This window comes from Peromyscus leucopus, chromosome 3 (genome assembly GCF_004664715.2).
Source record: "Peromyscus leucopus breed LL Stock chromosome 3, UCI_PerLeu_2.1, whole genome shotgun sequence".
NCBI lineage: Eukaryota > Metazoa > Chordata > Mammalia > Rodentia > Cricetidae > Peromyscus > Peromyscus leucopus.
This window is the reverse complement of record NC_051065.1, coordinates 65,199,974-65,272,062: the sequence shown is the minus strand read 5'-3', so window position 1 is coordinate 65,272,062 and position 72,089 is coordinate 65,199,974. Positions and strand designations below refer to the sequence as shown.

Genomic DNA, 72,089 nt, shown 5'->3' with positions numbered 1-72,089 from the left:
CCAAATCCCGACACAGAGGAGAGTGCTCACCAAGTTCCACCCCTGACAGTTTCCTTTCAGGGATGCTAGGCATGAGAGGCTACCTATGCTTCAGTAGACGGCCCTAAACCTCCACCCACCCACGCTGACAGCATCAGATGGACTCGGTGAGTTTTAAAATAATAAAGCCCGTGAAGTTGGGAGGGGAAAGGGAGGTGGGGGAGTAAGTATAAGGGAGGAAATGGGGTAAAATTGGATCAAAACGTATTATATTCTATACATGAAATTCTCAAATGGAAACAAAGGAGAAAAAAATCCAGGTGAGAACCCAAGCAACTAGCAACCCCATCTGGACTTCTGCACAGGGCATGCTGTCTTTGCCCAGTAAAGCTGCATGGTGAGCTGCCATCTCTCTGAAGAAGAGTGAAAACTCAGCCTGCATAAGCACCCAGGGGGTGACAGAACGCAGTCACAGTCACCATTGGGAATTCAGGCAGTGCTCATCTGGTAGCACTTCGGTCCCAGTGTTGGCTTGGGCCCCTGGCAAGGCTGAAGCTGTCCATCGCTAGAAATCCCTAGGTGGCCCTACTCTGTGGACAGCGTTTTGTGAGTCTGACTGTCCACATGGCTGGCTCAGGCACCTTTTTCCCAGCATATGGATCAGAGAGCATGCTTTCCAGAAACCCAGACGGTCGTTGCAGATCTCAGAGGCTCAGAAGTTACACGACATCGTCACCTCATGTTCCGGTGGTGAAAGTGGGCTGCAGAGCTGACCTGAGAGCAAGGGGAGGCTGGGGATACATTATGCCTGTTCATGGACGTTGTGTGAGTCTTCCTGGGGAAACATGAACAAATGTCTGTTCACTCCAGGTAGGGCACCAATAACAGATCAAAGAATTTATTCTACACAACTGGCTTACCGAACCAGCGAGTTTGTTATAGTTAGAGGAGTAAGGCTAAGAGTATAGCCACATCACCCCAAACCCCACCCCAGCAAGGCTAATGCCTCACAAAACCTGTACCCCTGGGGCTCCCTGCACTGCATGCAGGCAGCGGGGCCAGTCTCCAAAAGTCTCCTCTCCCCGGCAATGGCTACTGCCTGATTAACCTTGGCAAGGGGCCTTGTGAGTCTTATTTTGAGTAATTTCCTGAGACTTGGGAGTCATACCTACTTCCTGAATCTTGACTAGCCTCCCTCCGGGAGGAAATGTTCCAATTCGGAGGAAAGGGTTCCACAAGAAGGCAAGGGACATTGTTGGGTCACAGAGAACAAAGAAGGCGTGTGAGAGGTGAGCAGCCACCGGATACACGAGTGCCCTCAGCCTTCAATGTCATCACAGTACAGGGGGCTGCAATGCAGTTTTGTCTTATTTTAAATCTCAGAATTATAAGGAGTCTCTCTCTGTCTCTCTCTGTCTCTGTCTCTGTCTCTGTCTCTCTCTCTCTCTCTCTCTCTCTCTGTGTGTGTGTGTGTGTGTGTGTGTGTGTGTGTGTGTGTGTGTGTACCAGAATAGCTGGTCCACAGGCTTCCAGGGATTCTTGCATCCTGACCTCCCATCTTGCAACAGGAACAGCAGGGTTATGATGCAAGCTTCTGTGTCCAGCTTTACATGGGCTCTGGGGATTGGAACTCTGGTCCCCATGTTTGTACGCAAGCCCTTTACCCATTAAGCACCTCAGACTATTTTCTTTCCTTCTGTTCCTGTCCCACCCTACCCCACCCCCCATCTCTCTCCTCTCATTCCTTTCCTTCTCTTTCTGTGGCTGCATATCATCCTCTTGGAATTCAGCCTGCTTTCCTCAGCTTGAGATTTTCATTTACAGAACGCAGTGCATTTCTCCCTCCTTTTCCCTGGATATCGAAAGAAAGGTACATTTTTCCTGAGGATACCTGCTTCTGTATGAAATCATTCCTAACTCCTTTGTTCCTTCCCTCTCTAGCTTTGTTTACAGTCTGCTTGAATGACCTGTCAGAGACAGGCGGACATCAAGTCTCCCACTTCATTTTGTTTCTGTCCACGTCTTTGAAATTGCTGACATTAATTTAGCTATTTAAAGACAGTATAATTCGGTGTGTAAAAGGTGATAGCAATTATATATCTTTGTTATGAATGGGACCCTTTACAATATAAAATTACTGTCTTTGTTCAATCAGTGTTCTGCTTTGATGTCTACCGTGTGTGACGTGAACTCCGTGGTCTCTTCTGAGTGCGTGTACACAATCCTGCTTCTGAGTTCTTTATCTTTCATTTTATCTGCTTATAAGCAACACACATCGGGTTTGAGTTTTTAACCCAATCAAGGAGCTGTGATTTATTGACAGGTAACAATTCCCTAGGGCTGTCCTGACTCCCCCCATGATCTCCTGGGAGGTAGGCTGCACCCGCAGTTCAACCTCTGCCCACTCACAGCAATCCTGAAGATCCCAGAGCAGAGCTAGAAGCAGGAAGGGGTCAAAGCCTTTTCTACCTCCTGATATGGGCTTCCCGCCCCTGAAAACATAAGAGGGGGCCAGAGATGCCCAGTTCTGTTTTTCACCTGCTGCAGACAATTCAGACAAGGTCTTTCCTGGAGCTGCCTGTCTTGTTCTGCCTAAAAGAGGCAGGTGTGGAGGACTTGCACTAACCTTACACCTGCAGTTACATGGTTCTGCAAAGACGTGGCCCCACATGCTAGTGGGGAGCTGGTGGGGTGCTAAACACCACTGCCTTGTTTCTTGTGGTCCTTCCCACCACCTGTCAGGCAAGGCATCCTGTCCTTGGCTGCCTCATTTTAGCTGACAGTCTCGTCTCTATGAAACATGATCACAGATTGAGAACATACTCAAGGAAGCCACAATTATATGGACATTCCTCAAATGTACAACACTGGCATGAAGCTTGGGGGTGGGGTGGGGACAAATCACAGACTAAAACCCAAATCCTCTGGCTGTTTCCTAGAACTACTCCTCATATCTCCCTGATGGCCAGCGAGGTTCTGTCCCATTGGTTACTGCCCAGTCTTAGCCACTTTGTACAGCCCCATCTGAGATAAAAGGCCTGCAAGACCACCATGAGAGGAGGGGAGAGAGAGCAGGACTGGCTGTGAGGGAATGAAGACAGCCTCCCCCACCCACCCCATCCCTGCTGTCCCACGAGCCAGCAGGTACCCTGGTCCTGTGACCAGAAGCAGATGAACGTTAGTGAGCCTCCTGCTCACCTCTCTGTGGTCAGTCTGAACAGCGATGCTCAGCATACAGCAGGTGCTTAGAAAAAGATGACAGTGGAATCAGAGAAATTAAGGCCCGGCCCCTCTCTGCCTTTAGGGTATCCACTGCCTAATGGTTGCTGTGGGTGAATGACGGGTGTTTGAAGGGCAATGTACAAGCTGCCTGGGATGTCTGAGGAATGTGGACTGGAGGAGGGGCTGGGGGAAGACCTACTTCTTCAGCTCATTCCCCAGCCTCATAACTATGGTCCAAAGCTGCATCCCACCCAGCTGGCAAAGGCAGCTGTCCAGCAAGCTAGGCAAAGCTAGCCAGTGGTTCTGATCTCTGATGAAGGATAACATTCAGCAGTACCTACAGACTGCAATCGACTTCTCTCACCTGCATTTGTGGCTTCTAAGTCCAAAACACACCTCCCCTGTGTGGGCCATGTGTGATTAGAATTAGCTCTCTGGATTCTAGAGTCAACGCTGCTGGACACAGGCAGTCCTTTGCTCTGATGGCACTGAAGCACCATGAGAAGACCCGAGACTCAAGGTTACAGGCACGGAGATGGTCCAGGTTGGAGCTTCCTGTTTGTGAATGGCTATTTGGAAACACCAACGTAAGAGTCCACATGCATGCCACCTGCTCAGGAGGAGGAGACTGGCTGCCCTGAGTGCCATGGGAGCTCTGTCTAGCAACCTATCCACAGACATCACTGTCCACACAGCTATGCATTTCCCATACATAGAACATCATCTGTCACCTGTTCATGTACTAATCTGTGTGTCTACGTGTCTATCTATCTAGTCAATCTGTAAATCAAGTCTTTCCACTGTCGACAGCAATACTGTGCTGGGATACATTATTCCATATTTTGATATCTCTGAAATCAGAAACCGTCTTACAGATAAAGACACCAAATAGTTTGACAGGGTGTCTTCTTTCTCAGTATCACATAAAAGTGGAGCATCTCATGATGACTGTTTCCTCAGACTCAATGGGGAGCGTTAGAATAACCTTTATCTGGAACAACACTTTAATTGAAAGACCCACACTGACTTTCTTTCAAAGAAATCCTTGGGGGAAAGAAGGAGGTCCCGGGTAGAGGTGGTTTGTTCTTCCTTCCATCTCGCTGCTGTCCCTTCCATTTCCCTTAGACACAGCCGCATGTACACATGCACATGCACAGAGGCACACACTGAGCAATTCCCTGGATGTGTGACCCACAATCTGTCATGTAACATTGTTATAAAGTCCATAATTTCTTTAGTGTTGGGAACAGTTTTGCCCAGCACTGGAGTCTGCAGACCCAGCTGCAGGAATGCTTAGCCCAGGCCTAAATGAGCTGTGCAGAATCAGAGGTTAAATGATACTGCCCCTCTTCAGTCCCAGCCTGCAGCTCTCCAACTTCAAGCCTGGCCAGGGGCACACAGAGAGCCCTGGAGAGCACTATGAGGCTGCTCAGAGCCCTCACTCGAACCCCAGCTTTCCTGGAGTAAGTGCTGGCTGCCAGCTGTGGATCAGTGCCCAGAACATGGACTCTACACCATAGGGAATGTTTCTTGTTTATTGGGAACCGTTCCACATCTTCCCCAGATAATGGTATGTGAAATCATTTTGTGAATGGAATTAATTGGTATTATAGCAGCTGCTGTGACTTAAACTCATTAACCATGACACTCTCCTAGTCAAGAGCTGCATCTCTGCTCATCACACACCTTTGCACTGAGCTCAATGTCTTGCAGATTCAGGTGTTCAACAGGAACATATCTGGATCATCCTCCCAATGTAGACTTGGGAACCTTGAGAGACTCACTTCTATTCTTACAATGTGTGAATTATCAATACTGAATAAAGAGGGAATCTGAAAGGTATGGAGGGATGGAACATGCACCGGCCATCTTGGTGACATCTATACAGAAGGGTCAAGGAGTGCCACTGGGGACTTGGGAAAACCCAAGTTTCTTAGTAAATACTGTGTGTGTGTGTGTGTGTGTGTGTGTGTGTGTGTGTGTGTGTGTGTGTGTGATCTGTTCACTCACTAGGAAACATGGGCTAATTTTTTTTCTAGAATGCAGAATTCTAGAACTGATGCCAATTAAATGATGCTTGCTTGCATTAAGAGGAGGCTGAGGCTTTGGCTAGCATTCCTGTGATGAGACAATAAGGCCACAGGGGATGCCAGTTGGGTTGAGGCAGGTACATTTGGTCCTGGCTTGAGTCTATGCTGGAGTTCTCATCAATTACTGAAGGCAGCAGCTACCTACATCCAAAGCAGCTCAAAGTGACTAAAAGAGTTTGAACCTACTCTCTCCTCCAGGCTGTAAGATTGCATTCAAAGGATGGAGTCATGTTAGGTGAAATAAAAACTATTATATCTATTTTCTCAGTCATCCATGGCCTCTGGGGGCCACCCCCGCCTCAGTGTTATCTCCTAGCAGACACTGTCTGCGAGAATAACAAAGGAATTCTGCTCTAGACTGCTCACTCACGTTCCTCCACCACAGGACTGTTTGGTAGCAGGGAAGGGACGAGATGCCAAGCTCAGCCTTCCTCCGTCCCTCTTGGGACTCTTTCCATCTCTCCCCATATCTCAGGAAGATCAGTTGTGACTGTGTTTTCACAGTGGCACAATATTCAGATTCTTTTGAAATAGAAATGTCTGTCTAAAGTTACCCGGGGTTTTCTGTCTCATGAAAAGACAAATCATGGGGCCATTTGTCCCAGTCTCACACAACTGTCTTCTCTCTTGTGCAAGTTGCTGACATGGTATGTTCAAAGGCAGGGTCTTGCAGGCACCTGGGGAACCATGGCTTTAAATCTTCCTGAAAAGCAGATCGAGAACTGGGGCCAAAATAAATTCCTCGCTGTAGCATGAATCTTAAAAGGTCTTATTAATAAAAACAAAGCCAGTTATTGGGGTGAATGCTGGAAGATCAGAGAAGCAGAACAAGCCACAGCTTCCTCACCTTGCAATTCCTCAGCTGATCCTGTTTCCTCAGACTTGAAGCCTCTGTGTCCTTATCCAAATGCATCTCAGCTGAACTGCTTCTCAAAAACCTGAAAGCTTAACCAGGCCTAATTTCCAGTTTTCACACCTTATATACCTTTCTGCTTTCTACCACCACTTCCTGAGATTAAAGGTGTGAGTCACCATGCCTGGTTGTTTCCAGTGTGGCTTTGAACTTAAAGAGATCTGGGTGGATCTCTGTCTCCAAAAGGCTAGGTTTAAAAGGTGTGAGTGCCACCATTTTCTGGCCTCTATGTCTGTCTAGTGGCTGTTCTGTTCTCTGACTCCAGACAATTCACCATATATTGGGGAACACAATATCACCACACCTGACTGTTCTTTTCCCTGGTTGTCTCCAGGAAGAAACGAAGTCATATTCTCCAAGTGTGCATTGCATAAACAAGCAAACAAACACTACGCATTTTTGGTCCTGAATCAATCATAGGGCATGTTGATGCACCTCTCTGCAGCAGAGTCCTAGCTTTGGGCCCAGAAAAGCAACTATTGGCTATTTACTACCTACATTTAGAAAGCTCCGGTAACTATATCTTCATTCAGCTGTCTGTCAGCATATGGGCTGATGGGGAAAGATGAACGGGCCACAAAACTCACACATGACCAGTGCAGAGCTCTCTGACCAACCATGAGGTACAGGATCTGCTACTCCCTTCCTTCAGTGAACCCAAAATTATGTAAAAATGTCTGGACCACAGACATCACGGGCTAGGAGGATGCTTGCTTTCAAGCTCAGCTTTTCTAATTACCTGTCAATATGCCGTCACTTTGACGGCTGTCCACTGATGATGCAGGTTAAGAAGAAGATGATGGTGGTCATGGTGGGAGTCGGGGTGGTAGCAAAGACAGTGATGATGGTGTTGACAGCACTGGTGATAATGGTGATGGTAGTGACTGTCTTATGATTGCAATAGTGATAACGGCAGTGATTAAGGCAGGGATGCTAACATGGTAAGAACAGTGGTGATGCTGAATATGTGGGCATGGTCATGAAATGATGGTGACAATGGGAGTAGTGATGATTACGCTGAGGATGGTGGTAATGACGGTAGTGAGAATGAAGGTGATGATGATGTTAAGAAGTGGTGGTGGTGGTTATAGTAGAGATGCTGATGATGTAGTAGTGACAATGGTGATGAGGATAACAAATACTGTCTGCCAATTCAAGATGCAACTTTGGACACTTGGACTACAGCTTCTGTGTGAGGACACTGGGGAAATACATCCAGAAAAGTTAACATCAATGAGGCTAATATTTTATTAGTCGCAGCTGAATATTCATCCCAGTTAGCGTATTGGAATGAATTATCAAAAGGATGCAAAGGTTGAACTTTCACATACTTCTGCTTCAGATATTTGTATCACCAACCTAATCCTAACCAGAAACCTTAAACCTAACCCTATAATGTATCACTAACAGTAATCAAATCTTGACCTCAAATAAATTCAATCTAAAACCTAACCCAACCCAACCCTGACACTAAACAACCCTAACCCTAACCCAACATTAACCCTAATCAAATCCTAACCCTAAGCCCTAACCATAATCAACCATAACCCAACCCTAACCCTAACCTTAACCCTAACCCAACCCCAATAACTCTAACTCTCTAACCCTAACCCATACACATACATACACAATACATATGTGTACACACTGTGAATAATATGTTGCTTTCTTTCAGTAGTATGTCTTTAAACTGCAGAATATATTTTACTTTTTTTGTGCAGGTGTGTATATATGTGTATGCACAGTCATGTAGAAGCCAGAGGTTGATTTTGAATGGCTTCCTCAACTGCTCTCTACTTTATTTTTGAGACAAGTCTCTCACTGAACCTGCAACTCACCAACCTACAGACTAGCTGGCCAGTCCGGTGTCCTCCTGTCTCAGCTCCTAGCCTTTTGCATGGGTACTGGGGATCCAAACTCAAGTTCTCATTATTGCACAGCAAACAATTTTCCCTCTGACACATCTCCTCATCTTCTGTGCTTTGTACCTACTGCACACTTCCATTCAAGTAGGACATGTTCCAACAGTTCACTGGCTACCTGTGCTCAGTGGCATCGTACTGGACAGTCCCGTTATGAGGCCTCTTCTCAAAGGATACACATTGTTCATCCTACGCCTGAGTCATGTCTGTGGCTCTAGGATCAAAACCTACATGGGAACAGTCTCCTCCATCATCTAACTGGAGAGCTCCTGCAGAGCCCACCGCTCTGCAACCTGGAACTGGGGTACTAGGCGTCAAAAGTGTAAGAATTCTCATGTGTTTGCATTCTTCCTTCTGGAATTCTGGTGGCTAACTTCAAAAGTGAAGCCTGAGTGTTCTAACTCATCTGCACAATGTAAAAATAGAAGATGGTCAGCTTTGGACACTCACCGCCTCCATGCTCTGTTTAAAGATATTTCATGACCGCCACTCCAGATTTGAAAGATATTTACAATCTAGCAAGATCTTCAGTCCTGTAGCTGTGAGAACCACATACAAGTTGAAAGTTGATTTATCTTATAATTAGGTTTGGGAAACTTCTTTGAATGTAACTAAGATGAACCATAATAGTCCATAGATCTTAACATAAGGGTTTTGGATCTTATTGATTAATTCCATTTTGGCTGCCACATTTTCATGTGTAAGCACTAGGACACCTTCAACTGGCCCCATCCTCTTCACTCTATTGAAAACCCAGACAGAAAACACTGGGTGTCCATTCCACTTCAGCCACTGTGCAGAGCACTGACGTGTGTGCTTCCTGTGGAACCCACTGACCTCACTTCTCTTCTTCCGCATTCACTGCCATCTCTTCCCAATTTACATTATATGAATTTCATCTGCCTCAAGTCCTTTCTTGAATGAGTCATATTTTAATTCATTAATTGATTTCATTTTAGTAACGGCCAAAAACTGACATTGCAAATATCAATTAAGCATACTGAACTATATAATGTCATTCACAAATTTCATTTATGAGATGTAGCTAAGTGACCATTAGTCATGAAGAGTAGAACAATAGGTTAAGGCAACTCACACAATGAGGGAAGTGTTTGCAAATTCTATACCAATAAAGAACTAGTATGAAACTATGTAATAAACTCAATACAACAACAACAACAAAAACAAATAGCCAATTAAAAAAAGAACGGGCCAGAAGGCAGGGCTTCACTCTCAGGTCAAAATGGCGGGCGGAGCCACTACTGCAGAGTCAAGCAAGCGGCTGGATGGTTTTTGAAACTGGTATTATAATGCTGCAGGACTCAACAGACTGGGGGAATGCAAGATGACACAATATATGAGACTGAAGATGTGAAAGAAGCCATAGGAAGGCTTCCTGGAGATCTTTATAATGACAGAATGTTTCGAATTAAGAGAGCTGTGGACCTGACCATGAGGTATCAGATCTTGCCTAAGGAGCAGTGGGCAAAATATGAGGAGGACAAATTCTACCTTGAACCCTATCTGAAAGAGGTTATTCGGGAAAGAAAAGAGAAATAAGAATGGGCAAAGAAGTGATCTTGTAGTTGAGATCTGCGGATGTGCCTGGTCTCAGCATATTTTTATGAAGTTGTTTCAACCTGAATCACAATTTAAGAATTATTTGCTCTGTAGATGCCCACTTTAAATAAATGACTATTGTAAGCAAAAAAAAAAAAAAAGAAAGAAAGAAAAAGAAAGAGCCTAAAAAGACTTATTTCCAAAAAACAAAGAGCCAATAGGTCTTTGAAAATGGCATCAACAATTATCCTGGAAATGCAAACCCAAAACCACAGTAAGATTACATTCCCACCAATAGGGTAGTGATTGTCAAGAGACAAGGGATAAATACCCACAAAGAAGCCTTGGTAGAGGACAATGGCTCTGAACCTGTGGATTCTTACCCCTTTGGGGTCAAATATCATATTTTTACATTACAACTCATAACAGTAGCACAGTAGCAAAATTTCAGTTATAAAGTAGTGACAAAATAACTATTTTATGGTTGGGGGTCACCCCAACCTGAGGAAATGTACTAGGAAAGCTGGGGACCACTATTCTAGGGTTTGGGTGTGAGTGTGAATTGGTACATCCATCACAGAAGACAATGTGAGGCTCTTTGAACAACTATGAGTAGAATGGGATACAGCAATCCCATCACTAGATATATGTCCACAGAGAATTGAAATCATGGTGTTAAAATGATATTTGTTTACCCAGAATCATGGGTGAAGTACTCTCAGCAGCAAGATGCAGAGGCAGCCTTCGTCCATCAGTCAAATTAGGGATGGAAATAAATGTGGTATATAAACATAATGGAGCAATATTTAGTCTTAAACAAAGAAGGAAATCCTACATTTACTATAGATGAGCCTGGAGAAAAGAAATGAAATATGCTAGGCAGAAGGAGGAAAATACTGTCTGTCCTCATTTATAAATGGAAGCTAAGACACTGTCATTGCCAAAGGCAGGAGGTGGGAAAACAGGTAGGCAGATGTTGGTCAAAGGTGCAATGATAAGATGAAAAATTTCTAGACCCCTGGCATGCAGTGTTGTGACTGTTGTTACAACAGACTATTTATCGCACTATATTCTACTGTTTCCTGAAATTTCCAAAGAGAGTCAGTAGTGAGCCATCTCACCCTACAGAAGATGACTGTGTGAGGTGATAGATGTGGTGACATTTCACAGGACATATGTGTTACAATTATGGTTTTAAAATGAGATACTACACTTAAAATTCTGAAGATAAGATCAGATGATCCAGCAGGCTGAAGGACAGTGGAGGGGGTGGCATGAAGGATCACACACAGCATGTATTTTCTTGAAGGTTCCCCTGAACTATAGAGTTTCCATGTTGTATCTGCCTGGCTAGTTAACAAGGAACCTGGGCTTGCCCATCCCCACTCCGGGACATGCTCTTAGCTCAGTGTTTGTCCTTGGAGAGCCCCGTCTTACAACCAGATCTCGTGGGTGTTGGTTTAAGGCTGGTTCCTTCTTCATTAGCTCCACTCACTTAGGACAAACAATAGAAGAAGAATTCCCTGGAAGTTGGAGTAAGAAGGGCCTCTGCCAAGTAATTAGAAATTAGTCATTTCTAATCAGGGCCATTTAATCACCCAAAGAGCAGCGTGTGTTTGGTCCGGCCACTGGATACAGTTCTATTAATACATTCAGGGAAAACATTACCATACAATAACGCATTTCATCAGGGTAGGGTCATCGCTTCTGCTGATGTGCTCGGCTTATAACCAGAACACAGTCCTTGATAAGGACAGAGCTCCTATAGTGTGGAGAGTGCAGAAAGAGGGGTTTCCATGGTGACATGCAGCTACTGTGAGAAGGCTTCCAACAAGTGGACTGATGGCTTTGATAAAAGACATCATGAATCTTCCTATCTCTTTACTCGATTTGTTCAGTAATACCCAGCCAACATTACGGGTGCTTGTAACTATATACATAAGAAAGAGCGGGGAGAGAAGCCAGGGTCTCTGCAGTAACTGGCCCCTCTCAGCCTTGACACTGATGCACTCTGCAGCGGGTAGTGCTCTGCTGAGGGGACCATCCCATGGATTGCAGGTTCTTGAGTGGCATCTCTGACTTCCGACTAGATACCAGGAGCGCTCCCAGAGAAGACAACCGAAAATGTCTCCAGGAAGCCCCGGTGCCCCTTACATGACAAAATCACACTCAGGTGGAAATCAGGGATCAAGTGAAGAACACGGACAAGAGCAGTTCTCAGACCCATGTTGGGATGGCAGTCATTGCCATGGAGAAACAGGAGGGACAACTGATTCCATGGAATAACCAGGAGGTGAAGGAAGTCTTCCTGGATGATGACACCCTAGAAATGGGAACAGTGGGATAGGCCTGGGAGGAGATTCGAACTGAGGGCAGGCATGTGGTAGCAGGCTAGACCTGGGGTGGGGAAGGCAGAGAACCACAGGAAGCTCTATGATGCTCATGGAGATAGGAACTAAGATCCAGAAATAAGTACATGATGAAGGAGAAGTCCATGGTGTATCTGTTCTTCTAGTCTCCATCAAGTTCGCAGTAGACACAAGTACACACCATTCAAAAGGCCTCCAGGCAGCCCGATAGATGTGACTTACACTGTGTGGAGCCTTTGTTTCTATGTCCTCTCTCTCTCTCTCTCTCTCTCTCTCTCTCTCTCTCTCTCTCTCTCTCTCTCTCTGTGTGTGTGTGTGTGTGTGTGTGTGTGTGTGTGTGTGTGTGTGTGTGATGTGTTGTGAGGGGATTTGGCTGCTGTGTGGGTATATGTAAAGGTCAGAGATTGATGTCAGGATACCTTTTTAATCACTTCTCAAGCTTACGTTTGACACCTGAAGCTTGTTCTTTTAGCTAAGTTTGCTGGCCCATGAGTCCTCAGGCTCCTCCAGTCTACTGACTCAGTGCGGGGGTGGGGGGGGATTACAGGCACATGCGATCACACCCAGATTTTACATGGGTGCTTGGGATCTAAACTCGGGGTCCTCATGTTTGCACACCAAATACTTCACCTTCTGAGTCATCTCCCCAACCTTTGTGTCTACATTTCTAAGAGCAGTATCACAACCCTAGCTTCCTAGGCTCATCCAATGGATGAAATATGATGATATGCGCATGGCACCGCACCCAAGCATGTGAGTCAGTCTACAACCCCAACCTCCCAGTGAGTCTCTGCACAGGGAGCACTTTTCAACTCTAATGGTCCCTCAGGACTTCCACTTTCTTCTATGCCACCTCCTGAAAAGTGAACAAGCAAGATATCAGAGTCTTGATAAATGAAAGCTAGAGATAAAATTCAGGTGACCTTGCACAGCCTTGGTGCAGTGGGAAGGGGCTTGGACCTGCCTAGGCTCAGTGTGCTGGGCTCTGCTGACTCCCTATGGGAGACCTCGATGTGGGGGATGTAGGGATGCGGGATGGCTTGGGAAAGAGGACTGGGGGGTGGGAGGGGGGAGGAAGGAGGAGAGGAAATCTGTGGATAGTATGTGGAGCAAGTAGAAAATTTCTTAATAAAGAAAAATGAAAAGAAAAGAAAAGAAATTTAGGTGACAACAGGGTTGTACACCTGTTACTGAAGACCTCGGTCCTCCTAAGCACCATATCTGACAAGATACCAGGGAGCCCGGGTACTGAAAGCAGTAATGGCCACTATATGCACCACACCATTAGTAGGGGCTATCCTCATAACCAACGCTCAGCAGTCTGATGGGGCAATGGGAGGAGGAGGGGAGTGAAGGAGATGGATTTTTATGTAGGTGCCATTCTGCTAATTGTTCCTTAGAAGAATGGGCGCTGTTCCCGGGCTCTGCTTGCCTTTGTAGCCTCCTGCTAGGCGCTTGTATAGAGATCCCACCATCTGAAAACCACTGAGGAAGCAGAGTACTGTGGGCACGTGGCCATCATCAGAGCCTGCGCTACCTTCAGCAGTCGCTCCTGGCACTCGATTCTTCCTGTGACAACATCTCTAATCCTTTCCAAACATTATTCATCTTCAACATCTGTCTCAGACAGACAGGAACATCCCTGGCATTGCACGAGCTTGCAATGCTTCCAAGAGAGAGGATGCAGCATAATGTCAGACGATGCTGCCAGAATCTACACGCTGCCTTTGCTTGGGGTGAAATAGATCCTGATGTCAGTCACAGATAATAATAGTCTGAGTGTCATGTGAAAATCAAGATGTGCAAAGCGACTTTCTCATTTAAGAGAGATGTCAGGCACTGCAGGTGCACCTGGGTGACTAGACTCTGGGATCGTGCTGAAGCCAAGCAAGGGCCAGCAACTTTCTCCTGTGTCATGACGTTTGGCTGCACATTGGAGAAGGAGAGGACATAGGTGTAGAGGACCCAGCTGCTACCTGGCAGCCTCCACACTGGGCACATCAAAATCAAACAGTTCTAAATCTGGACACAGGCTGGTGAGAGCTTTGACATGAATTGGTACTCCACAGACTAGAAACAATTGCTTTCTCAATCTGTTTCAAGGGATCAATACAGTCAGTAGCAAGACTGGAAAATTATACTCCAACCTACTTTGAAGTGTACCCAGTTGAAATTGGCTCAGGACAGTTTGATCCCTGTGAGACTGTCTCCACATTGTGACCTTGGGCCTTGGATCTACACCAAGCACATGCTCCCTTCCACTGAAGTCCTGAGACCCTCCTGGAGGTCTCCCCTATTCTAGTACACACAGGTTAAAAATCGAAGTTTCTCTGGAGGTGAGGGCAGTCTGCTGGAGAAGGCAGAGACTGAATTTGGCCTTGAGGTATGGCTGGGACATCGGCATGACTCTGCCAGCTAGACCATAGCATCCTCACGTAAGAAATGGTTGAATCCGGTAATCTTCCAGCTTTGCTGGACCATGATTTTCAGGGAAACTGGAGGAAACAAGATGTAGGAGAAGTCACAGAGAGCTGAAGATATCCATGCTGGCAGCACCTTTCATCCAAGCAACTGCTGCCTCTCAGAAGGTGAGGTTCCAGCCTGTCTGGACACAGAGGGAGCTCACAGCAGACCCTACAGGGCCCATCTGAGGTCAAGGTCTAGTCCTAATGATTTCCTTGTTTCTGGGCTAGATCAGGTCTCCACCACTAGTGATGGCCTCACATCCTACAGGGCCTAAATAGCTCTAGGAACAAGCCTGTGCGAAGGCCAATGAGACAAAAAACAATGACCAAAGGAAGAGAACTAAATGGTCCCAAAGAATCATAGGAGCCTGCAGAGCTCTATCACGTAAGGCTCAATGAGCGCCTGCGTCTGCTGAAGGATGAAGGACTGTATGGCAACTCTCCTTGTGGACACCATGTCTTTCCCAGATGATGGCATTTCTCAGCTTTTCTCCCTATCTTCTGGCTCTTGCATTCTTTCTTGGTCCTCTTCTGAAATGTTCCCTGAGTCTTGGAGGAATGGTATAAATGTCTGGTTTAAGGCTGACACTCAGCAATCACTTATTCTTAGCACCCTGTGAAGTCATGAGTGCATTCACCACTCACTGCAAAAAGAGGCTTGTCTGAACAAGCATTTTTCCTATGGGTACAACCATAAATGTTTAGATGGTGGTTTAACACTATGCCAGTTTAGCTAACAGCAGTATTAGCCCCCACCAGATGGCTTATGACCTCTCTGATCATGTTTTGTTTTTTTATTCTTTTTTTAAAACCGGGTTTAAGTACAGGGCTCTGGTTCCCTTTTGTAGAATGGATCTCAAATCAAAAGTCTGATTGGTTACCTCCATAACTGTGGTGCCACTGTTGCTTAGATGGGCCTATCTTGTCTTGATGATTGGTCTCATAGTTAGTAGGGTTCTCATCTGGGTAAGACTATTTATACCTTTTCTCCCCCAGCAGCTTAAATAGCACTTTCTGGTACTGAGAAGGCTAGCGAGCAGGGAGGAAGCTTCCGGTTCAGTTCCGTCTTGATGCCTTTGCATCATCACACAGCCAAAATGCCTGCTGCCTTGGCCAGCAGTGCTCTCACGGCCAGGCTCCCTAGCTGAACCTCAGAAGAAGTCCCTGCTGCTGCCATAGCTTTGCCCCGAACTGGTAACCTGTTGAGGGGTGGCTGAGTGGCGAAGAGGAAAGCTTGACAGGAGCAGGTGGCAGTGGAGCTGGAAATGGCCCCAGTCAAGAAGGAACATCTGGGACTTCCTCTGTGTGTCTCTCAGGGCAGAATGAGCTTCATTTCCACAGAGCAGCAGCAGTACAAGCCATGGATGGGACCAAAGGGAACAAGTCCTGGTGTTCCCTTCATGTCTCAGAAAAGTGAAAACACTGTATTTATTGCACAGTGTCCCCTTCTCAGGACACAGGTCACTAGGGAAAGTCACGTTGTATCTTGTGACCCTTGTTCTGGGGCTTGGCCCTGCTCTCCTGCTATCTCCTGCAACCCCGGCGGCTATGTGTTTCACCTGGAGGAGAATGTATAGTGCAGACATGCAATGTAGGACATAGGAAGGATTGGAAGAGAGACACCTCAGGCATGCATGACAGCAGCACAGGGTTCTGAAATCCTGAGGCTATAGACAGATGAAGATATAAGTCAGCTTGAATGGGCATCTCCTCCTAGGTTCCCAAGCCCATGGACTGCTCACTCAAACCAGTGCTCAGGTTAGTGACTGAAATTCATCTAGACCCATGCTGCCTGATACAGTGCCTATGAATGCCACTTGACTACTTAAACTTTCATTTATAGTAATGAAAACTAAATGCAATTTGTGTTTTCAGTTTCTCAATCACAGTAACTACATTCTAAGTGGTCTAGAGCCAGCTATGGTCAGTGGCTCTGATGTTAGACAGATGGAGGAGGCTCTTACCACACAGCTCTGATGGACGGATAGGTCTTCACTCTGCTACTGAAACAAGCTGCAAGTGGGGAGGGCGTCACTCAGCAAAAGCAATTTCCCTCCTTCAGTTCTAGAGATGAAATCCAAGGTCATGGTGATTGATGGCGGATCCCGTTCTTGCTGAAGGCTGCTTCCTGACTTACAGAGAACTGTCCTTTTGCTGTGTCCTCACTTGGCCTAGGGACAAGGAGCTCTCAGGGTGGGATAACCTTCCTCTCTTCTTCTTCTCAAGGGACGCTAATCCTATCATGAGCCTGCATCCTTGTGACCTCATTAAACCCTATCACTTAAGGACCAAGGGCTGGGGCTCCAATATGCGAGTTTCAGAGAAACAGCTCTTTTCAGTCTAACAAATAACGATGTTGGATGTAGAGAGCCAAGCCATAAGCGGCTCTTTGGTAAGCAGATCTCTAAAGGGACCATATTCATTCATTCAGTTGGGGTCCTCACGTCAGGAAGCTTGTTTCCACCATGGGCCCTGCAGGGCATGCTGCTGCTACTGCCTTCGTTTTCACATCCTTTGCAGTGACACAATTACCTTTTCTGGTCTAGTAAGCACCGGTGACACACCCAGATGACCTGGACAGGTGGCTGGTATCACAACATCAGGTCACGTATTTCAGATTTGTGGGATCACCTAATCTCCCAGGGAACCTGTCAATCCAGAGTTGTTTTGTCTGCAGCCAGGAGTGCTGGGTCCCCAGGATCTGAAGCACACCGCTCACAAAAGCCCAGGACAGCAGCGTCTCCAGCCTCCCTCTGCCTGGACCTGAGTTTTGGTTCATCACCCGTGAAATGAATCACTGACAGAAAGCCAGTGGTGTGTAGTAAACAAGCAGGGGAAATCTGGCCTGAAGCTATGAGAAGAGATGATGTAAGGTAAGTTAGAAGATACTCACAAAGTAAATGACAATATTGAGAGATGTCTACATTTCTGTGATGTGGGGACAAGCGTCACCAAGCTCCTAGAATAATGTCTCATTTCCACATATTTAAACACCACGGGCTGGTGCCTTTCCCTACACAACAGGAACCTTGCTGATTGCCAGTGTTTGATTGACAAATGGGAAGTGTTTGAGACAGTCTCCAAACCAGCACATTCCATCCACAGGCAATAGAGAGACCTACCTGGTCCAGGAGGGTACCAAGGCAACAGTGTTTTTGATGGTTCTCAAATAGTTCTTCTATGTTGGTTGCCCTGAGTTCTTAGTTTCCAAAGGAAAATGGAGGACTTTTTTGTTCAAACTGGAACAAACTAAGACCTCATGACAAAGTCTGAGAAGAAATCAGCACGACAAAAAGAAGGAGGAGGAGGAGGAGAAGGAGGGAAGATAGATAGATAGATAGATAGATAGATAGATAGATAGATAGATAGATACAGAGAGAGAGAGAGAGAGAGAGAGAGAGAGAGAGAGAGAGAGAGAGAGAGAGAGAAGAAAGTATCTCACAGGAAGGACACCAAGGAGAGAAGTTTCTAGGAAGCTAAATCCAAGCTGGGGGAGCAATACAGTGGCAGGCCAAGCCTGAATGATTCACAGGTGGCTTTGAGAGTCCGCAAAGAGCCATGATTAGAGCACGCTATGATCCTATGGCAGCCTGGCTCGGGCACCTTAGCTTTTCTCCAGTTAAAGCTGAGGGCCAGGTCCTCGGAACAGGGCAGGCCTGCTGGGAAGGATGCCACTGGGTGGAGCTTGCACACCGACTCTCCTGCAGGAAGGGACTGATCCTTGGACTTCCCCAGAAGGTAAAGACAGTGCTTCCCTCCAGCAGGGATGCCTGCCTCCCAAAGGACTGAAACAGCTCCCTGCACTGATAGATGGCTCTTCCACTAGTAGATGTGGAAGTAGTAGAACCACAATCACTAAGCATTTTTGTAATCCTAAGGCAAGGAGAGGAGCAGGCTAAGCAAAGGGAAGCGCACAACAGGAAAATTCAGGAATAAAATGGAAAAGATCTTTGAAAACTCTGCTTTGCTCTTAAGCAAATGGCCTTCCTAAAAGAGCTAGCACTCTCAAAAACCAAGGAAATTAACAAGTGTCCTCTGACTTTACCTGCTTGCCCAGAGGCTATGTTCCTCCCATAGAGCTAGAATGTGAATGTGTCCAACAGAACACAAGTGACAACTTTCTGAATGCTGTGAGGAAGAAACACTAAGAGGTGTCTGTCTGATAGGCTCCCACAGACAGCACCCAGAAAGAGCCAGGAACCAAATATGCAGGACGCTGTCTGTCTTGGTTAGGGTTTCTATAGGAGGAGCGCAGCCAGCTAGCCTGATAAAACTGCAGCTGCCCTGTTCTGGGTAGTGCGCATAGGCATTCCTGCTGGCTACTTCCCACTGAGCCAACTTGGAGTCTGCCCCTGCATCTGGTGATTGGTGATGCATGACTATCAGAATGCTGGGGACCAACGATAAAGAGACAACGCAGCTAAGAGAGCCTCTAACTGCCAATGGGAAATCCAGAGGGGGTTATATAGGTTCACCCCATATCCTCAATGAATGAGTCCACTGCTTGCTTCTCACCTGACTCCTGATGTCTGTGTCATTGATGCCCTGTCTCCTCACCCCACCCCCAAGGAGTGTCCGGATAGGGCAACCCACAACAGGTTTCTATTGCTGTGAAGCAATACCATGACCACAGCAACTCTGATAAAGGAGAAACGTTTAATTGAGGTAGCTGCTTACAGTTCAGAAATTCAATCCATTATCATCATGGCAGCATGAAGGCAGACATGGTGCTTACTACAGCTTGATCAGAAGGCAACAGGAAGTAGACTGTGGCACTAGGCATGGCTTGGGCATATATGAGACTGCAAAGCCCCTCCCCACAGTGACACACTTCCTCCAACAAGGCCATTCCTACTTCAACAAAGCCACACCTCCTAATAGTGTCACTCCCTATGAACTTATGGGGGCCAATATGTCGGAGGCCAGTTCCAACCTGTCAAAGGGTTCTTGAGGGGAGGAGTAAGGAATGAAGAAGTATTAGATAGAAATATAGGCCTAGTTGAAGAGAAAGACAGAGACACAGGATAGCTTTGGGAGTGCCCTGGGTCAATACCCAGTTGCCTCAAGTTTATTTCTAATGGGCCTTTTATACACTAGCAAGGGGAGAGGCAAAAGACCTCCTCCTTTCAAGTTAAAAGCACAAACAAGTGTAGACCCTTCAAAACACCTGGTAACCATGTCTTTGGCCAAATCATCCTATTATGCAGCTCTTCTGGGCAAAGCAAGCTCAGACTTTCTGACCTTGAGTAAGGCCTTACTAAGGAGCCTCTGTGGGCCCCCACAGCAATACATTCAAACTGCTACATGCCTAAGGGCCCAAGGAATTAAGGAAGTGTTCTGCATTCCACAAGAGGACTGCAATGTCATTTTCAGGGCTAGTTCTTCAAAGTTCTACTTCTGTACTACTTGTGAAATCCAGGAGCTCTATAGCCAGCACCATCCAGAAAGGGGCCAGTAAGATGAAGTGTAGGGGCCATGGGCGTGACCAACCTTGAGTCAGCAAGGCTTGGTAAATACAGTCAGAAGAGTCCATCCCTAACAGTTTGTATGCACATACACACAGAGGACAAAAGTCAATGTCAGGCATCTTTCTGAGCTGCTCTATCTTATTTTGGGGGGCAGGGTCTCTCACTGTACCTGGTTTCTCACTGGTTCAGCAACAGTTGTTGGCCAGCAAGCCCAGAGAATTCTCCTATACACACTTTTCCAATACTTGGGTGGTAGGCACATGTAGCTAAGCATGGCTTTTCTGTAGGAGCTGTGGTCTAAACTCAGGCCTTCATGCCTGCACAGCAAGTCCCCTAGTGATCGAGCCATCTTCCTGAGCCCTGAGACCAGAAATGTTTCACCTAGCTGTGATGGTTTGAATGAGAATGTTACCATTTAGGCTTCAGTATTTGAATGTTTGGTTCCCAGTAGATGATGTTGTTTGGGATGGTTTAGGACATGTAGCCTTGCTGGAGGAAATATGTCACTGGGGGTGGACGTAGAGAGTACTTAGCCTCATCCTACTTCCAGTTCCCTCTCTGGGTTTTGTACTTGAGGTTAAAGATGTGAGCTCTTGGATTTCTGCTCCTGCCTGCTCCTTTCTGACATGCCTTCCTACAATGACGGCCTTTCATCCCTATAGAACCATAAGCCAAAATAAAGTCTTTGCATCCATAAATTGCTTTTTGGTCTTGATGTTTTTATCAAAGCAGCAGAGAAGTAATGTATCAGCCAAACTATGAATCAAATATGATGGAAAGTGTTCAAAGTTCACAAAATTTATAATCACAGAAGCATGGAGGAAAGATACAAAGGAACCCTGATGTGTCATCCCGGATGGCTGCCTAATGAGAAGGCTGTGGATAGAGGTCTGCAAAAGATTCCCTAGACCCCATTGCTTAGAAAAGTGCCAACAAGAGTCCTATTCATGTGATTCTTATCTCTAAAAGGTTCTCTATTGACATTGTATGATTAAAGACATCTTGGAGACAAACCCAGATGGTTACAGACAATGCAAATGTAATCAGACTTCATGACGTCAGAATAACTATGTGACAACCCAAATCTGAGACATGCATTAATGGCCACAAAACAACCTTGGGTATTATTTCCTCAGGAGCCATCTAACTTGTTTTTTGAGACAGGGCTTCTCACTGACTGAAAAATCACCAAGTAAGCTAAGTGGCTGTCCAGGCAGCCCCAGGAATCCACCTGTTTTGCTCCCCAGTATTTGGGTTTATAAATGAGTGCCACCATGCCCAGCTTATTTATATGGGTTCTGGAAATCAAACTCAGGTCCTCAAGCTTACAAGGCAAGGACTTTACCAACTAAGCTAGACTAGTAGCCCATCCTAGGCACTACTTCATCTCTACTTTTTGGAAAGGGAAACTGAGGCACCACAATATTTAATAGCATGTACAAACAGTAATCAGCTAGTAGTTTTGACTTACTTGCCCCTTAAAGCACAGAATTCATATTGTGTAATGATGGTTGGGGTGTGGATCACATCAGTCCCACAACATTTACCCCTATCTAAGGACATCAGAAACCTCCTCTTGCACACACACTCTCCTCATTTAGTGAGCCCCACTGTGCTTCACACACATGGTCCCCTCCCTTGCAATCAACCCTGGCTATCTCAGCTGCAGCCTCCCTTCTCCCATCACTCTACTGGCTTGTCCTCTTCCTGTCCATCTGCATTGGTTCACCAGCATCTCTCTCTCTCTCTTCTCTCTCTCTCTCTCTCTCTCTCTCTCTCTCTCTCTCTCTCTCTCTCTCTCCTCTGTTCTCTACTCCAGTCAACAAATCTAAAGCCCTGTGGTTCCAGGGTCGTTGTGGCACATAGAGATCACCATGTCCAGAATCTGCCTTACTTCTGCAGACTCGATAGACATGCTTTTTCTCCCTCACCACTACCCCATTCCACTGCTTCCCCCATGTTTTTCTCACTAGAGCTATTAGCAAGTCCACCATTGCTGACACCCATGCAATCTATGAATCCTCTTGTTTCTGCTTGCAGAGCTCACCCCTAACCAGATTCTACCTCTTCTTACCTGCCCTGGCTTCAGCTTCTTCCCTGGCTTGGGCTGGTCTACCAGATACCCTGACCTTACTTCCTGTAGGGACTATATATAGTCCATTCTCAAACCAACACTCTTCCCATCTCTCTTCTTCTCGCTGCCAGAAACCTCAATGGCTATATGCATCACCCCTGCCTCTGAGGCCATCCTGACTCTTCTCCCTCCCAGGTTCATTGGCTTTCTTGTTATTTCTCCAGCTTCTGGTCTAGGGCCCTTGCTGCTCTCTCTAGCCATAACATGTTACATTCACGTGTCTGTTTGCTGAGCTCCTGCTCCTCTGCTTGCAAAACTTTGCTCAAACGCCATCTATTTAATGCTGGAACAGTCCCCATATTACTCCACCCCTCCTATCCAGCACGTACCACCTTCCAACATGCCAAATAATGTGCTTTTATACATATGCATCAGGTTATTTCTGCTTTATACTCAACGTGATGCCAGCTCCCGGGGAGTATGACTCTCTGTCTTTTGGCCCTGAGTGTAAAACACTATCTGGCATATAGTAGGCATCTCATATTTAGTTGAGATAGATGAATGAACCCTCCAGGATTTTTGTTATGCCTAAGCTATTCCTTGTGCCCAGTGGGACAGGTTTATCCATTTGTCTTGATCAGGAACTCCAGGACACCAATATCTTGGCTACACCACATGGAATGAGTATGAGATCAGAGAGGACCATGCCTTGCACCTCTCCTCATCATCCAAGGAGTGAGACAGTTAGGATGTATGTATCACACCAAACTTTTGTGCTCTAGAATCTTGGTCTGCAGGGTTAGGTGTTGAGATGGTGGAACCTATAGGAGGTGGGATCTAAAAGGAGGTGGTTGGGTCTTTGGGAAGGCATTAATACAGTTTTCATAGTATTCTAGTTAGCTTCCACAAGAGTTGGGTTACTTAATAAACAGCTGGACTAGTCCCAACTAGCTCATGCCAATGTGATAGCTCCCTTACACCTGCTCCCACCATGATGACACCTGCCTAGTTATAGTATAACTAGAAGGTCCTTAGCAAGGTACTAATGGCTCTGGTAGCTTGCTTTTGAATTCCCAGAACTATGAGCTAGTTAAAACTTTCTTCTTTTTAAAGTACACAGTCTTGAGCATTTCATGATAACAGAAAATAGAACAAGGTAGACTGAAAGTGAATGAATGGAATCAGAAAACAAAGTATTTGGATGAAATACAAAGTCCAAATGTGTTTGGGGTGTTCACACAAGCTTAGTGCTTTACTATGCTATGATAAGGTGTGGAAGGATCCAGACTAAGCACTCACAGACTCTCCTTCTGGGGTGGGGCTAGGAAAGCTAGAGGAGAAGAACACAAATGTCTGCATTCCTCCTTGGCTCTTTCTATAACAACCATGAGCCTTACCTAACATACTTTAATTTTAAGCTGTGCTCTAGGGAGAGAGCCATGCCAGTGGCTCTGGACCCAAGCCACTCCTTCTCCCTCTTGAGGTGGGGCAGAAGGTGTAAGGAAGCTGGGATCTTAGGCAGGTCCCCTGCTCCAACCTGCTCTTTCCACTAAGCAGGGGTAAGGACACAGTTCTCTGCAATGTCCTCCACCCAATGTGTTCCTAGCCCAGCCAGATGGGAGACTAGGTCTCTCCAGATCTGAGAAGACAAAACCAGGGTCTTGGAACTTTGGGGGTACTTCGGAGAAAGCTGGACAGAGGCAACATCTATAGGGACCCTGGCTGTGCCTAGAGCCCCCGCCCCCGGGGCCCCCTTCCTACCAAGCACCTGCATTACAGCCTTTCACGGTGGCTGCAAGGCTGTTAATTCCTAGCTCACTTCTTCATTCTGAAAGAAATCGTATTTGCTAATCTCATAAACATGTATTACAATCTTGGGGGTTTATCAAACGTGTACACAAAGTAATTATAGGAAGAATGGTGGGTTATTTGCATATCTAGTGTTTAAAGGGTTACTTATGTAATTATTGAATGTAACTTGGAATAAGCTGTTCAACTGTCTTTCATCGTGAGCCAAACATTGGGTTTGGAAAGGAATGCCTTTAAACTTCATAATCTAAAGGCACGGGGTAATGCTAACTTACAACTCCAGCTTAAGTGAGTCAGACATGAAAGTATTTCTGACTGGTGTTCTCCGAGCTGGCTGACTGTGGCCACTTCTGAAGCAGTTGAATATCCATAACCCTTGGTAGCAGTGAGTACACTATCAGCCTCGGAATCTCCTCATTTTGAGACAGGACAGTCTTTCCTAACTTACATTGATTTGAGCTCCCAGCACAAGGCTTGCCGTGTTCTTAGAACCCCGAACAACTCCCCAGCCCTTCACTGAGAGGCAATGAGGGTCTGGGGGCAGAGGAGAGAAGGAGGCTGTGAGAGGCTTAGCCCTGGGGTAAAAAGTGCCTCCCAGGAAAGAAGCAGGAAGGTGTTTTGTGTGCTGCTCCTCCTGATACAAAGGCAGATTGATTCTGGCTTTTGCAGACAAGGAGATGTATTCTGTCAGAAGCACTTCCCAGGCTGGGGAGATGGCTCAGCCAGTAAAGCGATTGCTATGCAAGTATGAAGACCTAAGCCCACGCCCCAGAACCTATGTTAAAAAAATAAAAAGTCATGCTTTATGATGGAATCCCAGCCCTGGGCTGTGGTCCTGGGTGGACCCCTGAGGCTCTCCTACTTGGTGAATTCAGGTCATTGAAGGATCTGTCTCAATACGGTGGACAGTTCCTGGGAAATGACAAGGCTGGCCTCTGGCCTCCACCTGCACATGTGTGCATGTGCACCTGAACATATATACATGTACCTCCCACATTTATGGCTGTGTGTGTGCACACCCACAAATAGTCACATGTGCTCACACATGCACACACTTACACACACACACACACACACACACACACACACACACACACTCCTGATCTACAACAAGAACTCAAATCTGAGCACTAAAGAGTAAGTGTGAGGTTGAAAAGGATTCAACTCCAACTTTGATGTAAACATCCCAGGTTTCTTGGAGAACAGCCATATCTTTGATCCTACACAAACTGTTAAGAATCAAGTGTCTTGAATCCTGATCAGTTGAAGTATAACGAATTTTCCAGTTATTTCCAGTTCAAGGTAGCTCGCAGGCGATTCCTAGTGGGGTAACATGACAAGAAGAACCGCCTTAAGAATTCCTCAAGCTAACAAAGACATTTAAATAAATTAAATTAGTCTCAGTGTGTTGAAAAACTTAAAGCTGTGTTCATGACATTCGTTTGACATCTGGAAGTAGCCTTTAATATTTTCAAAGTATTTTTCTTCCTTTTCAGATCTGCCCTTGGCTGTGTTGCTATGTTCTGGTTAGCTCCCCTGTTGACATGTGTGGAATCAGGGGTTATAAAAAGAACACAGAGCTGGAAGTCAGCTGCCTGTTCTAGACTTACACTGTGTGGTTTTGGCAAGTCACTTTACCTATAAACTGAAAGGGTGAAAATTGACAGGTCTACGATTCTCTGTACCCCTGATATTTCAAAACTATTTACTCCCCAGCATGCCAAGCCTGGCCATCACTGTAGGTCCCAGCTGGGCTGCACTGTCTAAGCCAAGAGCTTGCAAAAGCCCTCGTGTCTAGGCTGCTGAAGCTGCTTTGAACCCTGCTCAGGTGAATCTCAGGCTGAGTTGAGACTGCAAACCCTGGCTTGGCAGGTGAGGGACACCCGCAGAAGAGTGACAGACTGTCAAGACTGTAAACTTTATATCTCACTGGTTGCTCAGGTTGCTGTCTGGGGTCCTCAGAGGGGCTGATGGAAGGTCAAGCCGAGGTTGCAGCCTCATGCCATTGGGGTGTCTGGGGTCTCCTCCACATGTCAATAGCTCCCCCTACTCTGCTTTTAGTGCTCCCTGGTAGTGCTAAGAGGTGGACAGGCATCCTGGAAGGGGTATGGGTATGGCTGGACATGGGTGGGGTGTCCAGAAGGCAGCTTTGAACAGAATTGTGGTTGGCATCATTTTGGGGGGATTATTGTATGTAACTTGACAAGGGAATGGAGAGATAACTCAGTTGAGGAGTGCATTAGGACTTGAATTAAGATCCCCGGCACACAAATAAAGCCCTAAAGTAATAGTGTATGTTTATACCTGAGTTGAGTAGGAGGTGGAGGTGGGTAGATCTCTGAAACTCAACAGCCAGCCTAGCTGAATTGATGAGCTCCAGGGTCACTGAGAAACCCTGTCTCACAAAACAGACTGGAAAGTGATCAAGAAATACATCGAACATCTACCTCTGGCCTCAAAATGTGTGAACACACATATGCACACCCACACCCTTACCCATACATGGGCACACACACCATATACATACAGAGAGAGCGAGAGACGGGTAAACATAAAAAGAACTGCCCAAGTCTAGCCATGGTTTCCCACAACAAAACAGTTATCTGAGAACAAAGCCAGAGTGGGTGGAGGATGAACCCACAGATGGCACTTGGGATAAAACTCAGTACCTGGGCTCCCAGATCAGATGCACTTGCAGCAGCCATCTTCCCAGTGACCTCCTGGCCGGTGTGAAAGATGGCTCCTCTCCAGGGAGAGACTGCTGAGGAGCACAGCCTCTGTGAGGAGGGTCTCTCACCTGTGTGAAAAGGCAGAGAATGAGGACAAGATCTACACAGCATGGAAGGGGCCATGGGGCCTGATCCATAGTTATACACCAAAAGCTTGCCAAACACATTCATGTGTGAGTAAGAAAAAGCCCCAAGAATAACTTGGGCTTGGGCTGGGGAGATGGCTTAGCCATTAAAGTGCTTCTCTAGTGATCATGAGGACCTGAGTTCGTATCCTCAGAAGGCATGTGTGCATGCCTGCTATCCCAGAGATGGCGATGGAGGGAGAGACAGTTCCCTGAAAGCTCATTGGGCAGTTAGCTCAGCCTCCTTGGCAAAGTTACACACACACACACACACACACACACACACACACACACACACACACACGCGCGAATAAGTTAGAAGAGCTACATAGACTCCTTTCCAAACAAGTAGATTCTATGTTTTGGAGAATGAGACTGCACCAAGCAAGTGAGAACAACTGCCCAGAGCTGAGGAAACCAGGCTGCCCCTGTATCTGCACAGATAAATCTTCTCTACCAGGTACAGTACAAGAGCCTGAGAGCGAATCAGACATGTAGCTCTCGGACCCCAGCCCAGACCCATACAAACTGGATTTTCATTTAAACAGAACTCCCCAGTGATGCCTATGTGCAGTGAAGTCTGAGGAGCTCTGCTCCACAAAATCCACATGGCCAGATGACTTGCCCAGAGAATTATGAATACGCACAGCAAAACCCTATTAGCATCAATTCCAAGGGGCAAAGAAATAATCCGTCTCAAAGTGGGGAAAATAGCACAGGATGTCAGCCCCGAAACTAGGTCACCTTCGTGGGGACTTTGGGATTTGAGTTCTATGAGCGGGGATCCAGGAGGCACATGTGGTGGAAGGTGGTCGGTGTTTCAGATGAGAGTGTGGAGGTAAGTGCTGAAGTTGTGTAGATATGCTTGGAGGCCACAGCACACACACATGTGGCCAGTCCCAGCCAGCTGGAACGCTGCCATGTGAGGACATTCAGAAGCCACAGAACACACGATCAAGCACTGGCTATAATAGGACTGCTGGGCTTCTGATTAGGCCTGGGAAACACTGGGTCCACAGGAAGCATCAGAGATGTCCATTTTGAGCTAAGAGCCCTCTGGATGCTCCAGCCTAGTACATGCTCCAGGGTGATTGACACCTGGAGAGAATACTGCAGATTGACCAGGATCCTGGGAGGCTGTGAATTATCCACCCTGAAAAGGGGACACCAGAGAAGGCTGTTTGGACGACGAGGTGGGAAGGACCAGTACAGAGAAACACGGACCTGGAGAGTTGATGTCCTGGGCCCTTGGCCACCCTGTTGAGCTAGAGGCAAGACTTGAACACCTCAGCATCAGGAGAGAGGTGTCACAAGGATACCTCCCACCCAGCAGTTAGCAATAGCCCGAGGCACGCCAGATCATGGCTCTGCCACAAGCCGTTTGCTCCACTCACAGGGCCCCTGTATACCTCCATGCCATCACGTACAATGGGTAAGAACCAGGAGGAAAGCCAATCTTGTGTCTTTGATGTCACTGCTGTGCTGAGTGTCACTGAGGTAAAAGATAGACTCCTCATTCAGATACTAAGAATGCCAACCAAGAGGAGTGTGGTGAGGACCCTGGAGGATTGACAGGGTAAGGAGATCCCGGGAGGGGAATCTGAGGCCTGCCTCTCTCAGAGAAGTGGGCTGCATGGGCATGAGAATCTGCCTGGCAGTCTGCTGGGCGGAACTGCTGGTTCCCAGGTCTGCTTCTGGCTCTGGCACACTCTGATCCTCACGGGACCACCTTTCCACACCTCGGATTTCAAACAGCTAAATCAAATCTGAGAGGCTGTGGTTGGCGGTATGCACACTGCTTGTGTCTCAGGCACAGGTAGGAAGGATGGTGGCGGGCCAGTGAGTACCTTGCCTGCCTGACCTTTCAACAAGGCCTGGGGCGAACAAGGATGACTTCCGTGGAGTTGATAAGCGGAGAAAAACACAAGTAACTTGCCTCGTTGAATCTCCTCGAGTCACCTCCACTAAGCACAAGCTGCATCCGTTGCAAAGAAAGCGCTTGCCAGCTGCCTAAGCTACGCCATGCCTGCTTCACTCTCAGCACTGGCTCAATTAGCGGAGGGAATGGAGAAGTGTGGAGATGGTGTCTGGAAGGTCGTTCGGTTCACGAGAAACCCCAGTGATGGTTAGGCCTAATTAGGTGTGTGAATTTCCCTGTAATTGTTCTTAGCTGGGATGTGTGCTGCAGTATTAAATAAAGCCAGGTTATGTTGGGCACGGATTTCAAATAAAAATAATCACAAGAACCATCCACTCCTTCCTCCCGTGCCTCCTCGCTCTCTCCTCCCCCTCTTATCTTCCACAGTAAGCTGCAGCAAGAAGCTGTCACCAAATCAACCCCTTGACCTTGGGCTTCTCAGACTCTGGAACTCTGAAAAGAAATGTCTTCTCATTATAAATGAGAAGGGTCCACATTGTTCCGTTGGAGGGACACAGAAGGAAATGTGATGGAATCGGTACCAAGAAGCGAGGCCATTGCTACAACAAACGCAGCCCAGGGCCACCTCAGGATAGGGAACACACTCCAAAAAAACCACAGGGTTCGGTGATTTTATCATCACGTGAACGGCACAAAATGAACTTACAAAACCGAAGGCAACGATGATGTCATGAACTGATCTAATCACATGGGACCCATGTCTTATAGTTGGCCCATCCCAGACCAAAACTGTCAAGTTATGCATGACTACCTGGGAAGGTGGGCGTGGCTCTGGGCATGTGTCATGGAGAGTGGCTGGAGGAGCTGGGGCAGCCAGCTGGCTACTGATGGAGAAGGTAGGCAGTGGAGAAGCCATGGGAACTCCTTGGAGGTCACCTAGGGCTCACAGTGTACATCCCGGTTCTCAGGGGTGTTCAGAGACCTCAGGTAGGAGGGAGAGGAAAAGGGCTGGGAGCTGAAGGTGGCCATTCTGTGAAGAGCTGGGCTGTGTGTGTGTGTGTGTGTGTGTGTGTGTGTGTGTGTGTGTCCATGTTGAACCATGAGTGCATGACCTTGGGCTTCAGGTGGAAAAGCTGCCTCAAAAGCAAAGCCATTGAAGTTGGCATGACTTCTTCCCACCTCATGTGATGAAATACCAGGTGAGAGAGGAAGGAAGCCCAAACTGCAACCTTCAGGATGTCTACATGTCTTTAAAAGGTGGGGCCTGCTGGAAGGGAGTTAGATGTTGGCACATTGGGTTCTCCTCTCTACTTCTCTTCCTGACACCAGAAGGTGAGCAGCTTTATTCTTCCTCATAAACCATACTTCATGACAAGCCCAAAGCCATGGCATCAAGCAGCCATGGATGGAAAGTTTTGAAACCATGAGCCAAAATTAACCTTTCCTCCTTGTAAATCAATCAACTTGGATATTCTGCCACAGTGCTGGAAAGCTACAGAACTTACCATGTAAGAAAGAAGAGGTGAGTTCAGCAGGGTCCACTGAGCATGTGGCCAAGCTATCTTTGCTAGAGAAGCCAGCATGGGCAGAAACCAAATGCTAGCTACCTGCACAGCCAGGAGAGGACCCTAGAGCTGCTTCAGAGACTTCAAGACAGCCCGCCCTGCAGGTCAGTCTTCCAGAGAGGTGCCTCTGGAATCTCAGGGTTCTCTGACCTGCATTGGGACTCTGCTCCCACAGCCTAGAGCAGTGCTCCAAGCTGTCCCAGCCATGGTTCAAAAGATCTGTGTGCAGCTCAGGCCCCTGCCCAGTTGCACAGGTACAGAGCCACAGCAGCTGTTACATGGTCCTGACTCTACCAATGCACAGAGTTTAGGAGCTGTGAGGTAGCCCCACCCAGGTCCCAAAGGGTGTGACAGACAGCCTAGGGTCTTGGCAGAGGCAAGCCATGGAGACTCTGCTGCTACAGATCCCTTCAGGGCAGGACGCTGGGGAACCACAGGAGTGATGCTGACAGCGAGAGCTACAGAACTACCATATGTTGGTCCAGCCTGGAGAGCAACAGGAAGGAGACTCCACTGGAGAGCTGATGGGGCTGCCTTGAGCTTTGGGGACCCAGGCACCTACATGTTCGGTAAGCAGCATATGATTGAAAGATCACTCTGGAATCTGAAGCGTCCATGACATCCATCCTTGTGAATGGATAGATACTGTCATCACAGAAGTTGTTGAGAGTGAATTTGTTATGAAAGCAAGTCCTAGCCCCTAACCCCGGCCTTCCCACCCTCGGTGCATGCTTAGCTGACCTTCTGCTTTCCACCAGGGGCTGATTCAGCAAGACCTTCTCCAGATGCAGACACTGGACCTTCAACTTTCTAACCTCCAGAACTATAAGAAATAACTCTTTGTTTTCTATGAGTTATCTAGTTTGCAACATTCTGTTGCAGTACCAGCAAGTGTCAAAAGACAGGAGGACACAGAGGGTGAAGCCACACTAAAGACCTTCAGGTCCCCTACTCTTAGAGACTCTAAGGCATGGCCTGGGCTCCACAATGGGGAGGAGTCATGATGTTGCAGACTTTACACACACAGTATCCATTCAGCTTCAAAGCACTGTAGGGGATTTTTCTACATGGTTCCCATAGCCTGTTCATATCTAAGCTGTTTTTTACTTGGAGTCACCCCATTTTCTTCATTGTCTTCCAAATTGATTGATATGCACAGCCAAGCATGGACAAGGTCCTTCGATGTATACAACAGAAAATGGACAAGGTCCTAAGATAGTCAGTGACCTGTTCATCTGTGTGAGTGTTGAAAGGAGAGTACAGGACACACACACCCAGAAGCACCAGGGACAGTGGCTTGCCACAGTGCCTGGCACCCAGTGTCACCCAACCTCTCCTCCCACCTGACGCTTTGGCCCATGAAGACAAATGTTCTACTCCTTTCCAGCCTAGGGTTTCAGACCCAAGCAGTAAGGGGTATCCCACAGTCATTTATCCACGGAAACCCAGGTAAATGCCATGCCGCTGATCCCTCACCTACATAAAATGCTGCTAACCCCACTCTCCTGACACAGAATAAGCTACTAACGGTCTGCGCCGGTTCTTATGTGAACTCAGTACAGAAATTGAGTTAATGTGAAGCAGTTTTTAGGTTTATAGACTCAGCCTGTCTACCCACACTGCAACACGTTGCCTGAGAATCTTGGGGCCTCAGACCTGGGTGCTGACAACAAGTCACATGGCCAGCGCTTTGCAGAAACAATAACCAGGTGCCCGGCTTTAAAGGATGCCTTCTGAGTCATTATCAGCAACCACCTGCAAGAGGAAGCCGTAGCTTAATTAATATTTACATGGAACTGCCAAACACGCCGGCAGGCAGGAAGAAAATAACCTTGGAGCCAGAGCCTGTGCTGGCACAGAGAGTAGATGGCTGTGAGCTACCAAAGCCTTGATGAAGGGAGGGTAGCTGGTGTGGGCACACTGGTCATGCAGAAAAACCCTAAGCGAGCCGTCAGCGCCTTCCTGCAAGCCCCAGAGAGGCAGATGCAGGGTTGCTGCAGCCGTGAGAGTGGGCGTTCACAGAGCAGGCGGCAGGGGCAGTGAGATCAATGTCACACGGATTTCCAGAACACAGCAGCTTTTGGAGGAACTGGGGGTTGCACTCAGCCAGGAGGCCACCTCTGCTCATCACCAGCACTTGGGGAGAGCTCTGGAGAGGCTGCTCCTAGTTCAAGGCAAACGGAGCACAGCCTCCTGCTGCTGGGCTGTGGTGGACACTGGTAGCTCAGAGCCCCAGAGGCAGGCGCTTCCCTCACACCACCGCCATGCAGACCCCAGCTGGAGGACTGTGCACTGTCCCAGCAGGCTTGCGGTCAGGAGGGCTCTTTGGTTCTGCTACGGTGAGGGCTGTAGGAGGGGTCTAAGGAGTAGTCTGCGGACCATGTGGGGTAGGTTGCCCTCTGACTCCTGTACTTCCAGTCTGGAGGTGTGGCTCCAGCTCTGGTGTGAATGAGCCCACTGTTCACAGGTCAGCATCTTAGGGATGACCATTTCAAAGCTGCTCCTTGTTCTTCCTCCAGCCTGGAGATATCAGTACAGGACACCATGCAAAGGTGAGATTTTGAGAGCATCTCTACTTAGCCCAGTAAGCCATGTAACAGGCAGATGTAGACACCAGCACACCCAGAACTGAGAGCTTGGGGGTGTCGCATGGTAAGCTTTTATTTCATCTGGAATCAGCCCAAGAAATAAAAGTGATTTTCTAACTTCAGACATGGCAACGAACTTCTGTCATCCAAGCACTTGGGACTCAGAGGCAGGAAGATCAGGAGTTTAGGGACACTGTTGACTGAATAACAAGTTCATGGCTAGCCTGGGCTACACAGGACTCTGTCACAGGTGCCTTCCTTGTCAAAAATCCCTAAACTTCCTCTTCATGAAGTCAGAGATGTTTAGGAGAAAGTCTCAGCTATTATACAATAATAATGATGATGATGATGTTCTCATGATTGAAGGACAAAAGGAAAAGAAAACAAACTTCAAGTTGTGGTAATTCAGAAAGGGTCCATATAGCTGGGAACAGCGAGGTCTCACCATGAGCTGGGGTTAGGAAACAGCTGGACAGCTATGATTTACTCCTGAAAATTAACAAAGTATGATGTTTGCTTGTGTTTGAAAAAAAATATCACTGTGGAGTTGGCGTGTGCTCTAGGGTCTTGGTCCCAGAGTTTGCAAAAAAGAAGGGAAAAAAAATCTTTCTTCATTTGCCTTTTAAAAAAAATGAAAATGCAAAGGCTGGCCAGCTATGACTGCCCCCACCGACATCAGCACAGAATGTGTGGAATGTACGGATGAGTGACAGACGAACAAAGGAACAAATGGATGGACAACATAGCCCACATCTCATTAGGGCTATACTCTAAATTTTAAGAATGAGTTGGGCACGTAAGGATAGTTTGTTTCTGGAAACCTTGAAAAGATCAGTGTCCACAAGTGATGTTGCCACCGGCTCTCACCCTACTGGGCATGTGCAGAACGCAGCACCGTGGGGCTTGAGGTGCTTGTGAACAAACAGTTCTTTATCCACGCTTGTCCTTGTTGCAAAGTGTCCTTTAGCACTTTCTACTTCGTACATTATATTTCTTTTCTTATAAAAGTGCTGGTCGTGACCTACTACATCGATTTCAAAACCCACTAATGGTTCACAAGCCACAGATTTAAAAGCTGTGCTGTAGGTGATGTGGGAAAGGAAGGTACTGACTGTGCAAGGGGGGCATCAGGGCTTTGCAGAGCAGACCACACTGTCCTGAGCAGGATGGAGAGATTCTGGACTGGCCAGGGCATTATGGACATCTCCCTTACCATGCTCACTGCCCATCCAGGTGCCAATGACAGGAAGTGTCTTCCCCTGGCCACAGGGACTCCTGGTGTTGCTGAGAGTAAGCAAATCAGGTCTGTACAGTACCATCCTCACTGGCTGTCCCTTCTCCCAGGTGTTCGGAAGGTGTTGTCACCCTTTGCAGGAGGTTTGAAACCGAAGCTGAGATCAGGCATTTCTTTGGCTCTCGCTGGTCACTGATACGTGAGGCCAGGCTGTCAACGATCACAGCTCCTGCAGTGCTGAGGCCTGTGAGATGGAGCAGATTGGCTTCCTGAGAGATTGCATTGGAGGTGAGTCTTGAAGGGAACAAGTGCTGTGTTCCTGGTGGACAGCGAGCAAGTTTTGGAACGGGGCTGTGGATGGGGTGTGAAGACAGAAGTTCAGTGTGATAAAGCTCCTACCCAGAGCCTGCCTCAGCAAGGGCATCCAACAGAGCCTTAATGTGTGGCAGGTTGGATGGTGGGATGTATGGAGAGCTACTGACTCTGGGAAGTGAGGACCAGCAGGCTGTGGGAAAGGACGAGGCTAGATGCCTCTATAGTCTTCTGTGGGTCCCCGGCTTCAAGGGAGAATGCTGGGAGCCCATCCTCTGCCCCCCACCTGCCACTACCTACCACCCTATGTGGCTGCAGCTCATTCTGAGCCCCTTTGAAGGCAGGGAGTTTGCAGGCCCCAAGGGGCTCCCACTTCAAAGGACCTGGCATGCTGGGATTCCCCAGCCCGAGTGAGGCCCAGAGGCAGGGAGTGCTAAAGGGGAAACTCCAGCTGGGATGAGGCAACAGGCCCTGAGAGGTGGGAGTTCCTGGGCAAGGGGCAGCTTCTTGGGCTGCCAATGGGCCCACACATAAGAGGGATCCTCCTGGGGCTCTGGGAACAGGAGGTACAAAGGCTTCTGAAGAGAAGCCACCTTGGCACAGTGGTGGTTGTGGTGGGTGCAGAGACCTATTACAATCAGTTTTCTTCTGTCTTCATTCATTTTCTAGCCCTCTGCATGGTCATCTATCCACCCACCCCAAACCTACCCACCTATTCACCCTCCTACCCATTCATCTACCCAGCAATCTATCCACCTACCCACCCAACCACACACCTACACACCCATGCATCTATCCCTCCACTCGCCCCCCATCCATCTATCCACCCATCTACAAACCCACCCACCTGCCCATCTCCCTACCCACCCACACATACCCACTCACTCACCCAACTACTCATCCACCCCACCCCCACTCACTGAGAGCCTTTCCCTTGAAACCTCCTGCCTGCTGAGTCTCCATGTTTCCCTCTCCCAGGGCCTTGGGGGGTCACCTCATCTTCAGGATGCAAGAAAGGCACGAGTCTCTGAAGACCCAATAAGTTTGGTTTCTGTGTTTGTATTTCTGAGGAGTGACTACACTCCTAAGTGAGATACGAGTGATACCACACAATAACACGGCCGTATCATCACGTGTGCAAACAAGCACAGTCCTTAAAGAAATGCTGAAGGCCGAAATGTTTGCCCTAGCTTTAGAGTACAGTGTGATTTTATCTTCTTTTTTGATGGTTTTCATTTTAATTTAAAGTTAACTTCCTAACTTTCCCAAAAAGAAAATGCTTGCTATAAAAGAGTGCACTTTACACAAAACACACAAAATCATAAAAGTGATTTTGATGACATGAGGAAGACCTTCTGCCAGACACAGAGCAAAACAAAGCAAATAAAAACATGATCAAATGTACCATGTAAAAGTGTGTGTGTGTGTGTGTGTGTGTGTGTGTGTGTGTATCACATGCCTTAATACAAAGTTATTACACTACAGGACACTATTTCAAATTTTTATTCAATGCTGGGAGTGTGTGTGTGTGTGTGTGTGTGTGTGTGTGTGTGTGTGTGGTGTGTCTTTCCTTTTCATCTTTCTATGGTTTGTAAGATTTCTGACTATTTGATGTTTTAAAAATCAAGAAGCCATTGATTTTTCCTTTTCATTGTTTATATGTAACTTTCTGTGGCACTGGGGATGGAACTGAGGACCTTGAACATGCTAGTGCTCAACCCCTGAGCCCCATACCTGATTCATACCTGAGAGGTGTTGTTAAGTGCATTGTGTGTTTGGGCAGCTGTCACCACTGCCCTTCTTAAGCTGTAGCTCTGGCCCCTTGAGGAATAACTCACACACACACCCTTCCCAGCCCAGCCTCTGATCATTCAGTATTCCATGCCTATGCATCCCAACACTCTAGCTGCCCCTGATAAGCCAGAAACGATGACTCATGCCTGCAATGTCAGCACTTGGGAGGTGGAGGCAAGAAATTCAGGAGTTCAAGGTCATCCTCAAGTACATCCTGAGTTCAAGACTATCCTGGGATACATGAGAACCTGTTTCAAAAAAAAAAAAAAGTAGAAAACAGAAGGAAAAAGTGAAATGCTGCAATCATCTTTGTGGCTGACTTGTTTTTGAGAGGACCGAGCAGCCTCCATAATAGGCTGCTCAGTCTTCTGTCAGAGATCAGGCCTCAATTTCAGTTTCCTGAGACTGAGCAGTTTCTGAAAGAGCCACAAACAAATGGCAATCAATCTCCAAAACCTCTGACAACAAAGACAAGGAGGCCTGGTATGAACCAAATAAGGACAAAGCCTGGGACTTGTCCAGGCCTGCCCCAAAATGAAAGACTGTAGCCTTAGCCAGCTCTTGTTAGGCCTAGCCAATTAGAATATACTAATATAATTGCAACTTGCTTAAGTCAATAATATTTAAAATGACCTAACTGCCTTAGGAACTCCCCTTAGCTGTGCTTAAAAGGAGCCTGCAAGCTCCTCTCCAGGTCTTTACCATCTTGTATAGGATATCTGACCCCACCATGCTGGAATCTTTCTTGAGGTAATAAACGTTCTTGTTGATTGTGTACATGGATGGTGTTCTTTTGTGGGACTTCTCCAAGACCCCACCAGTTTTATACAGAGCAGTGTCCTCAAAGTTCATCAATGTTACAGCGTAAGTCATATTTTCTGCCCTTTCTAGGCTGTAGTTGTACATAGCACATTTTCCCTCTACCTATTTACTGACTGACGCCAGCTTGCTTCCACCTTTTGGCTATTGTGAATCCTACTGCTATGATATCACATGGCTATGCCAGTATCTGTTGAAGAACTTGTTTTCTCTTCTTCTGGGTATACACCATGAAGAGCAGGTACTAGACCATGGCTATTCTAGGTCTAATTTTTGAGGAACTAACATTTATTTTTCCAGTTTCTCTCATACATGTCAATAGTTTCTATTTTCTGATTTTTTATAATACCCATCCTAATAGGCATGAGGCATCTCTTTGCAGTTTTGATATGCATTGCTGGGATCATTTAGCACCTTAGGTTGTTAAATAAAAATCTAACTGCCAGGCACAAGTTACCTCCCTACTAATGATTGGTCACTGAGGTCCCAGAGGCACCACAAACAATAAAAGCTATTGCTGCCATTGCTCTTAGATTTCCACCATGTAAGAGCCTCTCGCTGAAGACACCACACACTTTTTATTGTACATGGAGAAATCAGTCTTGAACTGACCCAGAAGTTCTCTCCATGCTAGTTAGCTTTCATGGTGCTGGAAGTTGCTATGCAGGCTGCTGAGGAAGAAAAGGCATCAATGATCTTACCCAATGCTGGATCATGCATGCTACAATAGCAATCTGCCTTACAAGATGTGCCTACCAGTGTAGTAGCAGCAAGTTTACGGGGTAACCAACCACTCTCACAATTAGATTTGAGGCCTGCTCTGCAGGAGGGATTCATGACTGATATCATAATATGACCCAAACCTATGGCTCAGGAAGTCATAGACCCTAGGGAGAACCTACTGATATTGTTTTGCTAAGTGGTCATATTGTCAAACTGCATTTTAAATATTTTTATCTGTAGACCTGTGCTACTCACAAATTTGGTTGGAGAAGCTTCTTGTTGCAATGAATGTGCAGTGGTTAATGCAGAGACTTAATACTGTTCAAAGTGCTGAGAATAAGCAGCAGATGGGACATCTCTATCACCCTCCCCTCGAGGTTCATAGAACATCTTGGAAGAAGGGAAAGGAAGAATGAAAGAGCTAGAGAGGGGAGGAGAGCTGTGAAATGCTGACTTCTAGCCATGACCTAGCTGCTGCACTCATGAACTTACAGCAGCTGGAGTTGCCCACAAAAGACCTACACAAGATCCAAAGATTGCCGCACAGACAGAGCAGGGGCTTCTGATACCCCACCCCTAACTGGGGAGATACTAGCAGTTAAAGGCTGTTGTGGGAGGGAGGGTCACTTTTTTTGGCGGGGGGGGGGGGGATGGCCATCAAAAGATTGCTCATGCCCCCAGTGGATGACCTTATACCCATATGTATGCTCAGCATCAATTGAACTCAGTGGTTTATACAAAGAAAAAGAATATATGAAATTAGGAGGGAGAAGTGTTAGGGGGACCAGGGGTTGAAAGGAGGGACAGAATGTGGGTATGACTAAGATATATTACATACATGTATGAAATTTCCAAAAATCAAAAAAGGAAATAAAAACAAAATCTTGCTTCCATTTCTCTCTGTACTTTCTTTTCTGTCTCACAAATATTAAAAAGAACAGGTGGTCTAACGAACCAATGCCTCTTAGCCTCCAGATGAGTAAGCAAGCTGCGGCTAAGTTTGGTTTAGCTGGAGTCATGAAATGTCAGGCACAGCTGGGGTCTTGATCCCTCCACTCATCCCTCAGCCACCCACAGCCTTGCTGTCTCCATCTCTGAGCATCAGCAGTGCTTCTCATCAGTTAGACATGATCTAAGTTCTAAGACTCCTTGCCTCCCACATTGCAACCTCAGTGCCTCTCAGCAGAACTCTGTTCTAGACACATCACACTGAAGAGGAATTAGAAAAATGCTACTCAGGATAGATGTTTCAGTAAAGTTCTTGCTTACCATGCTGAAAGCCCTGGGTTTAATTCCCAGTCATGCAAAATAAAATGCTAATCAAAAGATCAAATTGTTATTAACGCATCTTCCTTCTGGTTTATATTTGTATTTGTATTATAACTTAACCAAGAGAATGCAATCCTTTTAGAGGTCCCATGACACTGAGTTCTAATTTGGTAAGCAATGTGGCAGGCAAGTGAAAGGGAGGGAGGGTTCATCAGAGGATGCAATGCAGCTGACATTTCCTGCCTTCCTCATGTCAGAAACCTGAAGCTTAAGGACAGATATGTTCACGTTATACCATTCTTGACACAAAACTAATACAAACAGTTCTCCAGCTTTACCTCATATGTCAGATAGCAATATCTGTGATCTAACCCTCCACCCTTCCCACTCATCCATATATCGACCTACCCATTACTCTATCTACCCTCTTTCCATGCACCCATCCACTCAGCCATTCTCCCTCTTTTTCATCCATCCACCTACATACCCATTGATCCACCAACCCAGCCAGCCAACCAACCAGCCATCCTTCCATTCACCCATGCCTCAACCTCCTGTCCTTATATACTTCCACCCATGCCTCCATTTACTCTGTCCATTTATTTACCTACACTACCTCCTTTCTATAAGACTACCTTATTAACTACCCACTCATCTACTCATCCACCCACCCATCCATTCACCTACCCATCCATCCATCCATTCATGAATCCACCCACCCACCCACCCATCCATCCACCTACCCACCCACCCATCCATCCATCCACTCATCCATCTGTCTATCCTCCTATCCAATCATATATCCACTTGTCTATTCATCCATCCACTCACTCACTAGCTGCCTCTATCCACTCAACCATAGGCTCACTCATCTGTGTAATAAATATTTATCACATGCTCACTGTGGCCAAAACAATATTTTGAGATTTTAGAACACCCTAAGAGAATTTAAACGATTCAGAGAGAAAGATAATATATCAAAACTAAAAGACGATTGGCATAATCTGAATAGTGATATAAAATGCTCCGAGACTGTGAAACAGGGTGCATTAGAGAGTACTGGTGTAGGAGGGGAGGAGAGATCATTTGAGGATGCATCTAAAATGCGACCTGAATGGGGGGAGTGGAATCCAGCCATAGAGACCTCTGCAGTGGGCGCACTACAGGTGAGACGAAAAAGAGAGGTGGCCCCGAGATACAGTCTCTCACTTTGAAGACCATTGACCTGGAGACAGACTAGGTGCCACCAAAATATGCCCCTTCTACTGAATGTGTCGTTGCTGGGAGGTGGCTGTGTCCAGTGGCCATGTGACAGGTAAAGAGCAGTGGTGCCTGGCACACACAGCCAGGTATTTAAGTGTGTGCACATTCTGAGCTTTCATCACAGTCTGCAGACTAACATGTGAGCTGCTACAAAACCTCAGAAATGAAGAGGACGAGAAATCATCTCTGAACTCCACAGGAAGCCCAGCCTCCACACCCAGAAACATAGCCTTGCAAGCTTACACAGGCAATGAGTAATTTCACTAAGTCAAGACACTAGGATTTGAGCACCATGCTCCTCACAATGGTTAGTTTGTGTTGTGCTAAGCAATAATGCTGATCAGTGGACCTGACGACTGGTCAGAGGACTGTACCTGTCCTTACGAGCTCAGGAGACAGACATGCTTTCTAAAGTGCTCCTATCAGATTGAAGGCCCCACTCTGAGGCACCATTGTGAACAAGAAGATGGGATGACATGCCCAACCCCAGCTGGCTGAAGAAGTAGCTAAAAGTAATAACCAGCAGATCTATCAGGCTGGAAATGGGAAGGTGAACAGATAAATCAGCTGCTAATCACCAGAAGGTAGAGAAGCGGTGCCTTCCCAGGATGCAGCCCTGCTTGGCCAAGCGGTTTCGCAGTGGGGCCACTCAATCATACCTTCGGGTCTTGATCCCCCACATGCTATTATCTTCATTACAGGGAGAGGAGTTGGAGCACCTTGAAATATAGATGAATGTGGCCCATCTAATTAGTAAATGCAAGAACGGCTCAACCATTTTCTCAAAACTGTTAATACTCAGAGGAAGAAAGTGCTGCCAGTTCTTATTAATTCTGACTTCATTCATCGACTGAAGCCAAGTACCTGGGCTAGGAGGGCACGGGCAACTCCAAGTAGCCTGTGTAAGTCACTGAGCCTGGTTCTAAACTTCTCCCATGGTGGCTGGATGAGATTAAATTGACCTTTATTTAAAGGATGGACTTTTATTAATAAGAATAAAAAGAAAATTAAGAATGGCAGATAGCATTCATGAAGGGCCTACTTTATAAAGTGCCATGGTAAGTGCTTTCGATACCATTTCATTTCATCCTCAGCAACACAGGAGCTGGGTTTCACTGTTCATATTTTAAGGAAAAGAAGCCTAACACTTCCAGAACTGACCAGCTTGCTCAGGCCACACACTGGAAGCAAGACCCCAACACAGAGCTGTGAGGCTCAGAACTTTGTTCTACCCCTGCACAGGGGAACTGTGCCCTGGGGGAACAGTCATGGCCCAGTGACACTTTACCAGACACCCCTTAAAACACCGGGGTGTGTGCATTAAGCTCTTATCAAGTGGATTTCTTCAGGAATCACAGAGCCCTCCCCACACACATGCGCAGTCTGAGTCTGCTGGATGGATATACTGTTTGTCTCAGGTGTGCTGCGCTAAAACATAGTGTGTTCCCTCAGAAGCAAGTGGAGCAGAGCTACAGAGTGGGGTGTGTCTGCATCCTCACTCAGGCCTCAGCATCCTTGTAGTAGATGCCCTAATCTCAGGGGGAATCTCAGGCAGGTCTGGTATGGGGACCCATAGCTGGCCAGACCTGGCTCCTCATTGCTGAATACCCATCCTAAGAAGTTAGAAGTAGGGTGTTATGAAGGCCTGAACCTCTTGCAAGTAAAGAGACAAAGAGCAGTTAATTAATCCTTGGCCTCCATCTCCGTAGCTGAGAAACATGAACATCCACATTGCCCCCTTGTTGGGGGATGGGGTGAGAAATTATTCACAGACTCATTTCCACTGTGTTGTCAGTTAGGAGCATCAGACCACCTGTTTCTCTTGCGCCAGCTTCTTCCAGCCTCTTCTTCATATGTTTGTTTTTGGTCCAGAGTCACAGGTTTGAGAAGTGCCCCAAGCTACATACATGCCACACTAAAGAAGGATCAGACGCCCTGCTTTGCTGTGGACAGCTCTGAGGTGGTTGTGATGTCTGTATTTGATGCCTCCCTAGTGCAGAGAAGAATGGGTGCCTGCTTACCCTCCCCTTGGCTCCCATGTCTGTGGCTGTCCAACCTGCCCATCCTGAATTGGAATTCCAAGAGGCCTCACAGGACTCAGGCCCACCTCAGTGCACAGATCAACTGATTTTCACCAAGAACAAAACTGTTGGTGCCCTCAAGACTCCACTGGCCCAGGTTGGACTCTCGCTCTTCCTCCTCGCTGGACCAGAAGAAAGACAAGACAAGACATTAATTATTTTGGGAACTTAGGGATCAGAGGTCTTCATATGCTTCAGGATAGGGGAAAGAAAGAACCACAGAGAATTAGCATCCAGGAAAACAAGATCCTCACTTGTTCCCATGACTTTCTATCCCCAGGGCTCTGTGTCTAGAGGATGTGTGCAGTCTCAACAACAGCTGGATACCCTTGTGCTAGCATGGCTGTAGGGACAGTGCCAAGTCAGGGTGTAACCATGAGGCAACAGTGATTCTCACAGTGATTTTCATCATCCCCAGACCCCAATTCCATTGGGAGTGAATAAACATCCATGAAAGGACAGGTCTCGTGGATGAATGCTGAGGTCCAAGTACTCTTGTTCAGCTGAGATCCACAGGACCTTTCAAAGAAGAGGCTAGATGGGTTGATTCTTCCAGAACATCAGTGTCCAAAGGCTTCCCCAAGTGGAAGAGAGCACAGCCACCCCAAACTGTGTGTTAGGAGCTCTCTGTTGCCAGTTTTTCTCACTGATCACAGTTCTCCATCATAAATCACAACAAAACACAGCATCCCTGGCCACCTTCTAGAAACAGTAAGGGACTTTCTATCCAGAGGCAGTGCTATTGCTTGTGAGCCACTCAAAATCTGGTCCTGAGACTCTGAGCCCACCTGTCCTTGCTGAGACTGTGGTTAGCAAACACCTTTCCTGCCCCCCTCCCATGAGCTCTCTGGGCCCTGGCTTTCTCCGCACAGTCTGGTTTCCTGGGGAGGGGCCACTTGGTCTATCTTCCAGCTCTTCCTATTGTCTCCAGCTCTGCCCTAGCCCTCGAAGCACGTACAGGAGCCCAACTGAATGTAGAATGTTTTCCAAGAGAGAGTTTCAAAAGGACCCACAATGGGCCACACCCAGCCTGATGGGGGCACCTCCGGCTCTCAACATTGCAAAAGCTCCTTGGCCTCACTTCCCACTGGAACCCACTGCACAGCAAACCGCAAGAACAGGCCACAGATCGTTGTACCTGAAGGTAAGGGACCTTGGACTCTGTGGTGGAAAAGCTTTGCTTGGCCTCCAGAGCTCATCCATTATTCACGACAGCGACAATAATAACTTCTACCGGCTTTTCATCTCCAAACCACAGCACAGATAGACTGTTTAACTTCAACTTGAGTTTCCCTTTTTTTTTTCATCAAGTTTGCTCCACCTCCAGAGTCCTCTACTGTGTGGCAAGACCTGAGCTGTATATGCACTGGGCTCCTACACAAGACTAGATCCAGCCTAAACTGTCTGCAGAGTGAGGACCCCAAAATGCATGAAGGAGAAGCTTTGTTCTCTGTATTTTCTCTTTATTTTCCTGGCAAGAAGCACGGTTTGTTTACATAACTGAAAAGCAAGCTTCATTCTCCCTACACTTTAAAAAAAAAGACTGTCAATAACCAGTCTACAAGGACTATATGCACACATATAGTTCTAAAGTACATGGTACACAAGCAGCCTTATATGAATTTAATTCCCCCCAGAACCCATCGTCCTTCCCACCAAATACACCCTATGAATGGTCACCTCCTCACAACTAGTCAACTCAAGTCTACAAATCTGGCTGGGAGCAGTCCTGGCTCAGGCTCAGAGCCTTTCATCCATAACTACCTTTCCCACTTTCCAACTTGGGATAGAAACACAGACAGACAGTGCTTTAGGCCAGGAAGAAGGCAGGCTAGGATGCTGGGGGGTGGGGGAGGGATGCAGGTGGGGAGGTGGGAAGGGTTGGGATGTATGTGGAACAGAGAGGAAGATGGGACACAAGTGGGATTGAGGTGAGGGTGGAGTGCGGGTCGGGTAGAGCATAGGTAGGGTGCGGGTGGGATGGACAGGAAGGTGGGATGGAGAGGAGAGTGGGATGCAGGTGGGACAGTGGAAAGTGTGAGATGCAGATAGATAATCCAGGACCTGAGACGCCTGTGGAGAGCCAACAATAGACAGGACCTAGGACAGTAAATGGCTTAAAAATGGGGTCAGGAGTAGGGCATCTCTCTTCTTCCCTATTCTTACCCAGTGGAGATGGCACAGCTGAGAAGCAGGAAGGGTGACTTGGCTCTTCACCTGTCTAGCCCAGGGGAAGCTGGCAGTGGCTGCTGTGTGTGCTTGTTAGTGCAAACTGAGCACTGGGAAACAGCTCTGGGTGGATGGCATCTTGACATAAGGTGTTCTGGAGAACTGCAAAATATTTATTATGCTTCCATCCTGCTTCAGTCAGGAACACACACACACACACACACACACACACACACACACACACACACACACACACCGCTGATGACATGAATGTAGAAGCTAAACTGTCATCTCTGGATGACTCATCTTAATTGCACCTGTAATAACCCTACTTCCTAATGAGGCCACATTCATAGGTAGAGAACTAAGGCTTGGACATATTTGACCGGGGTGGGGTGGCAATTCAACACTATTAGGAATTTAACAGAACTCCAGTCTCCCCAATAGATTCCAGGGGCCTATCACAAAGGCCAGAGGCAAAAACCTCAGCCAGGTGACCATCCCTAGGGATGAGGGGAGAGTTTAGTCTGCTAAGTATTGCAATAAAAGACAAGAGCTGGGCTCTGGTGGGAGAGGAAGAGGAGGATGAAGACGAGGGTGGAATGGACTGAGACTGGTTCTTCTGCCTGCTGGAACAGGAAACTACCAAACCATTGCATAGGACTGGATATTGGAAATAAAAGTCACCATGTGCCCAATAAGAAGAAACAGTCACCCAATCACCTGGTAGCAATACTACCATGCGTACAGAATGGACTGTTCTGTGGTTGCAAAGGCTATGCAGAAATGCAGCCTGCAGGGAAGGCAGGTGAAGTTGTGTGCTCACTGCAGCAGAGGTTGTGGCTGGAGCATCGTCCTTTGACCTATGACCAGTCACAGAGACTGATGTAAACAGCACACCTTAAAGGGCTTGTCCTAAGACCGACGGTGAGTCCTCTGTGTTGTTCTTCCATATTGATGAGTATTTTTCATGATCAGATCCTCAGATGTAATAACTGCACAACAGAAGGTCCCTTCCTGTTGCACCCTTACTGTGACCAAGCCAGCATGTAGCCATCCTTGTAGAAATGAAAGAAGTCCTGATTAAGGAGTTGTTTCTCCTTCTGTGTCAGCGAGAAATCATTGGACAGATGTTCCTAAGAGCTCTGAAAAGTGGACACAAGTGGAGCTCCAGACTCCCCATCCAGAAAACCCATGGGAAAGCTCACAGCATTGAATTTCTCAAGTGTTCACTTAAGAGAGGGATGTCAGGGACATTGTGTCTGATTGATTGTCTCTACCAGCCCGGGATGTCCAAGTCAAGATGGTGCCCTGGCCCTGCCCAAGGGAGGACCCAGGAAAAGAAGGAGGCCTCACTGCTCTCCCCCTACACAGAAATGGGGACACACACACACACACACACACACACACACACACACACCTCTAATTCGCCAAGTCTAATACTGCCCATGCCCTAGTCACCTGTGCCAGGAACTGCGAACTGAAGAACAATTTGATTTTATCCTGAGTCTGTTCCTGGGAGTGGTAAGTGTGTGGTGTGGGTGGGATGGCGTCTGAGGGGGTGGGGGTGGGGGGGGTGGGGCTGCACCATCTGGAAGAAAACGGCTGCTCTTCTCTTTGCTGATCAGCCCAGGTACCTCTGTCAGGGCTTGAACATGATCAGAAATATGTTTTCCTGTAGCATTAGGCACATCTTTACCTTTAGATTTATTTAAAGAGACATTTGTTTTACAAGACATCCTGAAGTTCCTGGTGTGGGTGACACTTTGATGCCTTCAAGTTTGAGAATCTAGAGTCATGGCAAATTCACCAGAGACAAAACACGGTGGTGATGAATGCTGCAGTAGCAGGTACCAAGCATTGCCTCAAGAGTCCAGAGTAGAGCTCTGTAATGGGGCGGGGGTGTGGGGGGGGAGGGATTTTTGGAAAAGGCCACATGCACATGTAGCCACACTGCAGCATCATCCTGTATGAGCAGTCTGGGTTATGCCCACCCAAAGCTGCAATGGTTGCTAAACTGTCAAGGAAAAAATCACCCCGTGACAGCAGCCTGGATTGCACACATGTCAGGAGAGTAACCTGTTCACATGATGTGGTGGTTTGAATGTAACTGGCCCCTATAAGTTCATAGGGAGTGGCATTATTAGAAGGTGTGGCTTTGTTGAAATAGGTCTGGCCTTGTTGGAGGAAGTGTGTCACTGTGGGGGTGGGCTTTGAGGCCTTATATATTCTCAAGTCACGTCTAGTGTCTCAGATCATTTCCTGTTGCCTCTGGGTCAAGATATAGGGCTCTCTGTGGATGTCTGCATCCAGATTCCTCAGACCTTCCTTGGATGGGGTTTATGGCACAACTAACAGGGTGTCTGGCCATCCCATCACCAGAGTAGGTCAGTTCCTGCCGTCTCTCGACCATTGCCATCAGTCTTTTGTGGGGGTATCTTTGTGGATCTCCGTGGGCCTCCCTAGCTCTCTGCTTCCTCCCCTTCTCATGTGGTCTTTATTTACCATGGTCTCCTATTCCTTGTTCTCCCTCTCTTTTCTTGATCCAGCTAGGATCTCCCACTCTCTTTCCCTCGACCGTTGCCCTTCATTGTTCCCACTCATGACCAGGCTGTTCATGTAGATCTCATCCATTTCTCCGTGTCTTTTTTGGGGTCTCGTTTTCCAGGTAGCCTCACTGGTGATGTGAGTAGCAGTCCAGTCATCCTTGTTCCACATCTAGCATCTTCCTATGAGTGAGTACATACCATATTTGTCTTTCTGAGTCTGGGTCACCTCACTCAGGATGATTTTTTCTAGATCGATCCATTTGTCTGCAAACCGTATGATGTCATTGTTTTTCTCTGCTGAGTAGTATTCCATTGTGTATATGTGCCACAATTTATTTATCGGAGCACTGGGAGTCTAATTAGTGAGAAAGAAGAGGGTTTATATGAGCGAGAATTGTTGAAGCCAAGGTTGGATAAAGCACAGGGACAAATAACCAAATGAATGGAAGCACAGGATCTATGAACCAAAGGCTGAGGGGCCCCCAACTGGATCAGGCCCCCTGAACAGGTGACACAGTCATTTGGCTTGATCTGTTTGGGAGGCAGCGGTGTGTTGGTGCCGGGTCCTGTGCTCATTGCATGAGTTGGCTGTTTGAATCCTGGGTCCTATGCAGGGACGCTTGACTCGGTCTGGGAGGGGGGAACTGGACCTGGCTGGACTGAGTCTACCAGGTCGATCCCAGTCCTTGGGGGAGACCTTGATCTGGAGGAGGTGGGAAGGGGTGGGGTGGGGGGAGGGGGAGGGGGCGAGAGTGGGAGAACAGGGGAATCTGTGGCTATTATGTTGAACTAAATGATGTTGTAAAATAAATTTACTTTAAAAAAAAAAGATATAGGGCTCTCAGCTCCTTCTCCAGCACCATGTCGGCCTGCATGCTGCCATGTTGCACCAAGATGATAATGGACTAAACCTCTGAAAATGTAAGCCACGCCAATTAAATGTTTTTCCTTTATAAGAGTTGCCATGGTTATGGTGTCTCTTTACAGCAATAGAACCCTAACTAATACAGAAGTTGGTACTAGGAGTAGGGTATTGCTATGATAAGCCAGACCATGTCCACAGCTCCAGTCCCAAGTTCATCATGTGACTCTTTTGTTATGATCTGGTTGCTTGGATAAGTTTCTTAAGAGGAAAAGAAATGTATCTGCAATTAGCTGTGAGTGAAGTCCTGTATACATGTCCCTTTCCTCTGAATAAACAAATCACAGGTTAGTTCTGTGCAGCTTCTGTCTACCATTCTGCATGGACAAACTTAGCAAGTTCAGCCTGGTGCCTACAGACACCTCTTGTAGGGTCTTTCTACTTGGTCTTCCCCCCCATGATTCGCTGTACACAACAGGTGTCACTGTTCAGATCTGCTGGAGTACTGCAAAAAAAAAAAAAGAAGAAGAAGAAGAAGAAACAAACAAAGACAAACAACAACAACAACAAAAACCCCACAAACAAACATGGTCTGGCATAAGGAGAGGGCTTAGTAGGTAAAGTGTTTGCTGTGAAGGCATAAAGACTGGAGTTGGGATTCTCAACACTTACATAAAAGGCCAGGTGTGGCAGCATCTATAATCCCAATGCTGGGAGATGGAGAAAGGCAGATCCAGCTTACTGGTCTCCCAGTGCAGCTGAAACAGCACATTCTCAGTTCAGTGAGCATGCTGGCTCATCTCAGTTGTCAACTCAGTAAACTCTAGAGTCATCCGGGAGATGGGCCTCTGGATATTCACAGAAAAGATTGTTCTGATTAGGTTAATTGAAGTGAGAAGATCTGCCCACTGTGGGTGGCACCATTCTCTGGGCTAAGCTCCTAGACTATGAAAAGAAGAATGATCTGAGTACCAGTATTCATCATGTATATACTGTCATCATTAGCAACCATCTGGTTTAAGTGACATCTGGCTCATTCTCCTCATGACATTTTCAAGATAAACTTATATCTGGTGGTATAAGTCATTCTTTCCTATTAACTTATATGCCATCATGCTAATTACTAGATTAACACACACATCTACCTGTTGACAGACAGCCATGCCATTTCCCATTTTGTGTGTGTGTGTGTGTGTGTGTGTGTGTGTGTGTGTGTGTGTGTGTGTGAAAATAGCCCCTGTGGCTGACCCACATGGATGTCTGTACAGTTTTTCTTCTTTCTGGGTGAGGCAGCAGGAATATGTAGTAAGCAAATGTTTTAACTTATAAGGGACCACCCACATGCCTTCCAGAAAGCCTCCACATCGGAATCATAGCTAGCTAACCCCAGAGTGTCCTCTCACAGCTGCTAGGACAAGCCTGAGTTTTACAGATGGGCTGTGGCTTGCTGTCTGGCACCCAGGCAGAGGCTGCTATACCAAAAGAGTGTCTTGCATGCTGGCCCACTGTCTTCCTGGGAGTGTGGGAGGAAGTGTGCTGAACAAGTCAACTTAAAGCTTAGCAGTGTGTCAGGAATCTCCACCCTCCCTTATTTCTTGTTCGTTTCTATCTTTCTGTTTATGGGACTGACTCTAACAATAAACTCTCTAGAAAGACTCAGAAGTCCATCTGTGGAGGAGCCAAAGTATGCATCTCATTCCCAGGGCTCAGGTGCATGAGAGATACATTCCATTTGTTTGTTTGTGGATTTCAATGTACTTTCTATTTCAGGCTCCCATTCTTCAAGGTAGATGAAACACAATTTCAGTCAGCTTGACCTTCCCTTGGACCTCAGGTGACATATCAGATTGACTGGATATGGGGATCATAGTCACTGATCCTCACAGCCTTCTATCACAGCAGCTGCTCCTGAGCATGTGAAAAATCACTGTGGAGTGACTAGCTGCTTCCACACAGGCTTCATGCGTCCTGTCTTCTCCAGTCCTTTCTAGCCATGCATAACACCCCAACGAGCTATAGGTTCTAAGTACCTGAGACTCACTTATGCCTCTTTCTTGGATCCCAAACACCTGCTTCCACACACATGCTAGGCTCTGTCCATTCCAGGGGTGTATGGCAGGGTTGACAGCACCCCACTTCCTCCCAGGGCCCACCAGCAATGAACCTCCAGAAACCTGGCTCCAACTCTTCCTGGCCTCACTATGCTCTGACTCCTTTCTGAACCCACCCTTGTGAACAGACAGGCAGACAGACAGACACACACACACACACACACACACACACACACACACACACACACACACAAACACTCATGCACTCCACGAGCATGCACATACACCTTCTCACATACCAACCTGAAGGACAGCTTCAGCAAAAACCACTGGCAATCCCCATGACAAATGCAAACTGGCTGTATTCCCGAAAGCTTTCATGAACATTAACACATGTGCCTGCAACATCGCTGCGCAGAGGGGTCTTTAGCAGGCATGCTGCAAGCCATGCATCTGTGGGTTGTACAGCTGGGAAAACAAAATATTCAAGTGATAACAATTTCCTTTGACACAGAAAAAGAAACAAGAACCTTGGGCTCCCCATTCTCCCACTCACGTGATCTGAGGAGGAAAAAGTATTCCCCACAGATTGCAAATTCAGAAAACCACTTCCTCAGGGGAGGGCCCATAATGACTTCAATGGAAGGTGGACATTGATTTTAATTAGTTGGTTATTTGATCTTGCAACATCAGTGATCAAGGATCTCAAAGAGGAATTAACTGTGCTTAAGTCTGAGGCTCCTCAGAACCTGGCAGTGTGCTATCTCATTAGCATGAGACTTCCAGCCAACTAAATATACAAGATAAGTGTCACGGGGAGGTAATGTTAATGTAGCCCATAGCCCAGGTGTGAAAGGCCATGATACCATGGAGCCTCAGAGGAAAGAAAATCTCACTGAAATACCCACTCAGAGGAGTGCTGGTCCTAGATGTGGTGGGTCATTATATACTTTTAGATTCTAGTCTTCTGCCAGTTACATGAATAAACACTTGTTGGACTTGATGGTTCATGGATTTCTCAGGCAGCTACTGTCAAGATGCATGACTTCTTTATCCTGAGTGAGGTAACTCAGGCCCCAAAAGACAAATATTGCATGCTTTCTCTTATATTTGGACACTAGCTTTTAAGCTTTTGACAAGTGTGCTACAATCTGAATAAACCCAGAGGTTAGGTTTGGTATTTAGTAATGGACATGGGGGTGAGTAGATGGTCTCCCACAGAAGGGAAAAATAGAACATATTGATATGGAGATGGAGAGAATAGGGGAAACCTAGAATTGAAGAATTAAATGGGGAGGGGAATTGGAGAGAGGGTAAAAGAGGAAATACAGGGAAGAAAAACTAACAATAAAGGGCCTTTGAAAATACGTGGAAACCTACTATTGTAGAAGTCTTCTAAAATATATACATATTTGAAACAAATGTATATGGAGTCATCATATAAGTGGAGAGATAATGTCCCAAGTAGACATCTTCTGCCACCAAAATAAAGCCTCTAGTTCAAGGAATAGGTTACATCTTTTTGAGTCACTGACAAAAGGGGTCCCATTGACTCCCCTAAACATCACAGGCTATCAGTTGCTTTCAACAGTCTGACAGCAAGTTCCTATTGCTACTGAATGCAACACTGCCTTAGGTCATCAAACACAGAGAAATCAAACTGGTGTCAAATTAGAAGCTTCCCCCCTACTGACTAGCATTCATGACACTAACAGGCACTCTGCATGCTACCAGAGGAGAAAGGTTAATCCACAATATCACCCAGCTACCAACCCTGAAGCCTACAAAAGCAACCTGCCTGTGGGATATACTGGAGCAATAATGGCACACATGGTGTGGGAGTAACCAATCACTTTTTAAAATTTAAGACTTAAGACCCACTCCATGAGATGGAACCCATACCTAACACTGCTAAACTGGCCATGAACCTGAGACTACAGAGGTCGCAGGCCTAGGGAAGCATCACTATCACCTACTACTATTACTCTGCTGAAGGAATATAGCAATAAAATGAATCCTAAGGACATTCTGCTATAACCATAAATTAGTGACTCACTCAATCATCAGAAAAGCTACTTTTGCAGTATTTTGGAATTAACACAGCAACCCACAACTGGACAATATGCAGAGTGTGAGAGGATTTGGAGCACACAGTCCTGAATATGCAGTCTTCATTAAGCTCTCCACCACTTAAGGCTCAGGGACCTATGTGGAAGAGTATAAGAGTCAGAGGTAGCAGATGAGTCCAAGGAAACAGTATCTTCCAGACACAACAGGACAGATGCACATATGAACTCACAGAGACTATGGTAGCATACACACAGAACCTACACAGGTTCAAGCCAGACAGGATCCATTCACTGACAGGGGGAGATAGAAACAAAGTCCCACCCCTAACCAAGAAGCTGTTTGCAATTGGTAACTGCTGGGAAGAGGATAATCAGTTTTCTCCAATGGAGTGTCACTGGGTATATCAACCATACTCCTGGGTGATTCCCATGCCCAGGAGTAGTTGGTCAACATAGAATTGGTTCCATGGGGTTTATTGGGGGAGTGCCTTTTGTTTTATTTCATTTGGGTATTTTTTTCTTATTGTTTTTGTTTGTTTTCATTTTTGAGGTTTCATAGGATTTTTAAGGGAGAGAGAGAGAGAGAAATAAAGTTGGATGGGTAGGGAGATGGGGAATATCTGGAGGTAGCAGAGGGGAAAACATGATCAAAACGTATTGTATGAAAAATACTTTTTTGAATACAAGAAAAGAGATAAATAAAGACAACTAGCTAAACTCCCCTATCACCAAAAGTAACTTAATAAAATATTTTAGTGAAACGTTTTTTCTGAGATGGAAGGGAGACTGATGTCATTGTCTAGACTGTAAAGACCCTTGGTCCCCACCTCCTCTAACCTTGAACTTCTGACCCTCCTCTTCTAACTTTCTGAGGACAGGATTGTATTGGACTCCTTCTTGTCTATAACATACAGTTATCACAGCAGTTGGACCTGTTTCCTCAATGGAAGGTGACCCTTCTGTTATTTAAAGATGCAAAAAAATGGAAGAGACTTGAGAAAAAAGGCCATGGAAGGATGTATGGCAGGTTCATTGATAAACCCTAATGTGGTTGTCAATCCACTGCAGATACCTGTAGTAGTGAACAAAGCCATTCAACTCTACAAACTTGGGGGAAAAATGAAGACTAGAACTCTGCCTATTGAAATTATCTCCAGTCTCTCCCCAATTAATAATATTTCAGAGGTTTTTCAGAAATTTGGTATCTCAAGAGATGACACTTTAGTGCTGATTCTTTACACTGAAGGGGGGTGGGGAACAAATACATCAAGGATACCTAAGATCTCACACAGAAGGCCAGCAGGTGCCTTTGGAAAATCCTCCGGAAATAACAAAGCTCTCAGAAGCCAAAAAGATATATAAACTGTCACCACAAAAAGAGAGAATTTGGGGCATTATGGGATGGTATCATTTGCAGAATGTCAACAAAGAATGCTTTATTAGACGTTGAAAATATCAACAGAAAATCTCGGAGTTAGTCACTAGCTTTTCTTTCCTGGTTTTAAAATTAACATATTCATCACAGAAAATGGGGGAATGAAGCCACTACCAGCCCCATTTTTTTATACTTCTTAAAGATGACCTCTGTCACTGTTTTCGTCATTGTCTTCTGTTGGTATTCAATACTTTTTGTTTTTATAAATAAAAGGATATTTTAGTGAGGAAAAAAAGACACAAGACTTACCTAGTCTCTCATTTGGGTTCTGTATTTTTATCTGTGCAAATAAAAAGTTAGTTAAGAACCTTATCATTTATAGCTGGAAATGAGTGTCCAACACGTATGGCTCAATGGGACTTGAATCTCTTCTGTAAGGCCCACCGTGTTGCAGCTCACCACTGAAGAGACAAGTGGGCAATGCAGAAAATCCTTCCAACAGGTGGCTTCACCTTAAGCATGGATTTCAAGGAGATTGGAGTGGCAGGCTGTGAGCTCCAAAGCAATAAGGCACTGGCGAATTCTAGTTCACAAATTGCCCCTAATTGTCACCACTGGGGGAGTTTGTTAATGTGCCCTTCATCCTTTGAAGAATGCAATAAGGAGAGAAGACCGGCAGAAAGTCAAACAAGGAAGTCCGAATGTTTCACATTCCCCAGCATCACTATCTCTGGAGTGGACAAAGCCTTTGATTGTCTTTGAACAGCCATAGAAAACTCAGCCACAAGCTCAAACCTTGCTAAGGGGCTGCAGTGGTCAAGCACTCCTCTGCCACGCGCTTTAAAATTTAAAGGTTTCCCCGGACATCCGAAAGGACTCTGTTGTAGGTATCTAGGAGGAAAGGAAGGATTGAGATTTGGGTTTTAAGTATTAGCTATCTGAGATTTTTGAACTGCTTTTGGTGTTTCCTTCGTCATGGAGTTAGGTGAGTGACACATTCGCCTCTCCAAGAAGGCAAGGTGTCCTGAAAAGCTGGTTTAGTGACAAGCCCATGGAAGATGATGAGCAAGTCCAAGGTCTCTACCCACCCCTCACTTGGCATCTGTCTCTTAATTCTCTGCTGTATGTGCTCCAGAGATTTCCCTTTGGTCAGTCAGTGCCACTGTATCCCAGGGAATCTTGCTCCCTGGATTCCCTGAACAGAATGCTGTGCATGCTGCCCACCACTGGCTTGTGGGAGATCAAGAGCTGTGTGCGGCCCCACCAGCCAGGCACTCGTAGGAATGCTGTGTGCCCAAAGCTGTGCTAGGCGATCTCTGTTATCAGTGAGGAACACGACGACATGACTCATGCCCAGGGTGGTCACAGGGAAGGGAGACTCTAAGGCATTTCAGATGGCAAGTACATGTGGGAGCTAGGACCAAGCGCTCCTTCTGACACCACATCTGTGTCTCAACTCCCCGGGACACTTGTCCTGGGTCACTCGTGCTATTTTAGAATTGAGTGAAAAGGTTGATTGCATTCTGCCTCACAACCTGAGATAGAAAGATGATTTAAATCTGTAGGTATCTTTAAATTACATGTGTGCTTTGCGTGTGCACACAAGGCCAGCGACACCAAGCCCCATCCTCATCTTCTGGGATTTGCTGAGAACTGACTTACCGAATGGTGGAAAGGTTGAACATTTATTTGGCCCATTTCCAAGAATAACCTGTGCTGTCCTTGAGAAGACGAGGTACACGTGGTGAGCAAACAATTGGCAAAGAGGGTTTTCTGAGGAAGATGGCCAGGGCCCCCTTGTGTGCAGGTACACTACTTACCAGAGGGGCATGTAGGCCCAGGGCCTGTACTGTTGGTGCCTCCAGGACCCTCCAGTTCAGGCATGAGGACCTCAAGCCTGGAAGAACCTAGTGCCTCATCCTTGGCCAACTGTCCCTGACCAGTCTCTGTTGGATAAATCTCCTTCATCTCTGAGATCCAGTTCCCTTTTTTCTAGCCTTTGTTGGAAAATTGCTTTGATTTCCCCAAGTTGTAGATTATTGGGGTCAAGGCCAAACATTTTAACAAACCCGCTCAGAATATCCATTAATTCAAATCAGATGCCAGTCGACTTCAAGGCTGCCAGATAAAACAGCAGCTACCCTGTGTGTGTGTGCACCTCCTGCAATGTTTGGGACATGCCGAAAAATGTGTCTACCATTTCTCTGAAATTTGCACTCAACTGGAAGGCTTGGAGTTTTTCTTTGCTAACTCTGGCAACCTTACCTGGGCTGAATCCAGCCTGCTGCCTGTTTTTGTAAATAAAGTTTTATTGGCACACAGCCACACACATTCATTTACATATCATCTGAAACTGTTTTCACACCAGGACACTTGAGTGCCTGTGACAGAGACCATCTGGACCACAGAGCCTAAAATTTTTACTAGCTGGTCCTCAGAGAGTACGTAAAAGGCTCCAAATCCTGGTTTAGATGACTTGTACCAAGTTCATAACTTCTTGACCTTGCAGTTAGTGACACACACTAGGTTTGTCCGCAGGTCTTCTGTGGAATGTAGTGTGATGTGTCTTGGTTTCCTCACAATAGACAGTAAATGTGTTGACACTCTGCTTTACATGGCGTTTATAGTCCTCAAGTCCTTAATAGGTACATACTGTGAAAGGTGCTTGGTATGTACTTGTGGACTTGAGTATTGACAAATAAGCAGTTTCCCCAAAGCCTAGTATGAAGGTGAGGATAAATGACACAAGAAGATAGTGGAACTCTGCCTGAAGGATGGCTGGCCCTGGGCTTTGCCTGGCAGATTCTACTTGCCAAGAGGAGTTAAAATGGCACCTTGTTGATCAAGAATACTATGCAGGACACCATGCTAAAGATGGTTCTCTTTATGGGTAACTAAAGAAGCCCTTAAGAGAGACTTAGCATGTGGGTTCCCATAAGGCATGGCCCAGTTGGCAACTCTTGAGTTGTTTGATTTATTCATTCCTTTACTGATTTTGAGACAGAGTCCTGGTTGGACTTTAACTTGCTACATAGCTGGAGATGACCTTGAACTCATGATTCTACTACTACCTCCACTTCCCAAATGCTGGGACTCCAATCATGCTACAAGATAATGAAACTAATGTCATGTTTGTAATAAAAACCAAGGCTTTGTGCAAGCTAGGCAGGCACTCTACTAACCAAGGTAATCCCCAGGCCCAGTTGGCTAGTTTACTAATCAAGGCATATTCCCCCAACTCCAGTTGGGTAGTCTACTAATCAGGGTACATCCCCAACCCCAGTTGGCTAGTCTACTAATCAAGGTACATGCCCAGGCCCAGTTGACCACTCTGTTCATCTATAAGAAGGTCTTCACAGGCAAAAGCAAATGCCCATGCCCTTGATACAATAGGAACATCTGCTGGCTGTCTAATGTCAATGACAACAGCTTAAGCCCAGCATTGCATGGGGCACCCCGGGCTGCATTAAATCTTGCAATGAAAAAATTCTCTGTGGCTTTGAAAGAGTTCACTGAACTCTTGCAAAGAATCAAGATGGACCTCTCCTATATCACAGTGGAGGCAAAGCCGCCATTTCCTACACCCAGCACAGGGGTTGGGTTGTGCAAAGATTTTTAGGAAGAGCTTCAAATGGAGAATTAATAAAGGAGAACTGCAGGTCAACCTGGAGCTTAAGTCCAAGATGGAAGCCCTTTCCACAAGAGAAAGGACAAGTCACCACTGTGGGGTAAAAGGGACAGCCAAAGAAACCCACCCTGGCCCTGGAACCAGAGCCAGCCAAAGAAATCCACCCTGGCCCTGAAACCAGAGTCAGTGAAAGAAACACTTTGACCCTGAAATCAGAACCTAAGAAACACACCCTGACCCTGAAACCAAAGTCAAAGAAACACACTTTGGCCTTGGAACCAGACCCAAAGTAACACAGTTTGGCCATAGAACCAGAGCCAGTGAAAGAAACACACCCTGGCCCTGAAACCAGAGCTAAAGAAACAGTTGGGCCCTGAAACCAGAATCAAATCTGCCCCTGACCAACTGAACATGAAACCAATCAATCCCCTAGCAGGAAAACCAACCAATCCCTGAGCACAAAATCCAGCCAGTCTAAGCTTGTCTAAGCTCAAGGGGATCAAAATCTGACCAATTCCCCCATCCCGGAAATCTTCTCCCTAGAAAAACTCCTCCCCTAAGAAGCCCTATATAAGCCCCTGGGCCTGTTCAGTTGGGAGCTGTCCTTCTCCACCCTGACAGAGACAGCCACTTTCCTCCACTCCTCTTTCCAAAACAAATCTCTTGAAAGAGTTTTGGGTGAAGACCTTCTTTCGCCAGTGAAGAACAGAATCTCTGCTGGGAAGCTCCCTTAGGGGAGCAGAGCAGAAGCAACTGACACCTTCGTTGGGAGTTTCCCTTGGGAGCAGAGAAGAAGTAACAGCTTCGCTCTAGAGCTGGAGCACATTGCTACATTTCCCCTTAGCAAAGTGAAGCTGAAGAATTAACAACTTGAGCCAGAGCTGAGAAGAAATGGATACCTCTGCTGGGAAACTCCCTTGGGAGCACAGCAGAACTCAGCTGTAATGGCTCTCTCTTGGAAAGGAGCAGGAGTGCCATGTCCTGCGGGGAGACCATCCCCCCACTGGACCCCAGTTTTAGGTATAGCCTGACTTCCCGACAAATCAGGATACCTTTCCCCCTTTCAGGATACCTTTCCCTCCAGATCTGTAACACTTGCAACCACCCTATCAGGACCAGATAGCTTTAACAACAGTGAGCAGCTCCCAGAGGCTCATGGGGAATGACCTCTTCAAGGGCAAGTTCTGAATCATCCTAGAATTTGAGTCTAGAGGAACCCAATGGCAGAGGTGCAGCTGAATGCAGAGAACCCTGCTTCTGCAGCTGCCACCTAATTCCCTCTGGGCCTCTTCCTGTGGCTTGCCACAAGCTCCCCAACAGTATTGACTTCTGCCCCCAGTTCTTTTCAGTTCACAGGTCACCCTTACAGAGAACTGTGGGCGACAGGTCCTTACAATAGCTCTCTGTGAAAGGGCAATCACTCCCAAGATGCTTGAAAATGAAGTGACTTTTCCTCACATTTTTCAAGAACAAGGCTGTGAATGAACTAATATCCCTCCTGTCACTTTGCTATGTCACACTCAAGTGAGGAAATTTGCTCCACCAACAGTGGCCTCCACAGGAGCCTTTGAGCTAAAATGTTATGTTTATTTTCCTTGGGTGGCCCATGGAATGGACCATAAGACTCTGTTCTTTGTTAGATGCACTATTAAAGGGCTTTTGGTGGCTCTAAATAACATAGTTTGCTTGTCTCTTCTCTGATAGACAGAGTGGCAGAAACGTGGGAAATGAGTCAACAAACTGGGCTCTGGCCTTGGGTTTGACCTTTGACGTTACTTCCCCACCAGTTTCCATTCGCTTAGTCCTAGGATAAGGAGCTTGAATTCTGTTCAGAGTGGAGTGGTTTAATTGTGAGTGGTCACAGGTGCCCAGTGCTGCATCCCATGCAGCTGCCAGAAGAAGCATCCGCAGGTCCATCCTGTGTGCTGACACTTAGCTCTTGAGAGTCTAGGGACACCGCGTCCTGATCATCCACGGCAAAGACAGTGGAGCACTGCACTTGGGGTACCTAACTGTAAACTTGTCAGACCAGTTTGTGCAGCTGTGGCCTTGCTGGCATGACATCTGGTGGTCTGCTGGGGCCCAAGGGTCTGCATTCTGGGAAGCTCCCAAGTGAGGTGGATGCTACGGGACCATGGGCTACACTGAGTAGTGGGTATCCCAACCACAGGGAACAAGGGTTCCCTGCAACCAAGCAAATCAGTCATTGTCACTGTGCTTTCGCTTCAAGTGAGGCTGAGGCTATTCCTTCAGACCCTTCCAATTCATCTACTCTACAGAAGTCTCCCTACCTGTCCCACGGAAGAGTCTCGCCATCCTCAAGTGATGAGGCAGGAGGATGAGAGTGTCCCACTGTTCCTACAACTGCCAAAGCACCATAATGTGCTCATGGACAGGCAACCTAAGTCAGGACCCAGGACACAGCCTATGCCCCACTCAGAGTGCCTAGTGATGGCATTCATGGGGAACCGATACTTGGACTTCTCAGTCACTCACAACAGAACCTGAGAAGCTAGTCTCACTCACAGTTCTCCGTGTTAACATGTCCCTTTGGACAGCTGGAGCCTTGGATGAAAGCCCTAGGGTGGCCTTGGGTATTCCAATCAGACAGCTTCTGCTCTGCCAAGGTGTCTATAAGGTAGAAAATGATATAACTTCATGACAGGATTGACTCATGATTTGTCATTATAGAACATAGTCTTGTCTTTCTGTCTGTCTGTCTGTCTCTCTCTCTCTATCCACCTATCTCATGTACTGAAGGACAATATTGAGTGCTATTCACCATGCATAGGTCCACCTTTTTTTTTTCAGACAAGGTCTCTCATTGACCTGGAACTCACCAAGGCTAGGCAGATTGGCCAGCAACTCCTGGTCCTGTCCCTTTCAGTATTCCCAGTGCTGGAATGACATGCATGTCCCACCATGCCCAGATTTTGTTAAATGTGGGTTCTAGGGATCAACCTCATGTACTGGTGCTTGCAAGGCAGTGATTTACCAGCTCAGCTGTCTTCACAATCCCTCATTTACATGTTCTGAGAGGTCTAATTCTCTTGAATTATCTCATTTCAATCACAATCTTGACTCTCTAGCTGTTCCTGACAATATGCTATGGTGCTAGAATCCTTCTCAAGATAGCAGGTGATAGAACTAAGCACTTCAATACCTTAAAACCTAGCTCTAACCCAGTGTGGTTAAGGTGCATGTTCTATGTGTGTGACTGAAACATTGCTTGGGTGCAAATACAGCAAGACATTATGGCAAAAACTAGGAAAAGCCAACAAAGCCTCAAGTGGTATTGACCATCAGGGCAAAGAACAGATCCATCCTTTGTACTCAGCCTATGCCCAGAGGCACAAAAATATACAGGTCTGAAGCTACCCAGGAGGGTCCAGGAGGGAGATGAGGTGGGGGTGGTCCAGCAGATGTGTCAACAAGGCTTATGTTGGTTGTAAAGGGTGTGGCAATTTGAGGGACAAGATGTTGTGCCAAGCAGGAAATGGAGACTTGTCTCAGCATTTAGTAACCATCCCAGGCCTTGTCATGTGCTGATCTGGCTGTCTTTTCCCACATCTATGTCATGGGGACTGTCACCATGCTGGCCATTCATCTCCTCTGCTCATGCAAAGTCCCAGGCATCCCAGGTTATAAAGATGTCCAAAAGTCATTGAGAGAAGTGCTCTGTGCCTAGGGCTGTGTGACTATGAGACACATTTCCAATAAAGAAGAAATTCATTTCTAATATTTCCCAAATATTGCATAGGACTGACTTAAGGGGAGAAAAAAGAATCGACTCTAAAATTTAGATTTAAAGAGACATATTGAGCCTCTCCACTCTAAATCCAGCCGGCCTTCCCAAGACTATGATATAGTTGACATTTAGTCTAAAGCCCAGAACTCACTGAGGTGTGGCTTTAGAAAGCCACAAACCAAGGTCAAGTTTCCCCAAAGGGAAAACATCAGAAAGGCAAGATTTGACTGGAAACTTCTGTTTGGCATTTACACATATGTCTCTGTTTGGAAGTTCTAAGAAAACCTTAAAGTGTAAATATCTTTATTTAAATTACTCGCTTCTTAGACAGTGACAAAAAGCAATCATCTAAAAGTGGAAACAAAATGTTTTTCCTGAAATAGAAAATACTATCCACTGTCTAGATCCAAAAGTAAATGAGGGTTTTTGAACCGTTTGCCATTTGCCACCCACTACTTTCTCCCACTGAGGAAGGACCTGCATCTACCAGCCTCCCAGGACAACCTGGGGTATTGTCTGATCCTCCTTCCGCTCACTGAGGACCAGGAGATATACCTCCTTCATAGCCCTCAGAGTCACCCCTGCCTAATGCCAGCCACTCGTCATCCTTGGGAATCAGCCTGAACCCTGTGACAGTCTCTACTAACCTCCATTTGGTCTCTCTATAATCCTTCTGTCACTTCATGTCCTTCCAAAGTCAGACCCCTTCCAAATCTTTACACATATCCCTCAGTTTCTATGCATCTGGGCATGAAAAGCCTTCACACTTCTCTAAGTGAGTCATATTCTTGCAAGCCTCCGGGTCTTCTGCCCAGACTTTCCTGCACTGCAGCCACCACCCTCCTCCCCTGTGCCTCATCTCAGCCCAAATAAATCATAAAAGTCCCTTGAGGTCCTGCTGAGTCCCCAGGCACCCTAGCTGGGTCTCCAGTGAATCCCTAAACATACCCCTAAGCATCCCTAAATACAGCACAGTCAGAGGGTTCCAGTGTATATCTCTTCCTCAAACAGAGCAACCCATTAATGTTCTGCTGCAGCTAAGCAAGAGAGTCAAGCCCAAACTGCCTGGGCTGGTCTTTCTCAAGCACCATGAAAATTAGATGGAAACTAATGACTGCAGTTTTTCATTAATTTGTGGGGGTTTATAATGCAGCTCTGGATGAGATGACCACACACTCACATCCACACTTCCCACCAGAAAGTCATCAGATCCGTTTTGATAGTGCCTCCCAGGCCATTCATCCATGCTTTCCTTCAAAACTCTTTTTAAACGCTAGCCCTGAGTTGCTTCAAATGGCTTATCTGTCCCCAAAATCCAACTATAGTTTTTGAAAGATCAAAATTGCCCAAGATGGGAGCCAACACAGAGGAAGGCTGTGGCCAATACAAAAGACAAGATCTTAGAGTATTCTCAATGTTGCCTGTATGCACAACCTGGTTAGAGCATGTGGCTTCCCAAAGAAATCTCCGTAAGGGACAATACTCTGCAGATGGGTTTTGCAATGTGTGGTCGTTTGAATGAGAATTGTCCCCTATACACCCATGAATTTGAACATTTAGTGGCAATGTTTGGAGGTGGGGCAGAATCTTTAAGAGGTGCAGTTTTGCTAGAGGAAGCACATCCCTAGAGACAGGTTTTGAGGGTTTATAACCCTTCCTATTTCTAGTGTATGAATCTGCTCTCCATGTGGCTGAAGATGTCATCGCCTGGCTTCCTGCTCCAGCTGCCTGCTGCCATGCCATATGCTCTTATGGACTCTCACCCTCTGAAACAATAAGCCAAAATGAACTCGTTTCATCAATTGCTTTGTTGTGGTGTTTTATCACAGCCAGAGAGAGCAACTGACACTGTGTTTTAAGTCACCCCAGGGTATTGGTTTTGGTCTATTTTCCTAGACAAGGAAGTAGCACAACCTTCCAAGCTCTTGATGCGTGTGCTTCTGGGGACAAGGCTCATCATCACTCCTGCCACAGGCTCGTGTTATCCTACTCCAACTGGGATCGACTTCTGCATGGAAATCTCTTGTAGAATTGAGCTGTGGACTCTAAAAGAAAAATATGCTCCCACCCCAAAATGCAGGTGTAAAGTCCACAAAGTAGACAGCGCTGGGATGTTGAAAATGTGGGCTGTGTGCCAGTGAGGCTGACCCTACAGTCCAGAGGAGAGTTGGAGCTCACAGCCATGCTCTGACTCCCCACATACTCCCAGGGAGCCAGGGTAACTGAAAAGCATGTGGAGTTAGGAAGAACCATTCACTGTGGCCTAAGAGCTATGAATTCTACCCAGAGTTTTGCTATTAACACATGGCTAAGCCAAACCTGGATATTAGAAAATTGCAATCAAAGAAAATCTAGGAAGCTTCATTACAATCCCAGGAGGAATCCTGCTGTAATCTAAAGACACAAACACAAAATAACCAGCAAACAAAGTAATGTTTTTTTAAAGGAATTAGACAAAAGATGGTTTTAAGTCTTATGATTTTTTTACAATTAATTTTACTTACATATATATGTATGTCCCTGTGTGTCTGTGTGTGTCGGTGCACCTGCATGTGGGTGCCTGTGAAGACCAGAAGAGGGTGTTAGATCCCTGGAGCTGCAGTTACAGGTGCTCATGAACCATCACACATGAGTGCCAGGAACCAGATCTGTGCCTCTGCAAGAGCGGCAAGAGCTCTTAACCACTGAGCCTCTCCCCAGCCCTGGAGTTTGTTGCTATGTGTGTTTTTCTTAAACTGTTTTCTGTTGCCTTAACAAAATGTCGGAGACTGGGTCATTTGTAAAGAACAGAGGGTTATCTTGCTCATAGTCTGGAGGCTGGAAATCCGGGAAAATGATACCAGCATCTGGGAGGACCTCATGTCTGATCATCACCTGATATGGGCAGTTTGTGGGTATCAATTTGGTCTCATTTTCTTCTTATAAAGCCACCAGACTCGTTATAGCCTCCACATGACCTTATCTAAGCTCAATTATGTCCCCCCAAAGCCCTGTCCTTAAGTCTCACTTGGGTATGAATTTGGGGGTTGTTTCTAGCAGGAAGCTTCAACATAGATGGGGGAAGGAGAATGGGGTTCTGGGAGACTGCATTGCTTCATTGAAATTTAGAAGCAGGTTGAGGGTCTGGGAGCTTTCAAAGTGGCTCTGGAACATTCTGTAAGGAGATGCTTCAATGAGATCCACAGAGCACAAAAAGAGCAAGTGACTTATCCTACAAAGGCCCCAGAGCCGTCCTTGACCCAGATGTGGTCCCCTTAGCTGGTGCCAGGAGGCCTGGGGAGAACCGGCTCTCTTCAACTCTGCATGAAGCCTTCAGACACAAAATACATCAGGAGTTATTCCTCCAAGGGCCTTCCCACAGCGTTGCTGGGCATGCAGGGCAGCTAAGGACTTTTCAGCAGCCAGCCCAGGACTTCTCAACTTCAGATTCTGGAATGAGCGAGGCTGACAGTTGTGCTGCAATATGGAATCCTCGTGGCCCTTCAGCCTTAGAGATTGGGACAACCTAATCCCCAGAACCTTCTGTCACCTTCCCGGCAGCCCTTCCTCACAGAGCAGACCATGCAAGGTTCTCACTCTTTTCCTCCTACTCAGCTTAAATTTCTTCCCAGCTACTGGACAGCTGAGGAGCCGACACATCCACGCTGAGACTTAAGCGACGAATAACTCAACAGCTGCTACTTCTTAGCAGTGTTTGAGAAGATTCTAGGCGTCTCCCTCATGTAAGTGTGGACCCCCGTGGGTGGCTGGGAGGTCAGATGGAAGAGAAGACCCTTTTGTTCCACTCTGACCACTACTGATTCCTCTCCTCCTTCACATTACACCCTCAAGGCTCTCCCCGGCTCTCAGGAGGCGAGGGAACAACACTGTCTTGGGTTTAGCTCTGTCCTTCCTATTCCTGAACTTAGGAAATAGGGGCTGTGCTGAAAATACCACCTGTGTTAAAAGCTTTTCTTGTGGTCAAAGGCGGCAGTTGCAGATTTCCATGATGGAAGAGATTATGCAAATTTTCATTTGCTTTCCAAAACAATTTTAGAGACATATTTTTTTTTAAAAAAATTCTATTTTCAATTAGGTGTAGATTTACAGAAAGAGTTGCAAAGGTAATAAAGAGAGCACCCCTCACTCAGTGTCCCCATGCCTAGTGTTCCTGTCACACAAGAGTTGAAGCAAGCATCTGTTGTGGGTACAGCCTTAGACAGGGTCCTTACTGAGACTCCAGACACCACCGGCATCCGCTTTCCTTTCCAGGATCTCCAGAGCCATTACATTTTACATTCTTAGTTTGTGTGAGAGAGGGTACAAATACATGTGTGTGTATATGCATGCCTGTGGAATCAGAGGTCAATGGTGGTATTTCTCAATACTCCATACTTCACATTTTGAGGCAGGATCTCACTTTGAACCTGAGGTCCACTAATTCAGCTAGGCTAGCTTGCTGGCTAGCAATTGCCAGGGATTCTCCTGTTTCTGCCTCCCTGATAACAGGTTATAGGCATGCATCTCTCTGCTCGACTTCTGTGCTAGTGATGGGGTCTGAATTCAGATCCTCATACTTGTGTGGCACAGACTTTTCCAACTGAGCCATATCCCCAGCCTCCTTAGTTTTCTAAAATCTACAAAGAGACCAAAGACCTTCTCCACTCACTGTCTTGGTGAGGGTGACACTCTCATTCATGAGGATCCAAGACACTGGTCTTCGTGATCACACATCACAGGAATGCTGTCCCCCTGGCATTGGTACCTGCTGCCCAGAGATGAGTCTGGCTTCTGTAGATTCTGCTTGTCACATTATAGACAAGTGTTTGTACTTTGTATAGGGACGCTTTCAAACAAGGCTAAAGACCTAACAAAGGCATCAAGTACTTGTGCTTTATAACAGGACCATGGACAGAGCTTTGAGTCCTTCGTGTCCTGTGGGGAGAGAATAAAGACCAGGCAGGCCTTGGAACAGGAGTCCTCTGAGCAGCCTGTTATGTCTCACCCACCACCTGTGTCCATGGCACCTGAGATACACAGGTAAATAGGCAGCCCATGCTCCTGGGGACCCAGAGCCAAAAGAAGAGATACAAAGTCTGAGACAAAGAAATAAAACGCGAATTTAAATAGAATCCTGTGTAGTCCTAAAACCAAGACAGAGAAACTTTCCTTGCACAAAGAGTTCATCCTAGCAGCAACAAGCTGTGCAAACAACAACAACAAGTTATTTCTTAAGCATTTGTGCAAAGTAATGAGTAAACATGGAATTCCAGTTCTCCATCGGTGCTGTTGGTGAGCAAAGGCCTAACTGGCCTCTTCTTTCCCTGTCTCCTTCTCCTGAGAGTCTGCCTTAAAATGGAGACAGACAGGGTTGGAGGCATAGCTCAGTAGAACAGTGTAGGGTGAGGCCATCAATTCCACCCCCACACTACAAACAAGCTGGGGACAGACAGCTAAGGAGGACGGAGGGTGCAGGTCAGTGTGGTTCATCAGGACAGCTGATAAGTAGCATCAGTGTGGCCTTTAGCAAGGCCACATGGGTTTCCCTCAGAGGCGTCTCTGGTTGGGGTAGTCAGAATGTCATAGTGCATGAGCCATGTGTCAAGTGAGTGACTATTAGATGGCTACCCAAACTCCATGTGTCCCCATTAGAAAATTTTCAGGAGGCTGGGTGGTAGTGGCATATGCCTTTAATCTCAACACTGGGGAGGTAGAGGCAGGTGGATCTCTGCAAGTTTGAGGCCAGCCTGTTCAATAAAATTAGTTCCTGTACAGCCAAGGCAACACAGAGAAACTCTGTCTTGAAAAAAAGAAAGGAAGGGAGGGAGGGATGGAGGGGAGGGGGAGGGAGAGGGAAGGAAGGAGGAAGGAAGGAAGGAAGAAAAAAAGAAAGAGAGAAAGAAAGAAAGAGAGAAAGAAAGAAAGAAAGAAAGAAAGAAAGAAAGAAAGAAAGAAAGAAAGAAAGAAAGAAAGAAGAAAGAAAGAGACAGTCCTGAGGGACCCCTTGGGGAAGGTGGTCTGAGAAAACAGCATTCATCTATGGAGTCCCATCCCAGGGAGCAAGCTGTCCTGACATGCATGTGCTTTGAGAAGGAACCTGAGGGTCACCTGGGTCTTTAGATCATAAAGCCTTGTCTTCCAAAGGGACTGTGAAGACTTTGACTCCTCAGCTTGTAATTCACCTTACAGGGGGAACAAGCACTCCACAGACAGTGCTCTCCGAGCACTCCACAGACAGTGCTCCCAGAGCGCTCCACAGACAGTGCTCCCCAGCACTCCACAGACAGTGCTCCCCGAGCGCTCCACAGACAGTGCTCCCCGAGCGCTCCACAGACAGTGCTCCCCAGCACTCCACAGACAGTGCTCCCCGAGCGCTCCACAGACAGTGCTCCCCATCACTCCACAGACAGTGCTCCCCGAGCGCTCCACAGACAGTGCTCCCCGAGCGCTCCGCAGAAAGTGCTCCCTGGGCGCTCCGCAGACAGTGCTCCCCGGGCGCTCCGCAGACAGTGCTCCCCGGGCGCTCCGCAGACAGTGCTCCCCGGGCGCTACGCAGACAGTGCTCCCCGGGCGCTACGCAGACAGTGCTCCCCGGGCGCTACGCAGACAGTGCTCCCCGAGCACTCCTCATCTTAGTCCACTCCTCTGTTCTCCTAAGGAGGTATTAATTAAGCATCTGCAACACTATTCTTTATAACATTTTGCCAGCCACTGTTTAGCTCGCTGTTAGAGCTACACGGGGCACTGAACTAAGTGCTGATGTCATAAGGGGAAAAAAGCACTCTGAAAATTAAGCTTAAGTAGTACATACAAACATTAGTAAAGTTAATTCTACAAACAAACTGAAAACCAGACAGGGTGCTAGATGCCAGATCTAACATCCACAGTGTCCTCTAGTCCCCAGGATTTATGAGATGTTTGATATGAAGGGTGGAGAGTAGGTACCTAGTCAGAGGTAAAATAAATAAATAAATAAATAAATAATTTTAAAAATGTGTCTTGATAAGTGTTCCAGGCAAACAGAACAGCACACAGAAAAGTCCTGATGCGCACATATATTAATTATGTATACAGAGCCTGCAACACAATGCAAGAGACAAGGTGAAGCCAAGTCTTCCAACATGCATTCCAAAAGCAACAGGAGCTGTTGATGGGTTATAAGCAACAGGAGGCAGGACTGGATTCCTAAGTAGGAACAAGCTCTCTGTCTGTGATGGGAGTGCTTGATGGGAGGCTGAAGTGCAAGGAGATGAGTGAGGCCCAGCAACTGCAGGAGATGACACCACCCAGAAGGTAGGGGTGACGGAAAGCAGGACAGAGACATGGACCCCCCCCCAAACAGATTTTGAAATAAGCCCCTCAAAATGCTTTCCATTGAATACAAACAGCAGAAGAAGAGAAAAATGTGAGGGATACATCTTAGTTCCTGCACTTGCCAATGAGTGGACACCCGAAGGGGATGGGGTGACCAGATTGGAGAGTCCCACACTCTCATCCATGTGCTGTGTTGGAACTGTAAGGTGTCTAAATGAAGATGCTCTGTGCTACAGAACAGTGGCAGGTAACAACTTGGCAGCTGCTATCTCCTAAAGGTTTTTGAGAAGATTCTAAGTGTGTCCTCCATGGAAGTGTAGCCCCTGGCTGGTGGCTGGAGAAGTCATATGTGAGAGAAGTGCCCTTTTGTTCCAGTCTGACCACTACGGATTCCTCTCCTTCTCCACATCACACCTTCAAGCCCTGCCCCAGCTCACAGCACCTGCCAATGTGCAGCTCAGAGTGGGAGGCGGTGTTTGGAGATCCAAGGGTCAAGAGAAAGAAAATCAGGAGCCTGGGGCAGAACTGAGAGACCCACACAGATGCCCAGTGTGAAGGAGCCGGGGCATCCTCGTGACCACAGCCATTCTCAAGATGTCACTGAGATGCTGTTTTCCTCCTGGATCTCAGTCCTTTACAAGTGCACAGTGGGTTCTGTGAGGGGCTCTGTCCTCGGAAGCTTAAACACAGAGTGTATATTGATTACCTTTTTATTACTGTGATGAAACACCGTGACCCAAAGTACCTTATGAAAGAAAGTGTATTTTGGCTTATCATTCCAGAAGGATAAGTGTCCATCATGGTGGAGAGGCATGGCGGCCAGTATGCATGGCAGTCAGAGCAGGAAGCTGAGAGATCACATCCTCAGTCACAAGTACAAAGGAGAAAGAGCGGGGGTAGAGTGAGGCTTTAAACTCTCAAACCCCACTCTGAGTGACAGATTTCCTCCCGGAAGGCTATACTTCCCTCTAACTTCTCCAAACAGTGCCAGCAACTGGGGACCAAGTATTCAAATGTCTGAGTCGGTGGGGGAACATTTATCATTGAAACTACCACAGAGGGTACCAGCTTCTGTAATCTCTTGCCCCAGAAAACAGCCACGACAGGTTCCAGATTAAAAAGTTAGTGTGTGGGCAATGCCCAGAGGGCATTAAGCAAAGGCAAGAGCCTAGCAGAGGCAATCCAGCAAGCTGCAGGGAGAACAGTGGAAGTGGTGTCTGAGCTGTGGCCCTTCCCTACACACCCAGCCAACATGACGGAGAAGCTCTGCTCCCAACCTGTACAGCCAGGGACACGCAGCTCCCTTAACCCCTAGTGGGCAGTCTAGGGCCACCAAGGAGCAGGCCAAGGATGTGCTCCCTTTCAGGCAGGGTCGGTGAAAGGCCCGGGGCTCCTATCTCCCACTCAGGGAGTGCTGGGTAGCTCAGGTGACACATACCAGTAGTGTGGGCCTTCTCCCCAGCATTCCCAGGGGAACAGCTCCACGTCAGAGACAAGGCAAGAAGATGCACCAACACCTTCACCCAAAGCCCTGCATGTAAAGCATGAGTCAACTCAAGGGAAACAGCCCAGCGCTCAGAAGTGCAGAGGCTGCCCTGGGGGCTAGAGACAGGCTCTACGAACAAAGAGCTCCGCGCTGCCCTACTGGAAAGGACTTGGTCTGGAATAGAGTGAGAGGAAGTTTACCCTCAGGGTGCTGTCACAACAGTGGAGGGTTCACTGGTAAGAAACTCAAAGCGCTTTGAGCTCCCAAAGTACCACACGCTTGCTGAGCTACCGACCAGCCGGGAGACCACCAGAAAGAGCCAAGGAAAGAGGCAGCCAGAGTCTCTCCCAGGTTGGAACAAAACTCCTAGGCAAGCCCCCAAAGAGCAATCCCGCAAACAGGCATGAATTTAATTGGAACTGACTGTGGAGCAATTTATGCCCAGGGGCCTTGTCAAAAACAATAGAGCAATGGACCAGCGTCAGAGGCAGCTCATAGCTGAGTGTGATACCAACAGAGGAAGACGCAGACAGATAGGAAAAGAGACAGCCACTGTCACTGCAAGGTGGCTCTGCGTGCCCCAGGGGCTGTAGTCTCTCCCGGGTGACATCACAGGCTGCACACTTCAGAGGTGACAGACTTGAGTGAAATAGTCTGACCAAATCACCAAACAAATAAACAAACAAACAGTAAGCCCTGGGGGAAGCCGAACCAGGAACAGGAATTGCTGCATGTATTCTCTGAGGTGCCCGGCTCTGCACAAAAAAAAAAAAATACGAGATTCAAAAGAGAAGATGAGCCATATGTAAGGGGAAAGAGGTTGGCAAAAACTGCTCTCAAAAAGATTCATGGGTCAGAATCAATAGGCAGAGTTCAAGACAACTGCTGTGTGTTCCAAAGTTCACATGAAGCCAAGTATAAAGAAGTAGAGATGTCTTGGCAATGTCTTACCAAATAGAAAATAAAGAAATGGAATTTATTTTTAAAAATAAATAGAAATTTAGAATTGAAAATGAAGATTATTAAAATAATTAGCTAGAATGAGTAATGGTTTTTAAAAAATCTTTTTCTTTTCTTTTAAAGTGTGTGTGTGTGTGTGTGTGTGTGTGTGTGTGTGCCTTCATGTGTGCCAGTGAGTGTGTATGCACATGCATGTGCCAGGGTGGAGGACAGGAGGGCATTGAATCCCCTGGATCTGCAGTTACAAGCAACTGTGAGCTGCCCACTGAGGGTGCTGGGAATAGAACTTGGGTCCTCTACAGAGCAGCAGGTGCTCATAACCACTGAGCCACCACTGCCCCCCTCAGCAACGGATTTGAAGTGACAGACGGAAGAGAATGTGGAGTTAGGTAACTAGAGACTATGTAATCTAGATAAGAATAGAGGAGGGACCATGGGTGACAATGAGTGAAGGCTCCGAGAACTGAAGGACATGAAACACATAAAATACACACAAGAACACAAGGGGACGAGTCCAAGCAAAATGAAGAAAATATTTGAAGAAATAACTGAAAAGTTTACCATTTTGATTTTAAAATAATAATTGGCACAACTAGCTCATTTATTACCATGCATAACCACTTGAAAAATACAGATATATGTTAAAGAAATAAATCTTAAAACTAGAAAGAGAAAAACTAATGTATTGTCAGAGACAATGAAGACAGAAGACAATAGATGATACATTCAAGGTGTTAAGAACAAAACAAAAGCCCAACAACAAATACGGGTTTTAAAAGGGTAAAAAACGGTGTTTGAATTGTCAGGTGTATTTTCTTTGCTGTGTTCATCAGGGTTTTTCCTCTTTTAAAAATAGTTTATTAACTCTTTGATAATTTCATACTATATCCACTCCCCATCCTTCTCCCTAACTCCTCTCAAATCCACTTCCACCTCTTAACCCCACCTCTGCATCTTTTTTAAATAACCATCGGCTCCAATTTGTGTTCTCACAGAAGACCAATAGTGTTAAATCTTTAGAGAAAAGCAGAAACAAACATTTAGGAAGACATAAAATTTTTTAGATAATATATACCCATACGCCGTTTCACTCTGTTTCCTGGGATAGATGATTTGTCCCTTTTCTTCAGTTGTCTCATTTGTCCAGTGTTCTTCAGATTCCTTAACCTTCATTCTCCTAAAAGACAAAAACAAAAACCTTTCCCCAAGACTAATTTTGGGGATGTTCCTTTTTGGCAAGCTATTATCTGATTAAATGAAAAGGCATGTGTTACTGGTACAAGTTAGTTTAAATTGGATGTTCATGCTGGTTGATGAACTATCACTTCCTCTAATTAAGAGGTCTCTCTTGTTCAAATCGAATCTTTATCAATTTTGATGGTACCCACAGCTTATCTTCTCCTTTTATGAAATTTTGAGGCCTCCAGCACATGGCATGCGCTTTGACATTCACGACGTCACCCTGCATGCTGATGCCATCCACCGAAGTGGTGGCCGAGACCCGCAAGCGCAAGGGCCTCAAAGAGGGCATCCCGGCGCTGGGCAACTTCCTGGACAAACTGTAAGCAGCCCGGGACTGCCACACTGCACGGTGCCTGCCCATCAGAAGACACTCGAGACTGTCCCCATTGTGCGCCCCGGAGGTCG

At 46.6% G+C, this 72,089-nt stretch overlaps 1 protein-coding gene and 1 pseudogene across 1 annotated transcript; both read left to right on the top strand.

Moving 5' to 3' along the window:
* Nucleotides 1-9,464: 9,464 nt before the first annotated feature.
* On the top strand, nt 9,465-9,718 carry LOC114689804 (cytochrome b-c1 complex subunit 7-like). Its single transcript, XM_037203435.1, has one exon. The coding sequence runs from the start codon at nt 9,465-9,467 to the stop codon at nt 9,684-9,686; it is 222 nt and encodes a 73-aa protein (XP_037059330.1). The 3' UTR covers nt 9,687-9,718.
* Nucleotides 9,719-32,035: 22,317 nt separating this feature from the next.
* Nucleotides 32,036-53,430, top strand: LOC114689788 (annotated as a pseudogene).
* Nucleotides 53,431-72,089: the final 18,659 nt, after the last annotated feature.

Excerpts from the sequence above, each read along its gene's own strand:
- LOC114689804 (XM_037203435.1), top strand. The coding sequence starts at position 9,465 with ATGCAAGATGACACAATATATGAGACTGAAGATGTGAAAGAAGCCATA.